At 40.8% G+C, this 67589-nt stretch overlaps 1 protein-coding gene across 1 annotated transcript; it reads right to left on the reverse strand.

Moving 5' to 3' along the window:
* Positions 1 to 22537: 22537 nt before the first annotated feature.
* On the reverse strand, positions 22538 to 60408 carry MAPK12 (mitogen-activated protein kinase 12). The gene is made up of 12 exons (XM_070946835.1): positions 60293 to 60408; positions 56054 to 56183; positions 46735 to 46793; positions 43840 to 43951; positions 33506 to 33535; positions 32749 to 32796; positions 29570 to 29684; positions 27812 to 27883; positions 26307 to 26386; positions 24226 to 24304; positions 23696 to 23869; positions 22538 to 22608 (listed from the first exon to the last, which is right to left on the reverse strand). Exons 1-12 carry the CDS (start codon positions 60406 to 60408, stop codon positions 22538 to 22540), a joined length of 1086 nt encoding a protein of 361 aa, XP_070802936.1.
* Between the last annotated feature and the right edge of the window lie 7181 nt (positions 60409 to 67589).

A 67589-nucleotide genomic window follows, 5' to 3' on the forward strand; every position in this document is an offset into this window, starting at 1 on the left:
TTACCAGCAAGACACCCTCCCCAGAAATTCCTCAAGTGGAATGAGAGGAAAAAGACCCCTCCCCATAAACACTTTGGTTCCAAGTGAGTAGTTATTAGAGAGTGGAGTCCCAAGAGCAGCGGGGACTCAAAGGCTACAATTCATGGCACTTTAGTTTTGCTACGTACATCGATCCTGGGATGATGGTTTCCACAGTAGAGGAGCTGATTTAGCACTGGTGAGAACAATCTCCCATATGGGTCAAAGTGCTGTGGAATTGACAAAGGACACTTTTGCTCATTTCTGAGACCCAAGAATCTCACTGCCAAACCACAATGTGTGCAATTTATAATACATCCTTCTCTCAGCCTCTGGGATTGTCCAGTCCCTCTAATAATGCTCCAGCATTCCTAAATTTTATTCCAAAGAGATCCCTGCCTGAAGAACAGCAACTTTTGTGACAAGCCAAGTTCTCATGGTACTTGATGCCTGTCAACAATTCTCCAGTTATTGTTCACACAGGGACATTTAATAAGAGTTTAAACACTTGATTCTGTGAATGTTTGCACTCGTCAAATGCTCCTTCAAGCTCCTCATGGGATTTCTGGGCCCTTACCTTCAGAATAAAAATGAACTATTCTGTGGTGGGAAAGTGTCGAAGAAGGCTTCTGAGCATAAGGCCAAAGGTCTCCTTGTTATGTTAAAAAGGATCAAGCCAAACAACTCCATATCAATAGAATCAAAATATATGTTTTATTTTGTTTCTAAAATAATAAGTCTATCCTTTAATCTTCTTTCTAGGTATATTGTATCACTGGAACACAAACGAGAGTGAAGTACAAAGAGAAGGTGAGTACCTTTTATATCAGGTGGAAGGGGAAAGTGGAACATTGCATTATGGGACACGTAGTTTAAATAGAATATGTTATATTGGTGATGTTTATTCCAGATTAAAACACTCTAGTATTTCATCTCAACAATACTGATACTTGTTTATTTATTCTGGTCAGGCCCAATATAATAGACTGAAGCCTTTCTTTTAACAAAGGTATTTATTTCTTGTCTTCCTCAGGAATACATTTGGACAGCCAGAGGTTCTGACAGGAGCAACGACTTATATACAGAGGAGGCGGGACAAAAGATAAGTAGGAACCAATGAAAAGGATCATAATGACATCACACAATAACATATATACAAATATACATATTTACAGAGAACAAGTTAGGTATTTTCAATGGTAACAAATACCCCTTCTAATACCAGATTTGTTTAATCGAAATAATTACAAGTACTGTAACTATAATACACTATTTATATATTTACACATAGTCTCTTTGTTAAATGCATATGCTGATTTGATGGTAGTGGTTTAATTAATATATCTGTGGTTTGTTCTTTCGTTTTACAATGTACCACCTTTATAAATCCCATTTCTGATAACTGTCTCACATGTTTATATTTAATGTCTATATGTCTGGATCTTTGACCAATTGCATCAGCTTTAGATATTTCAATGGCGGCTTTGTTGTCTTCCCGTATGATTATTGGATATGCAGGCTCTTTCCAAATGTCTGTCATTAAATCATTGAACCATATTAAATTGTTTGCCGCTTTTGACAAGCATACGAACTCTGCTTCTGTAGTTGAGGTTGATACAAGCTTTTGTTTTCCCGTGTACCAATGTATTGGGCTTTTATTTAAATATATGATATAACCTGAGGTGCCTTTTCTCATTTTAATGTCACTAGCCCAATCCGCATCTGCATAACATGAGAGTATTGGTGACTTGGATATGTTTGGGGTGAGTGTTAATGTGGCATTCATTGTATGTTTCAGATACTTTAGCAGTCTTTTAACAGCTTTCCAGTGATATACCTTCGGGTTATTTACATGTCTAGATAGTAAATTGACAGGGAGAGATATATTGGGTCTGGTCCAATTAGCTATATAAAGCAATGAACCGATTGTTGATCAATATAGTGTATTTTCATTAAAAATTTCATCATCATTATACATATTTCTTATAAAATCAGCCTGCATAGGCATATCAGATGGTTTAGCGTTGGTCATTTTGCATTTCAATAACAATTCTAATTTTTTTTCTTTTTGGGATAGTATGAAACCATTCTCAGTTTTGGTAATTTGAACTCCCAGGTATTTATCAACCTTTCCCAATGATTTTAGTGAAAAATGTTCATTGAGCTTTTGAGCAAATTGATCACACTTGGATTCACTTTTACCGATGTACAAAATATTGTCAACATATACCAATACTTTTTCATAGGAACCTTGATCTCTCCTGACAAACACACATTTGTCAGCTGATGTTGCGGTGAAACCTAACAACCTAAGTGGTTTAGAAAGACAATCATACCAACGCTTACCCGATTGTTGCAGACCATAAAGACTTTTCTTTAATAACAATGTTTTGCCCTCATCTTGGTCAATTCCTGGTGGTGCTCTGACATAATTTTTTTTATCTAGTTGTGCATGTAAGTATGCTGTCTGTACACCAAATTGAAACACATCTTCGTTTAGAATTGCTGCAATGACTAGTGCGGTTTTTACACTTTCTGATCTGACTGTAGGAGAATAAGTATCTGTGTAATCATCTGGAAATCTTTGAGAAAACCCTTGTGCTACAAGTCTTGCCTTATATAAATTTTTGTTATCTTCTAAATGTTTTATCTTGAATACCCATCTTGTTCCAATTGTTTTTTTGTGTTTGGGAACTGTAGCTAGTGTATATACTTTTAGTACCCTTATACTATCCATTTCTTTTTGCATGGTGTTTTTCCACTTTATTTGTTCCTCCTCGGGAAGAGTCAAAATGTCCTCATAGTTTTTGGGCGTAGTGACATCGCAATTAATGGACATCACATAGTCCTTTCAGATTTTAGGTGTGTTCTCTTTGTTTGATCTAGGTGATCTTCTGATGTTTTTGTCTGCATTATTAGTATTTTCAGATGATTCATTGGTGTCCTCTTTATCAATGTCTCATGTATTAATGATGTGATGGCCTTCTTTCCAATCCTTAATTGCTATTTTATGTTTGATTGATTTGTTGATGTGTATGTGAGGTTTTGATTGTGTTTGATTATCTTTATATGTGTGTTTATCTATTATGATTTCGTTTGAATGTATTTTGCTCTAGTTTGCATTTTCATCAAAATTCGCCATCCTGAAATTATTATTTTATGATTGTTGTCCATAAATCTATATGCTTTGGTTTTAGACTCATAACCTACGAATCTTAGCCTTTTTGAGATTTTGTCCCCTTTTTTTCTAAGTTGTTTGGGAATATGTACATTGGCCATTACCCCAAAAATGTGAAGGTGAGATAATTTGGTTTTGCATTTATACATGATTTCATATGGGGTTTTTTGTATTACCATAATACAAAGACCATAATCTATTCAATGTATAATTTGAACATAGAACGGCCTCTCCCCAATATGAAAAACTTAATCCTGCGTCTTCCAACACACACCTAACCATAGTCTGTAAAACACAATTTCTGCGTTCAACTACTCCATTTTGATACACCGAAAACGGTGAAGTTTTGTCATGTATCAAACCATTTGTGTTAATCCAATTACCAAATTCTTTGCACATGAATTCAGAACCTCTGTCTGCCATTATCTGTTTGATTTTGATATTATGTTGAGTTTCGACTCTCTTATAAAATTATTTGAATTTTGCAAATGTTTCACTTTTGTGTTTGAGGGTGTATACGAAACCGTACCTACTATGAACGTTGACAATTGAAAGGAAGAAACGTTTGTTACCAATTGAAGGCTTCAATGGACCTACTATATCCATGTGCACCAGCTGAAAAATGTGTGGTGCTCCTTATAGATTTCTTTGGTCGGGGTCTGTTTTTTAATTTTGAGCTTTTACAAATAGAACACTCTAAATAATTATCACAGTTGTTTACTTTAAGACGTTTTGAACAGTTTAACATCTTTTTTATAATTGGGAAACCAATGTGTCCTAATCTTCGGTGTAATAGGTTGGGTGCAATTATCATGTATAGGTTTACCGATAGAAATACATTTGTTATTGATTGGTTCAGTTACATGTTCAACATCAATGTTATCAATATTGTTACTATATTCCCCTTCTGTGTTACATTCATTAGTATTACAACCATCATCTAATTTCTCTTCCCCTTCTTTTCCATAGTCATCAGTATTACTATCGTCATCTATGTTCTCTTCCCCTTCTTTTTCCTCTACACCATCACTATTTTCATCTTCGTTAATAAAGTTAGCATTTATCTGTTCAATAGACTCGTGAGATGGTATATAGTAAGGTAGTCCTCCTGATATGACTACGTTTCCAACTTCTTTTCCATTGTTAGTTAACAATACATTACCATCTCTGAATAATACTATTTTTGTTTCTTAATTTTACCATAGCAGGAACATTGTAAGGTATTTCTGGTATGAAACATAAGAGATGGTGCTTATTACTTTTGGGAAACATTTTCCCATCAATGCCAATAGCAGAAAGGAAATCCCAGAAACGTTGCTAAAGAAGGTACCTCAGGAACATCTTCATCCTGTATCTCCATGGTAGTCATCCAGTAGAAGATAGAGATGTCTAACAGCATGGATTCCACTGGTGGATCCATGGCTGGTGTGACTTTGCTGTGGGATCAAAAGAAGAGTGCCCATATTAGTGAGCAACCCTATTTCATTTTTCACATAAGAATAGGATAAGCTGGGTCAACTGCTAGATCTGGGGAGATTAAGCCACCTTCCCCTCTCTTCTCTCCACTTCATAAGGAAAAAGTTTCCTTTGTTTTGGTGACCCCAATTGAAAGGATCCAAAATGGGCATGCTTTAAATGAAACTTCTGAGTAGTATTCAAGGCCAACCCTATGTAAACTGTGGTCTATTGAGCTGCAAGGTGACCAGGGCTTGAGTCACTCTCTGAATGGCCTTCCCCTTCTTACTCACTGAGTACCACAAACAGACTTTCCTTACACACTACAAAAGAAACAAAAGGCTGAGCTGATATCGTATATTGCTAGCAAGGCAGCTAATCTGGCCGTGAAACTGGTTAAATTGTGGTTCTGCAACAAAGCCTGCCAGGAAACGAGTGGGGAGAATTAGAGATTTCAAGGTCAACCAAGTTGCTTCAGAACTTCTTCTTTGTCCCAGCCCATTTTAACTTGCTATGCTGCTGCAGCACCTCACATTTCAGTCCAAATTGCCCCCATGTTAAAGACCCTTTTGAGCTTTTGCTAAACCTCCTGAAAATTCATAGTAGCTTTCCTCCTCTCCCTTTCCCTCTGATATCTCCCCATCCTCCTTGACTGCCACCCATTAACTCTCTCCGCTTCCCATCATAAGAAGATTATATATACATTTATTTCTGGGTACTGAGACCCTCATTTTCCCACTATTCTTAAGGCGAAACAGTGCAGTGATCACACTGAGGGCCTGGATTATGTGATGCTCCTATGCGATTGAAAAGATTCAGGCTGTCAGTCAGGGCAGCTGTGGAGCACTTTCTCCCAGAGTCCCCAGTGCTCTTCCATTTATAAGGAACGCTTGAAACCCTTCTGCGACTCTATCCATCCTAAGGAATCTTTTGTATAACCCTGAGATTGGGCAAAAAAGACTGGGATTGAAACCCAGAGACAAAGCCCAGCCAAAGAAATCTCTACTTCCAAGGGTACCTGCTATTTGGTTTGTCTTGCTCCTCCTCTCAGAGACCTCTTACTGCAAGTATTGGCTTATCTTCAGGTCTCTTTCGATAAGGAGGGGTGCTTAGAGGGTCAGGAACAATTTTGGCTCTGCCCAGTCCCTTTTCGCATCCTTGAATATAGGAAAAGGCAGAAGATGCCTGGATAGAAGAGTCCACTCTGAAGGAGCTCCATCCTTTTCCCTCTCAGTATCCCCATCCAGTCCAAAGTGTGTACTCACTATGCTGCTCCACTTTGTGGAGTTCCATTTTGATGATAATTTTCATCTTTCTTCAGCCAGAAAGCTTGCTTGTGTCCTTCAATGTAGAGTTTGAAGGACTTGCTCTCCTGGTGTTTCTTCTTTTTGTCCCAAAACAGCATTGGAAGACTTGCCTAGAACGTTCTCGGAATCTCAGGAACCAAAGAAAATGAATGGAATTGACTAAAACCTCTTTTCCAGACTCTACCTGCTCTATGTCTGGGCCAGAGAGAGCATTTGGCCAAAGAGAGAAGCTCCTCTGTGAAGTAGCCCAGTCCTGAGAACATCCCTTCCCTATCTTACCCTTCTCATTTTCTCTATCCCAGGGTAAAGGCTCTTCTCACCACAATGTTTTTTGGAGATTGAAATGTATTGGCTGGATCAAGGACGATGGACAATGCGAAGATCATGTAATTAACCGTTTATTAACAACAGATGGGCTAACTGCCACAGCTATAACTGAAAACAGCTTGGAACTCTGCCTGACAGCTCTTATATTGCCAGCTGTCAGGCAGCTTAACCAATCAATGAACAGAACGTTACTTTAACCAATCAATGAACAGAATGTTACTTCCTACTTCAGCAGACTTAATACATTGCACCCCTTTCCACCTGGATGGTGCATGTGTAGTCCTGGAGGTATGCTGGTCGGCGTCTGCTTCTGATCGAATGTCTTAACCCTGCCTCACTCACAGACTCTTGCGAGGAATTACTTTCCCCAGCAGTTCTAATAACTACAGGTACGTTACTGCTTTCGACCTGTGTTTCAATTTCTCCCTCGGGGTTTGTATTGTCCGAAGTAATCTGTCGGCTCAAAATCTGCTGCTCATCGTCTGGTAACTTCTCAGCTTCTGGTATGATCCTTAACCCTTGGCTGAAACTTTCTCCTGCCTGGTTCTCTCTTTCTGTTATATCGTGTTCAGTACCCCATCTGACCTGTAGCTGGTCTTGGTGACGTCTCCAAACCTTGCCTTGTCCCATATCAACCTTATATGAGCCTGGACCTGTAATATCCACCACCTTACCTGGTAACCATAACGGCTGACCCCATAATTCCTGGCGTACACTTTTATCACCCACACCAAAAGGTTTAGATGTCCTACTTGAATCCAAAGGCTTGGCAGGGGCATAATGGGGGTATAACCTATCCAAAATTGTACGCAGCCGGCGACCCATCAGTAATTCTGCCGGACTCCAATTGGTAACATGACAAGGGGTGGTGTGTTCCACTAACATATACTCCGCTATACGGTCATGCCATTTCCCTGGTCCCATGCGGCTTAATGCCTCCTTTGCGGATCTCACAGCCCTTTCTGCAAGGCCATTACTGGCCGGGTGGTAAGGAGAGATAAGGGCATGCCTGATGCCTAATTGGGCAAGGAACAACTCAAATGTGGTAGAAGTTAATTGGGGCCCATTATCTGACACCAATAGGTCGGGCAACCTGTGGGTTGAGAATAGTGTATGAAGGGCCTTTATGATGGCCTCTGAGGATGTTGAGTGCATAAGTATCAGTTCAATCCATTTAGGGTACGCGTCAACCACCACTAAAAAAATTTGACCATGAAATGGCCCCGCAAAGTCTATATGAAGGCGGGATCACGGGCCAGCGGGGTCTTCCCATTCTCTGGGCTTACCCTTAGGGGGCAATGGCCAAGACTCTTGACAAGGGTGGCAAGTGGCCACCCAGTCGGTGATACATTAATCAAGAGTAGGCCACCAGAGATAGGCTCTAGCTAGAGCCTTCATTTGGACTATTCCTGGATGTCTGGAATGCAATGATTTTAACACAGAATCCCGTAAAGATTTTGGAATCACCACCCTGTGTCCCCACAGTAAACAACCCCCCATGGTAGATAATTCCATTTTACGGATAGTGTACGGTTTCCACTTCATGTCCACGGGCCCTTGCGGCCACCCCCTTAGCACCCAGTCCATGACTGTAGAGATCTCTGGATCGCGGGATGAAACTCAAGCGATGTCAGCCGCCGTCAAAACGAAAGGTGAGTCTTCAATCATCAGGACTGACGAGGCGGGAGCTGGGTCAGAGAGCAACGTTGGCACGGGGCACCGGCTGAGGGCGTCAGCATGGGCCAGATTCTTGCCTGGCACGTACAGGAGCGTGTAGTCATAGGCAGATAAAAACACAGACAACCTGGTGAATCTCGGGGATAGGAATTGCAGAGTTTGACGGTCAGCTGCTAGTAGACCAAGCAGAGACTTATGATCCGTCACTAGTGTAAAAGGTTGACCATTTAGGTAATGATGAAACCGCTTGACTCCAGCTACCAATGCTAGAGCCTCCATGTCTAGCTGTGAATAATTTCACTCCGCTGAAGCCAAAGTCCGGGAGAAAAATGCAATGGGGGCTTTATGGCCATCAGGGAAATGGTGATTTAAGACTGCTCCCACGCCATAAGGAGAAGCATCACACGCTAGCACAAGGGGTAGGGACTCGCAGTAGTGAGCGAGGACAGAGTTTGAAATGAGTATACGTTTGACCTTAGTAAATGCAGCGGCTGCAGTTGAATCCCAGTTCCAACGTGTCCCCCGGTTCAGTAAACGATGCAAAGGTTCCGCAATAGATGCCTTGTGTGGTATGAAAATTGCATAAAAGGTTAAAAGGCCTAAGAAGGCTTGAAGTTCGGCCTTGTTGGTGGGAGCAGGGGCATGTAAAATAGCATTTGTCTTAGACTCTGTAGGGTGTATACCCTTACCATCAATTAGGAAACCCAAGAGCTCAATTTTGGAAGCAGCTACAATACATTTGCTTCGCTTAACTTTGAGCCCCACTCTCTGGAATTCGGTTAGAACCGATCTGAGTCTTTTAAGGAGTTCGGTGGTGCTGGTGGCCGATACTAATACGTCGTCAAAGTACGGAACAACCCCGGGAATTCCATGAAGTAAATGCTCCATCATGCTCTGGAAGATTCCCGGGACAACTAAAACCCCAAATTGGAGGCGGCAGCAACGGAAAGCATCCCGGTGTGTCACTATAGTTTGTGCGTCCGCTGTTTGGTCATCCACAGGCAGTTGTTGATATGCCTGTGCTGTGCTAAATCTAATTTAGCAAATACGGAGCCACTATCCAAGGAGTGCAACAAATGTTGCACAATAGGAATGGGGTATGTATGCGCCTGTAATGCACGATTAATTGTTGCTCGGTAATCTGCGCAGATGCGCACTGAACCATCTGCCTTCATGGCAATAACAATGGGGGTCTCCCATGGTGCGTACTCAACAGGCTCCAGGATACGTTGTGCTATTAATTTGTCAAGTTCAGCATCCACCTTTGGTTGCAATGCAAATGGTACTCTTCACGGTTTAAGGCGGCGAGGCTGCACTTGAAGGTCGAGACTGAATGAAACCGGTTGTCCGGTGTATTTTTCTAATTCCTCAGAGAAAACTGAGGGGAATTCATTACATAACATGTCCAGTTCAGATGATGAAATGGCATTAACCACTTGTATAGTTAGACCTAATGCATCGAACCAATTAAGGCCCAACAGGCTGGGGAATTTTTCTTCCACAATGACTAGTGATTATAATCCACTAAACTTCTTAAATTGTACTCGGAATGTGCCACTTCCAACAATCGGAATGTTGGCTCCTTGGCAATCTTTTAGCAGGAGATGGCAGGGGTCTAGTTGTTGTTTAGCCAGTTTCGGAACTAGTCGTTTAATTGTACTCCATGACACCAAGGATGTAGCGGAGCCGGAATCAACTTCCATGGTGCACGGTTTCCGTTCAATGAATATTGTAAGACGAATCTTCTGCTGGCTCAACATATTTGGTGGTGTTACTAAATTCACATCAGAAGAAGATTGTTGGTTACTATTACGAACTTTAGACGGATTAGAATGATATTGTCGGCCCCCATCCTGCGGCACAAGTGATTCAAACTGTGGCTGAGGGGCTCTGCATACTCTGGCGAGATGACCTTTGTGGCCGCAGCGGCGGCACTCTGCATTTTTCAAATTGCAATTAGCGCGCAGGTGAATTCCTCCGCAGCTGAAACATGTGTTCGGCCCCCTTGACATGCTAGTTGGGCCAGAGTTTTGTTTTCTAGACTCTTGAAGATGGCACACTTCAAAGTCACCATCAGAATCTGACAGATTCTCATTTGTCTCATTTACAGACGATGAGTCTTTTTCCATCTTAGGTGTAGTATATCCACGGGGCAACTCGGCTAGTGACAATGCTGCCAGTTCTGTAGCACACGCCTCATCCAATGCCATTTGAAATGTGAGGTCGTGATTCGCAATCAGATGCCTTTTAAGACTTTGATCCCTGACCCCACTGACAAGTCTATCTAGGAGATAATCTTCTAAATCAAAGAATTCACAATGCCTGGCCACTCTCCTCAGAGCCGCAACATATTGATTAATAGTCTCTCCAGGGACCTGATCACAATGGTAAAAGTGTTGGCGGCGGGCTATTCTTGAGGGGGCTGGTGCGTAATGTTTTTTTTAATTTTTTTATAAAGTCTTCCCATGTTCCCAAATGTACAGATTGTGGGGCCATTAATGTCATTGCAGTATCAAACATTTCAGTACCGCAGAAACTTAGGAAATAAGCGCGTTTGCGCTCAGGTGTCAGCTTTGTATAATCATTTGCAATTAAGAAACATTCAAAACGTGCCAAATAAGCCTCCCACGTCTCTGCACTGGGATTGAAAGGAGGAACGGTCTGTGCGGATGCCATTTCCTCTTCTTCTTCTTCTTCTTTTTTTTTTCCCTAACTGACTCACGTTTTGCTTCTTCAGTTTAAATCTCTCTTGTTTCTTATTACTATGACCGGTAGATCGACCAGTTGATCCTCGTCGCCAGTTGAAATGTATTGGCTGGATCAAGGACGATGGACAATGCGAAGATCATGTAATTAACCATTTATTAACAACAGCTGGGTGAACTGCCACAGCTATAACTGAAAACAGCTTGGAACTCTGCCTGACAGCTCTTATATTGCCAGCTGTCAGGCGGCTTAACCAATCAACGAACAGAATGTTACTTTAACCAATCAACGAACAGAATGTTACTTCCTACTTCAGCAGACTTAATACGTTACAGAGATCAATAGGCAAACTTATTTTTTTCTCCCTCACTAGTCATTTAGTGACTAGATGTGTTGCTTCTTCTGGACAACTTTGAAGTTCAGATCATAGGTGTCTTCTACAGCCTGCCTCCTTACCCACACATAAACAAACCTCCCTCCCCCTAAATAGGTTTTTTTTTTCTGAAAAGATTGCAGAATATGCAAGCAACGGTTCAACCAGACAAAGCCATTCAAGTTGCACTACCGGATGTCACAAGCTGTTCTATACTTGAATGAAAAAAAGCACAGGAGAGAAGCAATCTGACTTCAGGCATCACAGCAGCCTTTCTTCAGAAAACTTAAATCATAGCCAACCAAGCCCCAATCACTGCCCCTCCCCTAAAGGAAGAGCCCTTTTTCCTGTCTTTACTTGTTCAGCTAGAATCGAGGACTATTCCATCCAACAAAGTGGAAAATTGAGAAAATCTTTAGAGCTAGCCCGTCTGAAGACCTATTTACATCTTGGAAACCATATTCGCTTTGCTCACTAACAACTGAGTTAGTGACCTTTGACCTTGGGTGGATGAAGTCATAGAGCCAAAAGAATTCCCAGAGAGGTGAAGGCCTCCTTTGGGATCCTACCAAAGGTGACCTGCTCCACCTTTTTTATGTACGCTTTTGGCAGCCAAATATCTCTAGGAACCTACTAACAAATCTTTAAAGTTGCCTTTTTCTCATCTTTTGGTACAGAAACCAAAGCTCTTTATATATAGCCTGCCTTACAGCTCTTGTTCCAGTCAAAATCAGATTTTTTTGCAAAACTGCTTTTGTGTGTGTATCAACTCTGCTGGGTCTAGAGTCAGCTCTCTCAGATACCTTTTTCTGCAGGCCAAACTATTGTTAAAATAGTGCTGAATTTAAAGACAGAGAAAGAGAGCAGAGAAATTCTCTCCTGAGGTTTTTAACTTCACACATCATTGCTCAAACAGAAATTCAGGCCAGAAAAAAAAAAATTATAGAAAAGATTCTACCCAAAGAAAATATTGCATAGCTTAATGATGCTGGGCCCCAAATCACATGACTCTTTTAGACTAGTTCCAATATTGAGGGATTCCGGCTCTTAAGGAAGCCAACGGATCAGATTTTTCCCTTTTATCCAACAGGCTGATAGACTGCCCTTTAGAATGGAAGCTCTATTAAACCACCCACTTGAGCAAGACTTATTATGATAGCTCTCTGCCAGTAGTTTTTGTTCTTTGGTGCACATCACAGCTCCCCCCTCTCAATTCTTTCTGTTTGCATGAAACAGTACACAGCAAAGTTCAAGTGGAAGAGAGGGGAAGAGAATATCCCTCCTCAACCAGATCCCTCCCCCAAGATACAGAGCCATGTCTTAAAACCAGCAATCACTTTCTATCAATTTCTCTTCAGCTCAATTGATTTGCAACACCAGGTGCATTCTCCAACATGCAGAACCCTAAACCCAGATCAGGGAAAAAACTTCTCTCTTTTATAGAAATATATATATATATAAAAAGCGTTACAAAGCGTTACGCAATACCCTTCATACTTTCATATATTTTATACAAAGTCAGCTTATTGCCCCCACAAACCGGATCCTCATTTTACCTACCTTAGAAAGGATGGAAGGCTGAGTCAACCTTGAGCCTGATGAGAATTGAATTCGCAGTAATTGCAGGCAGCTGGAAGCTAAATACTCCCTTTAATAGTAGCATTAGTCTGCATTAGTCTGCTGTGCCACTCAGGCTCTTTTCAATATATTCTTGCCAAATAAAAAACCACATGGTGCTGTTATTCTTTAAAATGAGGAATCATTTCATGTGATCACCATAGATTCAGGAAGATATGGAGCCAATTTTCACACCAGATGAAGTTTTTTTTTTATCTGCAAGGCTGACTTAATTTGCACTTAAATTTGTTCATTTTCCCCTAGAAAAATATGACCCAGTATGACCTAGAAAGTATGACCCAGAGTTTGAGAAGTACTGCTATAGAGAGTTTTTTCATGTTTAATATAAAGTATTTACAGATTTGTGGAACAGGTAGTCCTTGAACAATTCAGGTAGTCCTTGGATAATTCAGCCCAAAATTTGTTGCTAAGAGAAACATTTGTTTTTTAAAAAAATAATTTTTATTAAAGTTTTTTTTTGAAAAACAAAAAAGAAATTTTTACAATTTTCTTTTCAACAATTTCACATCAGTAAACATTTCTTATATATCCATTTTTCTCCCTTACTTCAATTTGCCATTTATATATAAAGTTCATATATTGATTTATATACATATAGATAACAGTGTACTCAATAGCGATCATACATTCTCTGTCCGTTCCATTTCCCTTGTATGTTACTGCATTTGGTGGTGGACGTGGCTTGCATTTGGGGGATCTGGGAGGTACTTTGCTGATTTCTGTCTTTTTACAACTGTTGTTGTTTTTATTATTGTTTGTAAGCTGTCCACTGCCTTAAAGTCACTGAAGATAAAACACAGCTGTTTACAGCAGTAAACAGATAGACAGGGAGACAAATGAATGCTGACTACTGCAAGGTTTTCCTTCCCTACTTTTCCAATGTAAAGGGAATGTGCCCCAAATCTGCTGCTGATAGCATAATTGTAAAAATAGAACCTTTTTACATGCTCTTTCTTTTAATTCTTAACTGTTTAGTTTTGAAACAAGAAAAAAACCTTTTCTTTGCCATATTTTATTTGGTACTTCTACTGGAAAAGTTTGAAATAAAAAACAGTATTTAATTTTGGAAGAGCCATCACATTAACTCTCGCAATTCAACCCAGAATATTTAACTATTTTTATCCCACTTTTTCATTTTATTTTTTTCACATTGGTGTGAAATTATTGTTAGTTTGTTGATTTTTTAAATAAAACTAATTCCTAGATATTAGAAGGATTTCCTATGGGTCTATTTAAAATACTAGCTATCTCACTTAATATTTTAGGAAAGGTATGGAAGAACACAAAAAATGATTGGTTAACCCTGGTACTTCTGCAAATTAGTTCAAATCTATCTTAATGTCCTTTGTTGTATTACTAGAATTTACAATAGATGATATATCACCTGCAAACAAAATCACTAATTAAGAATTGCTACAGTTCTTAACTGTCTTTAACATGGATTTGTATGTAAGTCAGAGTTCTTACTGAACGGACTCCCTATTACTAAAAATGGCAGATGGTGTAGTAGCCCTTCCTCAAGCCGACGAAGAGCTAAAACTGCAGGCTATATATTAAAATCAGGCAGCTTTCACAGCTGCTGAAAGAATTGCACAGCTTCTATGGGTGTCAACTCAAGCAACAAGAATGCCGTCTGGAGCTTTAAATTGTTTATCTTTAATATAAAGTCATATATTTCTGAAATACCTGGATCTTTAGAGGGAATAGGAGGCTGTTTTTCTGGGAGATAACTGGATGCATCTGATCACACCCTTTTCATCCAACATGTTTGACTTGACCTCTGATTTTCCACCATGAAGATATATAAATTGAAAGCCACTGTTCCATGTACAGTATGCACTGGTAGGTTGCTGTTTTTTTGTTGTACATTAAAGCTATTGAAATAAATTGTTTGGATTTGGATTTCCTTTCCTCACATCTCTAATGCAAACTTTAAATTAGGGCATATAAACTTACTCAAGGAAATGACATGTAAATTGCTTCATGTTTTTCAAATCCTAGGCAGCTGGGTTCAATAGGGTAGGATCAAGAAATTTCAATAATAATAACAACAATATACTTTATTCATTAAACATGAAACTCAGTCAACTGAACATTCAAAAATGCATCGCAAATACCATTGACTGGTGCAAATGGTTGATACGGGTTGCTGCCAGCGTCCTAGGTATCAACCAAGTACCTTAAGATGTACGATGTTCCAAGTAGCAGTTTTTTGCAGGTCTGCTGGTGTTATTGCAGGAAGGTGCAATTTGTTGATGTATCTTATAAAATTCTTGGATACGGTACCAAGTGCCCTGATCACAATGGGTATCACTGTTACATGTTTCATCCATAATCGTGTAGTTTCAATGGTCAGGTTGCGATATTTCGTGATTTTTTCCAGTTCTTTTCCTTCAACTCTGGCATCTCCTGGTACCGCAATGTCAGTAAATTGTACGTTTCGATTTTTGACAACTGTGGTATCTGGCGTGTTGTGTTCCAAATGATGATCCGTCTGTATTCGAAAGTTCCACAAGATCTTCACCTTCTCATTTTCTATAACTTTTTCCATTTTATGTTCCCATGACATTTTGGATACAGGTAAATCTTATTTTTTACATAATGACCAGTGGATTAATTTAGCAACCTGGTTGTAATCAGTTTGTGCAATCTTGCTGCATTCACATATTAAATGTGAAACAGTTTCGACTTTGTTGTTGCAAAGTCGGCAATTTGGATTGTCGGTGGATTTTTGTATCTTCGCTTTCATGGCATTAGTTTGTAGTGCTTGTTCTTGAACAGCGAGTATTAAACCTTCCCTTTCTTTCTTGATGGTTCACATCTTAAGCCATGCCCAATTATTATTATTATTATTATTATTATTATTATTATTATTATTATTATTATTATTTGGAACATCGTATATTTTAAGAAGATACTTGGTTGATACCTAGGATGCTGGCAGCAACCTGTATCAGCCATTCGCACCAGTCAATGGTATTTGTGACACATTTTTAAATGTCCAGTTGAGTGAGTTTTCATGTTTAATGAATAAAAGAGATAATAATAATAGTCATTGTCATCTGCAACATCATGATTGAGTTGCCAAAATTATACATTTATCTGGTTTTTAATTTTTTTGTATTTATGTATTTTATTGTTGGCTGTTCACCGCCCTGAGTCCTTCGGGAGTAGGGCGGTATACAAATCAAATAAACCTAACATTGGAAGCTTTGCCAGAAGTTTGGGTTCGAATGCAGCAAAAATTCCTGGGGACACCAAGTTGACAAAGTTATTGAAAACGAACAGGTCGAGATCTTGTGAGGTCCAAAGAGACAGACATCTGGTCCACAACACACCTGACATCACTATTGTGGAAAAGAAAAGAAAAAAGTGTGGTTCAGGTGCTGCACAAATTGAAGAGAAACAACTAGAAAAAATAATGAAATATCGTGATGTACAAATTGAATTTAAGCGATTATGGAGGAAGAAATCAATGGTTCTACCAATAGTAAGAGGAACCCTTGGAGCAATACCCAAAATATATGGAAATTTTGAACTTATATTAGACCTGAATATTCTGACTTTGAAACAACAACAACAACAACCACCTTACTTGGAACTGCCTATATACTCAGATGCTACCTTAACAGCTCTTAGGTCCTTGGTTAGGACTTAAAGTGTTAAATTTTCATCAGTCCCAGACTGTGAATCGAATTGAAAATTAAATCTTAAATAATAGGTACTAAAAAATTAAAAAAAAAAAACCTCTTGTGAGTTGAGAAATGAGTGTTTCCCTATTATCATTACAATAAAATGCATTGTTTTTTCTCAGCTGAAGTAAAAGTAGTGTTTATTTCAAAAGTTGTTTTTATTGATTTTCATAAATTCTCAAGCCTATATCCCTTCTCCTTTTAAGTAAATACTTCTAAAATAATTATCTCCCATCAGTGGTTGCATTTATGTTTTTATTAATTGTGCAGTAGCCATACTTTCTTTGAGCACATCCTACAATAAAAAGTTGCTGGAAAATTTTTCCATTAACAATAATAACGCCCTGGCTAATTCTTATTTTGCACTATGCAAACACCCTAATAAAGACATGCTTATCTAATCAAAAGCTGTTGCTATGGAGAAATAATAGGTCAAGGATTCCCTTCAATGTCATCTTGAGCTGTTATGACAGGATGAATATAAATTCATAAATACAATCCTGAAAATCGGTTGTGATGTCTTTTTATAACCACTATCTATAATTCTAAAACAGACCTCATCCATAATGGAAAGACATCAAGTTTTCACGCGCTTGGCTACCATCAGCCACAGAAACAGATGTGTTTCTTTCTCCCAACCTAATCAACCGAATATGTTTTTTTAAAGGTGCATGCAGATATAAGCAAATCACAATAGGGAGTCCTCGACTTACGACCACAATTGACCCCAAAATTTCTGTTGCCAAGTGAGACAATTGTTAAGTGAATTTTACCCCATTTTATGACCTTACTTCAGTGGTGGGTTGCTCCCGGTTCTGTCCAGTTCTATAGAACTGGTAGTAAAATTGGCGGGAGGTTTATGTCATAAAAGACGTCATAAATGACGATCTGCGCATGTGCAGAAGTGTGTGCGGCCCCGCTGCAAACCGGTAGTAAAGGTAAGTAGAACCCACCCCTGCTTTACTTGCTACAGTTGTTAAGTAAACCACTGCAGTTATTAAATTAGTAGCATGGCTGTTAAGTGAATCTTCCCCATTGACTTTGTCAGGTTACAAAAGATGATCATGTGACCCTGGGACACTGCAGCTGCCACAAATATGAACCAGTTTCAAGTCTCTGAATTTTGATCATGTGACCATGGGGATGCTGCAAGTCATAAGTCACTTTTTTCAGTGCTGTTGAAACTTCGGTCACTAAATGAACTGTTGTAAGTCAAGGTCTACAAGTACTCCTATGGCTTATGACAAGCCTCTCCTATTATTCTTCTAAAGCAGTTAGTGTTAATTCAAGAATTCCAAGACAATACTTAGGATTCATTGGGGTCATGCAGGCTTCAAAAAGAGTGAGAGGGAATGTTTGGGATCTGTGCAAGGAAATTATTCTCTGCTGCCCCATGATGAAAGCTGGCTTTTTTCAGCATACACTTGAATCTGAATTCCATTTACTTTTAATGAATGGATTTCTTAATATTGGCTTTTTTGCAGGCATAAATGGAAGACTGGAAGGACCGTGGATACCTAAAGGAAGTAAGCCTACTTTAATTAAAAAAGCATAAAGCTGCTGCCTCCTTGCAAATTGCAAAGCAATTGATCTGAATCATTTTAAATGGGCATAACTTTGAAAGGCATTGATTTTAATATTAAAAAGACCCTCGTGACCATAAGTGACAAGGATTTCAAATTAGAAAAACACCCAGACCACTTTTGGACACTTTCATATAACTCACATTACAGTATTACTGTCTATACAAATATCTATTTTTATACATAAGGCACAACTGAATACTTGTATCATGATTTATGGCTACAGGTGTCTGATCTGTGAAATTTATTTTTTTAAATTGCACAGAAGGAAAATTCAGGGTGAAGAAAATGATAATTGCAGCAGCTTTCAGGGACACATGGTTTTAAAAATACGCCATATGTATAGGTAGTCCTCAACTAATGACAATTGAGCCCAACATTTGTTGTTAAGTGAGACAGTTTGAGTTTTGCCCCATTTTATCACTTTTGTTGCCATAGTTGTTAAGTGAATCATTACAGCTGTCAAGTTAATATGGTTAAGTGAATCTGGCTTCCTCATTAACTTTGCTTGTCAGAATGTCATAAAAGGTTCACATGACCCTGGGCACTGCAACCAACACAAATTATGAGCCAGTTGGCAAGTATCCAAATTTTGATCATGTGATCAGAGAGGTACAGCAACGGTCAGGTGAAAAATGGTCATGTCACTTTTTTCAGTGCATTGTAATTTCAAATGGTCACTAAAGGAATAGTATAAGTCAAGGACTACCTGTATAAAACTTTCAAGCTATGTATCAAAATGATTGAAAAATAGTAAATCCCCAAAAGGCTAACATATCAGAACAATTGGATCAGTTATTCTTCATCAGATTAGATCAAGGATACAAACCTGTTTTATTTTTCCATTCTCACCAGCTTTGTCCTTGGAAGGATCCAGTGACAATAGGATTTCCAGGCCTATGTATTAACAGTAGGGGCTAGATGGACCATCACTTCATGTGCTTATTTAGCATTTAGCCATTTATGCACCCAGAAGGATTATCTTGTAAAAAACTTATCTACATGAAAGCGTCCTTCATCAAAAGTTATCTTGCTCCTAGCGTATCATCCTTCAGTATTTGCTTCCACAAATAAGTTGTACCTTTTATGAAGATGTACTGGAAGAAAGTCGATAAGCCATGTTGGAAATATTTGCCAGAGTTAAGCAAATAGCTAACTAGATTGGATACAAAAGGATAGATGGTTGCCTGAAGGAAGGCAAGCAAAACAAGTGAGGTCTTTGATCTATCATCTTCTCTCAATCTTGAAGGGACACTTAGAAATGAAAATTATTTTGAGGAAAAAAAAATCTTCCTTGCATTAAGATGGACCTAGCAAGGACACCATACTTTCATGCTGAAGGTTACGTTACTGGGAGCACATGAAGCCTGCCCATTCTCTTCACACTTAAAAATAGGCAACTTGAATACAACATACATAATAGGTCACACTCCTTTATTCTGTGTCCCCAATAGGCCAGTTCAGATTACACAGGTAACTGTCTAATCTGAGAGAATTTTAGGCTGCATAAATCCTGACAACCACTAAATGTCAGCACAAGAGCTCCAGAAAATCCCAACTTGATACTTCCATTTAGATGATGTTCCCTAAATGAACACTGGATATTGCCTTCCAGTTTGAACTACTGGTGTAACCTGATAGAACTGTGCTGCAATTTGGAATTTTATTGCAAAAAGATACAGGAACTGTTTGAAGAAGCTGCCTCTTTTCTAGGGAACACATGGTTGTTGTGATTAATTGAAAAAAAAAAAAAAGAGAGTGTTTTTTGTATCCTTGCAGCTGTTTTCACCTGATTTTAATTGCAATTAATATTTGCCTTTAAAAAAATTGCTAGCCTCACAAAAAACTGTTCAGAACAGAGGAGAAGAAAACATTATTACTGTTATTTATTGAAGTTGGAGGTAGACAAAGCATTGCAAAGAATTTACAATACATTTAATTTACAACACGCTTGTATTTACATTTAATTTTAAAAGGAAAGAGTTACTGTTTTTTTTTTTATTCCTGAGTTTCTCAGCATCAACAGAACTGATAAGTAAAAGGAATGGCATGCTATATTTCCAAGTCAACAGTCATATCTTATGAAGGCTTATTTTCACCAGAGAGATGGATTATTTCAATAATCATTAACCATTTTTCATACATGTTTTTTTAAAGGAGCATATTCACAGTTACAGAAGGTTGAGTTTGGGATTCTAGATTTCTTTCATTGAAAGAACCCCGCACAGAAAAACAAATATGCAAAAACAAAGCAGTGAATTTAGATAAAATTCAGCATAGACATGGCAGGAACCAAACAGATTGTACGTTTTGCATGTAAAAAAAAGTCCGTTTTAATTAGTTTATCAAATTTAAAGCAACACAACTAGGAAATATTACTAAGTTAAACCCTTGTATTACCTGTGCCAATCACAATAGGAATTACTGAACAAGAGAATCTGACTTAATCAAAATGTAATCTACTCAGTGCAGATGAACATGTGTACACACATACATCCACTCCACGCTTTCATTTCAAAGTAAGAATGCTGAAGGAAACCTTCTTATGCTGTCTTGCCTTTTTTCACTTGTCATATACCGTATTTTTCAGAGTATAAGATGCACTCCCGCCCCCCAAAGAGGGTGAAAATTTGGCTGCGTCTTATACACCGAATGTAGCCCCCCCCCCCCCCGCCCCCACCCTTCGGCTGTTTTCAGCCTCAGCGTGTCACGTTTTTGGCCTCCACACGCTGTTTTAGACCTGTTCCAGACTGGGAATTGCCGCAGCATATCGCCGCCTCTGCACGTCCTGTTTTTGCCTCTGCGTATTGCATTTTCAGGCAGTTCTAGGTGGCGGGGATCAGCGGCAGCGGTGATCCCTGCCACCTGGAACCGCTTGAAAATGCGACATGCAGAGGCCAAAAACCGGGTGTGTGGAGGCTGAAAATGTAACGCGCGGAGGCAGCGATGTACTGTGGCGATCCCCACAGCCTGGAACGAGTCTAAAATGGAGCGTTCGGAGGCCAAAAACACGAGGCACAGAGGCCAAAAATGCGAGGCATGGAGGCGGCAATGGTCTGTGACAATCCCTGCAGCCTGGAACAGCTGATTGGGGGTATTCCGGAAGGCCGATCCATCCGCCAATCTGCTGCTCGTGCTGAATCAGGCTGCGATAATGTGTTGAAGCCGACCGGGCTGTTTGCTATTTGCTGCAAGGACACTAAGCAGATGAATACCGACGGATGCTGGTAGGCAAAGACCGAATTTTTTTCCCTTGTTTTCCTCCCCAAAAACTAATGTGTGTCTTATACTCCGAAAAATACGGTACTTTTTTTAGAACTGACTAAATAAAACTGACTACCCAATGTTTCCCCTTAAAATCAAGTATGTAAAGTTCTATTGTAGAAAAATAAAGATCTCTAGAATAAACATTTTCAGTAATTGTTTGGCAATTAGATTATGATGTTTCAGATAATCTCTGTTTGAAGAGCTGGTTGAGGGGCTTTTGGCCACTGTAAGATACAGGAATTTGACTGTAAATTTTCCATGTTCAAACAGCCCATACTGCTAGCTGCAACACTATGAAACTGATGTTCAATATGCACATTATGAGTTGTTTTCCTATTGAGTGTGAGCACACAGTGAAGAAAATTGCTGTTTTTCAAATAATTTTTTTTTAAAGTACCAGAAATTATGAACACATAGGTAACCTATATACTAGGAAAGCTATAAACTAGGAAGAAGAGAAGGGCCTGCAGAATTGTTTCTAGAGATGCTCATGGGGCAGAATGAAACATTCACATAATCATATAATCTCTTTTATAAAGGCACTGGCTTCCAAGCAAATATTCGAAATATAGATAACTGGTTCTCAACAAATGTGCTCAATGGACTCAATATGTACGTACAGGCAGTCCTCAACTTATGACATTTAATGATGGTTCAAAGTTACAACAGCCTTGGAAAAAGCAATTTACAATCTGTACTTTCACTTATGACTAACGCATCATCCCTGCAGTCATGTGATCGCAATTGGGCTGCTTGGCAATCGGCTCACATGGTTGCAGTAATTTGTGACCTTTTTGTCAATTTCTGGGAAGAAATGTCCATTGAGAAAGCTGGATTTGCTTACTGATCAGGTGATTCACTTTAACAATTGTGTTGATTCACTTAATGGCTGTAAAAATTATCATAAAATCAGATGTAATTCAACTTACAATCACAATGATTTATGATGGAAATTCTGATCCCAACATCAGAATTATGACCACATCAGTGGTCATAAGTCAAGGACTATCTGTAATTGAAGCATACCTTGAAAAATATCATAATAGAGATGGTAATCGTATGAATATCCATTTTGGGGGAAAAAGTTTTGTTTCTATTATAATAAGGCTAAGGTTCTTTTAAGAGGGACTGCTGTAATTTACGATATAAAAAGTTTTGAGCACAACTGCTTCAAAATTCATATTAAAATGGTTACATCTAATTTATTAATAAAAGATTTATACAATTATATACATATATACATATACATTTACATAAATATAACATTTACAGTCTCTTTTCTTTACTCAGTTTTTAAACAAACACACAGCTTGAGGTTATACTACCGTTTCTTTTGACTCAGCCAATTGCAATGGGTTAAAGTTTACAATTTCTTTATACGTGATACCTGTAAAAGTTAAAGAAACACAAAAATATTCCCGTTAGATTCAGAATTTTTAAAAGAAAAATAAATCAAAATTTAGTAAGATGGTACAGTAATCCAGATTTGGGAGAAGGAGGAAAGTGATCTGGAGCTTGGTGTAGGCAAGCATGTCACATTTGTTCACTAAAATTGTTTATCTTTTCCTGAGATCTCATAAGTGTGTTAATAAGTGTATTAACCAATGTCGTCAGTAGCTTACAGCTTGAGGTCTCCCATTTAGCTATAGACTAACTTTTAAAACACAATTTATTATATTCAATTCTAAAATGCTAGCAGCAATAAATTTACCTCATTATATATAACATCTTGAATTTTGGGCTCTATTTTGTAAATTTGAATTGGTCCAATTAAGGCATAGCTGCACATAGCTGTTGATGATGGTAGCTTTTCCAATTATATATTTCAGGTATTTTAAACATCCAATGACTAGAAACCAAGATGGTGCAGTTCCCCTTCCTCTTCCTTCACTGATTCTCAGAAAAAGAGCCAGTTTGATCCTACTACAGTACGTTGAAAGCCACCTAATACAGAAAGCAGTTGATGATTTTCATGGCATGGAAGTATATTGCTTGCATATATCTCCCCAATTAATTCCCGTAATGCAAAATTTACAGAATGCTGTCAGCAAATAATATTTTCCCCTCATAATAAGGGCAGCTTTAGTAATTACTATTAAATTTATACCATGCCACTTCTGCTTATAGCAGCTTTCATAGCTATTTTCATTTCTCCTTGCTGTTCTCTCATTTCTTGCCCATCCATGTGTATTCAAGCCTATTGTAGAATTGAGCGTAGAAAAGACATTTGTCTAAGAGTTTGGAAAATTAATTGGAAGAGAGGGAATAATGTAGGTCAAAGAGACAGAATGGAACAGCAAGGACAGAGAAGTATTTCTATGTGTCTTATTTAATGCAGCAGATTCTTCAGTTCCCCTGAATTATATTTTAATTAAAATGTGTAAAAATCTATTTGAAGAATGTAGATAAGGTTTCCTACACCAATCTCATCGTCATTAGAAGACTGCTATTCAACACAACAATTCCAAACATACACTTCCATTCATCCAGGGGCAGATCCATGTTGTCAAAAGTGTCATCATATTTCTCTGCTTTGTTTTCCTCATCAGGATCATGAATGGTTTCAAAATAAGAATGTGCCAAAGCTTCACTTGCTGTTATTCTCTTCTCTGGGTCTAATACCAGCATCTTTTCCAAAAGGTTCACAGCTGGATCAACAAATCAGAAAGGAAGTTTAAGGACAAATTCGCTGGAAATAGATCAAGCATGTATTTTGTGTAAGTTCTGCATCTTCTAGAGATCATGTAGTTCTTCAAAGAGCAAAAGCTCAAAGAACTTTAATTTATAATGAAATGTATCTAGCAGGAAAAGCTGACCTTTATTAGCCAGATAATCTGACAATTATGAAGAAATTATTCAGAAAATAATTCTACAATGAAATTTTCACAGGGCACAAAAAAAATCTTGAAAGTTTTCTTATGTGATAGGATAGAAGATAAGTCAGTTTACTATCCTGATATCACATAATTTTCTAATATACTACATCCATCAATATTTAACTTACCTGAAGGGTTTGCATTTTTCAAAATGGCAGCAAAATCTTTTTTCTGTACTTGTGGAAGGCTTTTGATATAATTTTTTGCCTTAAAATAAATAGACACAAAGATTACTGGATATTGTTTATTAATTCAGGAAATGAAATGAAGAAAAAGAAATTGGATGCTATCAAACTGGGTTTTATTCCTGGTGAATATATGGGGGAAAATGCACGTGTGGAATACACAGACAAATTACATAAGAGTTCACTTTGAATCTGAAGTTACTAAATTAATTCATACACAATTTGCCTACTTTCAATAATTTCTATAGTTTAAGATAATTTAATTTTTTCTCAGACCATAGATGCAGGCAAATTATGAATCTTGGAAATGTGTACACACACACACACACACACACACACACACACAATTTCCCTTTTCCAGTCATATCATTAGAATGCAGTACTGCAGGCTACTTCTGCTGACTGCCGGCTGCCAGCAATTTGGCAGTTCGATTCTCACCAGGCTCAAGGTTGACTTAGCCTTGCATCCTTCTGAGGTTGGTAAAATGAGGACCCAGATTGTTGGAGGCAATATGTTGACTCTGTAAACCGCTTAGAGGGCTGTAAAGCACTGTGAAGTGGTATATAAGTCTAAATGCTATTGCTATGCCCAATTCTAGGGGGTGGTGCTCATTTATGTTTCTTAGCCGAGAGAACCAGCACTGTCCAAAGAAGCTTCCATGGTCATGTGGCCAGCATGACTATACACTGAGGTGCACAGAATACTGTTATCTTCCCACCAAACTGTTACCTATTTATCTATTCACATTTTGCATTATTTCGAACTGCTAGGTGGGCAGGAGATAGTAGAAGTAATGGGAACTCACCCTGTCACAGAGCGCTCAGATCTCAAACCCAGGCTGTCAGCTTTGCAGCTGACAAGTTCAGAGTTTTTAACCGCTGAGCCACTGCATTCCCTACATATATCTATATACACATAAAGTCAGCTCCTGTGTTAATATTCTGAGCTGGCTATAATAAATGAATTAAAATTGGGCAGAAACTGTTGATCCCCACATTCAAACTTCTCTCTGCAAACAGGACTGAAACAGATAACCTGTCTTTCAAGGATATTAGAACTTCTGATTGGCTTACTACAGAAAAGCTTATAAGGCCAGTACAAAAGTGCTATGTACAAGTGGTTCTCAACTTACAACTGTTTGTTTAGTGAATATTTGAAGTTACAACGGCATTAGAAAAGTGACTTACAACTGAGCCTTGCACTTACAACATTAGAACATCACCATGGTCACTTGATCAAAATTTGGGCACTGGCAATTGACATGTATTTATGACAGTTCCAGTACCCAGGGGGGTCATGTGATTGCCATTTACAACCTTCACAGCTGGCTTCCGACAAGCAAAGTCAATGCGAGAGGCCAGATTTACTTAACAAAAAGGTTGTAAAATTGGACATGACTCACTTAACAACTTGCTTAACAACATAAATTCTGGACTCAATTGTGGTCGTAAATCAAGGATTACCTTTGTACAATATAAATCCAATTTGTAGTGAAATCAAGTTTTACATTCTTGTGCCTTTTATTTTTGTCTATATGATTTTTAATTTTTTTTTATTTAAATTTATATAGCTATGGATCTCATCAGAAGTGATGTCAGAGGTCTCTATTGGATAGGATAAACAGTTTCCACCTATCATTTTCTTGCGATCTTGTGACAATTTCTCACATCAAGTATACCTCACATGGAAAGGGGAAGCTCAGCAACATCTTAAGGGTAAAAGAATCACAATAATTAATTTAAAGTTTTAAACACAAGGTGCCTGAAATATTTCTTTAAAAATTAGAACCACGTAAAATTTCCTATGATGTATAGCATTTAAGACAGCAATAATTTATATTAATGAGGTATGGATGACTGTGAACTAAAAAAGTTTCTAATAGTTTCTAACCAGATTTCCTTGGTTTGCTGCTTTCTATGCTGTGTTAAAAGAAAATCTCAAAATAGAACTAGTGTATTTAAATACCACAGAACCATCTATTTCTGAACCTGCTCATGTAAATTTGGCAAAAGCAGCAACTTACATCTTGGCTTTGTAGTTTCTGAACAAAATCCTGAGTTGGTGTGCCTGTAACTTTCATAATTTCTGTAAGCTGGTCCAGATCTGAATGTCAAAGTCAGGAATCAAATATTCAGTCAGCATGTTATTTAAAAAATGATATAATTAATCTGATTTTACTGTTGAAATCAAAGCATGTAACATACATACTTCATATACTTTTTTATAACTGCCAGCAGTTGGCTAGGAATTCACAACTAAAACGATACTCCTCAAATGGCTTAGGGCCAGGTATCTACGAGACCGCCTTCTGCCGCCAATAGCTCCGACCGGCCAGTACGCTCGCACAGAGAAGGCCTCCTCAGGGTGCCATCGGCCAGACAATGTCGGCTGGTGACCCCCAGGGGGAGAGCCTTCTCTGTGGCGGCACCTGCCCTCTGGAACGACCTACCCCCAGAGATACGCACGATACCAGACCTCCGGACTTTTCGTCGGGCTCTGAAAACTCATTTATTTCATCTAGCCGGGCTGGCTTGATCCCATCCTTTCGGTTTTAATTTGAAATTGGTTTTAACTGGGTTGTTTTAAATTGTGGGCCGAAATTATTTAATATCTTTTAAACTGTTTTTAAATTTTATATGCTATGTTTTATCTCGGCTGTTCACCGCCCTGAGTCCTGCTGGAGAAGGGCGGTATAAAAATCAAATAAAAAATCAAATCGAATATTCATTAATGGGTCATCTTCACTTTTGTTTTTTTTACCACACTTTTGGTCATCTCAAGTGATTTCAGGCTAACAATTTGTAAAAGATTTCATACCTACATTAAAATTTTAGATTTCTTTCTTTGTTAAACTAGTATCAATGATCTCATCTTCCAAATTTTGAAGATAGAAAGCTATGTTGTCTTTAAACACTGATTCTTCATAACTCATTTTGAGCCTCTAAAAATGTCCATGACAATAAAAAAAAAAAAGAGAGAGAAAAAAGGATAAACTCAAAGTTTAGCTGCATCAATACATATAAACTAAAATGCAATCCTATATGCCAAATGTTGGAACAAAAAATGTGACTTTCAACCAGCATTTAATTATATTTAATTTAATTAAAATAAGAGCCCTGGTGGAGCAGTACTTAAAATGCAGTATTGCAGGCAAACTCTGCCCACTCGGAGCCTGGAGTTCGATCCTGACATGGCTAGAGTCTTCAACCTTTCCAAGATCAGTAAAATGGGTGCAATATACAAATAATGCTTCTTCATTGTAAACTGCCCATAGATTGCTGTAAAGTGCTACAGGGTGGTACTCTATATAAGCCTAAATGCTATTGCTATGAGCTGTGACAAACTATTAATCTGGCAACTTTCTGGCAAAGCTATATACCTCCAAAACTGGCTTGATGTTTGTAAGTACTGGTATATAGCTCAACTGATCATTTTTCACTTGAAGTGATTACGAAGTGACTTACTTTGATACCTGAATTTTTGCATATTTCTCCAACTTAATGTGAAGCATTCATCAAGAAAGGATACGATCATTGCCCTTGAAAAGGGGCCTTCCCGTTATCATCTCAGCCATTATACACCCCACCGACCAGATATCTACTGAAATACAGAAAATGCACCCATTAAATTGATGTGAGCAGCATCTAAATTCAGCTCATCAATCAACAACAAAACCTTTAAAAAAAGCAACAATGCAAAATCAGTGTTTTGTGATTTGTAACTGAAAATGTGTGTTCTATTTCTGCAATTTCAATAGTTCAATGAATGCTTTTTTAGAACGTTAACAGTCCTTTAAAACTTTTAGAACGTTAACAGGAATCTTCTTTGTTTCAAAGTTTCTGTTCTTTAGCATTGATGAAGCTGCTAGGTATATCCAAATCAAAGCTGTCTGTTGTGCCAGTTCTTTATTACATTTTAAATTTTCATGTAAGGAGCTCAGCATGATATAGTATCATTTCCATTTTATCTACTCATAAAACTCAGTGAGTTCTATGTACCAGTGGACTATTATTTTAAAAAAATACAAATAAAACTTCTATTGTTGGCTTATTATTGCGGCAGGTTTTCTGCAAATACCAGCTTCCCCTGTCAGAAGTGCAATCAGTATGGTAATAACTAATAATTAAATAATATAGTAATTAATACTCAAAAGTAGCACAGAGCAAGTAATTGTTGGTCTAAATCTGCAGGATAGCATGAAGAGGAAGAGGAGGAGGAGGAAATTGTGGGATATCTTATGTAATTACAATGATGATACATGTATCTGACATAGGAGTACATGTATGAAAGGCAATACGGGTAGTCTTCATTTAATGATGGTAATTGGGCTGCAAGATATGTGATGGTTTGAGAGGCCAACATGATGGGGTTGCTGGGACCTGACAAAACTTTCAAAATCAGTTATAAGTCTCCTTTTTCAGTGCTACTGTACCTTCAAATGGTTGCTGAACAAATGATTGGTAAATAAAGAGTACTTGTAGCAGAGTTTTCAGGAGTTACATATAGTACTTGGCTTCCAAGTCCCTATAGCCGTGATGATGAACCTATAGCACGCGTGCCATAGGTGGCACACAGCGCCCTCTCTGTGGGCACACAAGCTGTCACCCCAGTTCAGCTCTGTCGCGCATACGCGTGCACCTCCCACAGGCCAGCTGGTCATCGGGTCTCTGCTGTGCATGCACAGGGGCGGTGTGTGTGTGTGTGGGTCGCATGTGCATGGGGGCAGTGGTCATGCGCATACATGGGGGGGCGCAAGGCACATGTGGGGGTGTCACGAGCACATGCGCGGGGCACATATGGGGCCGAGCGTGCATTGCATTTGGGGGGTTCAGGCACGCACACGCGCATTTGCGTGTGCTTTGGGCACTCAGTTCGGAAAAGGTTAGTCATCACTGCCCTACAGAAGGGGCCACTGTTAAGAATGGCTGAATAGGAAAACCAGACAAGTGAAGTCAGACATTGCAGAAATGGCAAAGCCTTGAAACCCAAGAGTTTCAGAAACCTACCTAATGTCCTGCAGATGATTAGAACTAAGATGTTTCCCTCTAGAAATGTTATAGAAATTAATATGCAAACAGTTACACTATCTGTTGTTTAATTCTTTGCAATTTTATTCAATGTCTCTGCAAATAAAAAAACTGAGTTTTTTGGTTGGTCTACAAAGTGATCACAAGGTAGTTTTTGTAAAGCTGCTACTCTTTTGCAATAGAAGTGATGAAATTATATAATCAGTGGTTACAGAAACCCCAGCGCAGAACAACAGTTTCTAGCAAATACAAAAATTACCTGTTTGTGTATAATGCATCCAATTAAGTATAACTTCTGGGGCTCGATACCACCTAGTAACCACATAGCCAGTCATCTCACTATCTGTATGTCTTGCCAGCCCAAAATCTAAAATCTGTTTTAGAGGAACAAAATATAATCAATTTTCATTTCTAGAATTGTCATAAAAGCCTTGAATTGGAATGAGATTTGTTCAAGTTAGAAAATATTCCTAAACATTTCCCTAAAAATATAAATCTATTCCCTTGAAAATAGTTAAGAGAGATGCCTAACAGGCTACATTACATTTCTGTCACACTGCTAAAATACTTATTTCTCATATCCATATATTTTCTCATTACCTCTATTCAATTTACAACATTATCCAAATAATTGATTGCAATGAAATAATACCCTTATTTTAGAGGAATGCAAATTGTTATTTGGGTTTTGTAGCCTTGTTCATATTAAATATCATTTTTGCAAATAAAGGATAAGAATCTCAAAGGCCTATTCATTACATGCTATTTATTCAAACATCATAAATGCAAGTTTGGCATATTACATTTTTCCTGACAGTAGTAAGTGGAAATCTCAGTTCACAGGAATTATTTTTTACAATATATAATCATAAAGGCAGAAAACTGAAATAACATGAATTTGGCTTATTATTTATATTCAAAGCTACTGAGAAAGCTTTGAGCTTACTTTAGGCCATGACAATGTAGCTGGCAGACACAGATTTTCTTCCCCCATTATCAGATATTCCAAAATGCCATTCAAAGGGTCAAAGACCTCAGGCTCCAAGCATTACATAGGGTTCAGGGTTACTATGCTCAAAGTGGATGGAAATACAATTTGAAAATCAGTCTCACTACTCATTACTGCATGTACCAATATGTGGATCCAACTCAATGCAATTTTTTAAAAATTAAATTGCTATGATTTTAGAAGTGAAAAAAATGAAATAAAGCACTTACAGGTAATCTTCCACTTATAACCAAAACTGGACCTGAAATCTTGTTGCTTGAGATACAATGGAACTATTTTGTTCACTGACTGCAATCCTGCAATCTCCAACTTGCAGCTGTGGGTTGTTAAGCAGACTGCTGTGGTTTGGGCTTCCAGGGCATGGTGGAGAGGGCCCAAGCCAAGGAGAATCACCAGAATGCTTATTGACTTTCTGGGTGTTAGGCAAACAACCAAACACACACACACACACAGTTTGAGTTAACTACTTTATTATGTTCTGTCTATAATATAGGAATCTCCTCAGTCTAGCAGCCTACTCTTAGGAATGACCTTAGCCCTTTAGCAGTCAAGCAGTGATTCTAGGCTAGCTCTGAGCTTGATCTGTCCCCAACACTGGAGGAGCTGGCAGCGAAAATTGTAATTTTCAGGACATTTGACAACTGATTGTAAATGTGAACAGGTTGCCAAGTGCTCAAAATGCAGTCATGCAATCGGAGAGCAATGTGACATTTTATTATGGCAGGAAGCACTTTATGATCTCTAAAGCACCCATTTCAAGGCTGTAATGACTGAGCAATCATTAAATAACTGGTCATAAATTGTGGACTAGCTGTAATTGCTTTCTTATATTAAAGTTGCAATTTAATAGTTGGCAGGTAAGAAGTTTTGCATACTTTCAGAGGATTTTGCTACAAGATTTCCTTGAAAATACTCTACATCTAACCCTCTGTTTAATTTTTCTGTTGGAATATTTTTTAAAAAACAGTGAATCTGTTTAAACACACCTATGATGCTCTAACAAAACTTAAGCAATTTATGTTAGCTTAATGTGCTGTTCTAGGGATTATTGCTTGTTGGAAATATTGTGTGTTTGCCATGAATTCATACAAATCCTGAACTCAATAACCAGCTATGGTTGTAACATAGACCCAAATTGAAGATCATACTGAACTGCTTGTAGCTTCAGCCAATCCATACTAACAATAGTAACTCAAAAATAATTTAATTTTTGAAGCTTTTTATATGAACCCCATCAACAGAGCCTTTATTAAGATGCTCAATTGTCTAAATGAAAACCTTACAAAGTGAAAAGCCCTAGAGCCGTGATGGCAAATTTATGGCACACGTGCCACAGGTGGTACACGGAGCCATATCTGTGGGCACACAAGCGTTGCCCTAGCTCAGCTCCAGCTCACATGGACGTGCCAGCCAGCTGATTTTCGTGCCTTCTGAACTCACTGGAATTTGGGAAATGGGCTGTTTCCTGCCTCCAGAGGACCTCCAGAAAGCCTCTGGAGCCTGGGGAGAGTGAAAAATGGGCCTTCTGGTCCCACCGGAAGTCGGGAAATGGGCCATTTCTGGCCTCCAGATGGTTGTGGGGTGAAGAGAAAGGCCATTTTCGCCCTCCCCAGGCTCCTAGAAAGCCTCTGAGCCTGGGGAGAGTGGAAAACAGGCCTTCTGGTCCCACCGGAAGCTGGGAAACGGGCCATTTCCAGCCTCTGGAGGGGTGGGGAAGGCTGTTTTCGCCCTCCCCAGGCTGCAAAAAAGCCTCTGGAGCCTGGGGAGGGCGAAAAAATGGGCTTACCTAGCCCACTGTGCCATCATGTGCCAAAAGCGGGGGGGGAGCGCAGGGGGTCGTGTACGCATGCACGGGGGGGCATTGAATTATGGGTGTGGTCACACATGCACACAATCCCCCACCGCACTTCCCCCGCTTTTGGCACATGCCAGCAAAAAGGTTAGCCATCACTGCCCTAGAGTGTCTACTCAGCATTTTATTCCCATTACCCCAATCTAGGACTGCATGCTATGTTTCCAACTTGTATCTTATTTTCCACAGCTTAATTAAAGATACCTTTTGAAAAAGAGAAATGGTCTTTTGTAAAAGACAAAGACTTGATTCTGCTGTCTTCTTACAAACAACGGGATGAAATCCAATAATTATGAAAACATTCAAGCTTAAAGCTTCTGGGAAAATGTTAACAAACTTCTTTTACAAGCAATCATCCTTACATAGTGTGCAATGTTGCAGAGTCTATCCTTACTCAGGAAATATGCAGTTAATCCAGGCACACAGACATTAACAGTCTATTATTTCACACAATAGTGCTACAGACTGCAACCTGTTCTCATTTTTAAAATGCTTTTTGAGTTAGTTGTATCTGACATAATTCCAAATTCCCCAGTATTTACTTCTGAAAAAGCCACTAGAGCATTCAGTTTCTTACCTTCAACTCACAGTCTTCATTAACCGCTAGATTTCCAGGTTTTAAATCCTATAAAATATTTAAAACAAGAAATCTAAAATTGAATTCATTTGCAGTTGGAAGTATTTATTTCAAAGGAAGGCATTTTTTTCATTTGTTCAAGACAAACAATGGCCCAGAATGCAAATGGGCTGATGTGTTGCCAAATATGAACATAGGGACCGATACTCAAGGGATCAGAAGCTTCTCTGGCAGTGACTGACCAATTACAGAAGCCAAGGGAGCAAGCAAAGTATTTTTTTTAAAAAAATCCAAAGTCAAACAGGTATGTGCATGTATATCACTATAACATTTCCACTGAGCAAAATGAAAATATTACAAGCATGCAAAATCCTGATTTCCTTTCAATCAATCACAAAGGAAACCTGTACTATTCATTGCGTTTATACTGAATTGGAAATAGTTATTGTAATAATTCCTGAAGGATAGTTTAATTTGCATTTAAACTGTGACTTTGCAAACAGTACATCAAAGAACCCAAGGAATACATTATCAAGTTCTCATTAAAACAGCAAAGACTTTTTCAAAGAAGCCTTGTAGGTATCAATATTTGAAATTGTGCAATAAACGTTATCTTTCTTTGTATATTTCAGTATAAAATTTCAGTATAAAACTCCAAGCATTATATATGGATATGTGATTGAAGAGAATCTTGCTACAAAAATATCTAAACCTATCTAAACCTATAAAAAAGGAAAGCTTGAAGAGTTTTACTTACTCTATGAATTATGCCAGATGAATGGATATACTGCGGAAAGAAAACAAAAAATATTTTACTCATTTGCTATCGATGAAATGTTTTTTTTTGATATATGTTTATTTTTTAAAACAAAAAATAAATAAAATAGAACACATCTTTTCAAAACGAAGCTTTCGCTCTGGTCACAAATTGAAACAAACCATTAACAAATCTTATTTTCAATTAACACAACTCAATATTTTAAACAGATATTTCCCTCATATAACTATATATATAATATATATATAACTATACCATTATCCCCAAAAACCCATTACTTAAATCTTAAATCCTATCCAGTTAACAATTCATTTTTCTCTTTCATTTGCTTAGATAGATATTTTGACAATATAAATTATACAATTATATTAGACAAATTAAACATTAATTAATTAATTATTATTAAACCTAATTTATGCATTTTATCTTAACTATCACTTTCAACATGCACCTCCTTGTTTTGATCATTCCACCTCTTTTTATTATCTTTGATGTTAAACCAATCATTTCTATTTCTTGACTGTTAATCACAGCATAACCGTTTGTTTTAGCTATTAAATATAGCATATTTTTATTTTTTGGCCGTTATCCAGCATGCCCTTTGTTTGGCTGTTGAACACAGCATATTAGTTTTGTTTTTTGGCCGTTACACGGCATCTTCAGGTTTGTTTGGCTGTTGAACACAGCATCTCTATTTTTGTTTTTTGGCCGTTACACGGCATATTAAGTTTCATTTGGGCTGATACCCAACATGACCATTTGTTTGGCTGTTCTATACAGCATATTATAACTTTTTGGCTGTTAAATACAGCACGTTCATAGTTGGTTTAACAATCTCTACTTAAACCCTTCTTTGTTGTTTCCCTCCATCTATGCATTGCTTTTCATTTAGTCATATTTTTCTTTATCTTTTTTCATAGCAATCATAACATTTTAACCTTGAGACATGGTTCTTGCTTAAAACATATTTTTAAGTATATTTTTAAATTCCTTTTAACATTTTCAATTAATCATATTCACCCTTATTCTTTATCTTGACATTTTACCATTAAAACATAGTTCTGGCATCAAACATATCTTTACATGTATTAATTAGTTTCATTTAACAATTTTAATTTCTATAAAAGCCTCCCTTTAATTTATTACAATCATCTTTATTTTAATTTTAATTTTAATTTTATTCTCCATAAATCCAATTAGATCTCTTTTCATATTTTTATTCCGGATATAATGTATCAAATCTCTTTCTTTTGGGGCTGCGCTAAATCCTTCTTCTATTCCTGTACCAACATTCAAGTTATTATTTGTTCAACTGTAGGAGTTCCATTGTAAATTCCTTTTCTTTTCACCCAAGTCCAGCTGCTTGCAGTCAGGAAAGAAAAATCCTCCTCCACAGTTCAGCAATATTTTTTTTTCTGTAGAGCTCAAAATTCTCATAACAAAGGGAGGTTACAAAGTTCCTCTTTGTGCCAGATGGTGTCTCTCTATAATTCACATTTCCCATTAGTCATGCAAGACTCCATTTTATTTCTTATTATATAACCATCGACTTTATTTTCTTCTTTTGGTTAAAAAAGTATCAAATCTTTTTTCCCCACTTAGTCCAATTCAGATTTTAAAGTGTTTAGTCCTTTTACCAAATCTCTACATTAAGTCTCTAATTCTTGTTCCAAAATTAGTTGTTTCTCGGGTCTTTGTTCTTTAAAGTTGCAGTTTAAAAATTTTTTTTCAAAGCCCCTTTGTTACTTAGCCGCTGTTTTAGGCTAGGGGTTTTCTAGTTACTGATATAGCTCCAAACGTTGTTACAAGCCTGGGTTGTTGTCACTCACCTGGCTTCAAAAGGCTCCGTTTTACTTCGCTTTCCTCCAGCACTTTTCTTGCCCGGTTGTCCCAGCTTCGTGGCAGCCGACATGGCTGCCGCCCCCCGCTGCCGACTCACAGAGGGTTCCCTCTGACCTCTGAGGAACTTGCCTGTTCCTCTTGGTCTTCCAAGGCTCCCCTCTTCTTCCCCCGTCCCTGCAGGACACATTCGGTCCACAGACCCATCGGCAGCGGTTCAGCAGCTGGGGTTTTCGTGGGACTCATCAGAGCCCGCTATTTCCCTGACTGTCTTGCTGCGATGTCAACCAGAAGCTCCGCTATCGATGAAATGTTTTTGTTCTTCCAAAGCTTTGCAAGACAATGGCAAAAACAATCCACAGGGAACCACTGTGAACCACAAGTTCTACATCTTCATCGTGATCGGACTTTCCTTTTTTTTCCCTTGATTTTAAAAAAGGTTTTTGCTAAGCGAAACATCAGGCTGTAATTTTGTCTATATTTACAGATATGCCTCTGGACCCCATAAAACCTCTTTATAGTTTTTAAGAATAAAAAATGGTGACTTCAATGGTGCACTTTGCATGAATACCCATCTGTTAACGGATAAAGGTAATTTGAGGCAATAATGAGAATCTTGCAAGATTAGAATATGAGACATAGAACAGGCTCATCTGTCTGCTTTCTCATAAATGCTATTTTGTGACCTGAATGCCCCCACTCCAGGGGTGAAATCCAGTAGGTTCTGACAGGTTCTGGTAGAACCGGTAGCAGAAATTTTGAGTAGTTCGGAGAACCGGCAAATACCACCTCTGGCTGGGGTGGGAATGGAGATTTTGCAATATCCTTCCCCCGGGAGTGGGGAGTGAATGGGGATTTTGCAGTACTTCCCCTGCCACGCCCACCAAGCCACACCACGTCCACCAAGCCACACCCACAGAACCGGTAGTAAAAAAAATTGGATTTTACCACTACCCCACTCTAACATTTGTTATGTGAATGGGCAAGAATTCATAGGAAAAAGCCATTTGTCAGTGTCCATGACAAGGTTTTGAAATTAAAATTTGTCTTTCAATTCAAAAAGACTCTACTTCCTGTACTTTAGTTGTGTTTCATGGAAGTTGCAATCCAAGAAACCTAGAAATCAATATTTGTTTCAGTTGTCAGAAACCAGATATCTAGATTGAGAAACATGAGTGGAAAATTCAGAATTCTTCTATCAAACCAAGCACTGTTAACTGGAGGATTATTTCTTTGCTGCAGACCAACAATTCATCTTACCTACATATATAGGAAACCAGTCTTTTGAACTATGGCTCAAGACCAATTATCTGCCTTTCTTCTTTGCAAGCACTAAACTTCCAGATAAAACGTATTTGCAAAACAGAGCTTGAATGGTGCTTTTGTATACCATAGCTCTACTTGGGTTCTATTTCTGTCCTTGTTTCCTTTCAACAATGGCATTGTCATCACTATGGGATTCCCAAAGTAGAGCCTTCAGCCATTTTAATCTTAGCCTTCTTCTTCCTACCGTGTTTTCCTGAAAATAAGACCCTATTTGATATTTTTTTGAACCCCGAAATAAGCACTTGGCCTTATTTTCGGGGAGGTCTTATTATTTTGGGGTGCATGGAGCAAGATGGGCATGCTCTTGCTGTCTTACCTGATTTCCAGCTCTACATTTAAATATTTTCGGGGAGGGCTTATTTTCAGGGGGAGGCTTATTTTAGCGCATGCGCTCAAAAGCCCGATGGGGCTTATTATCAGGGGATTTCTTATTTTTGAGGAAACAGGGTACTGTATTAGCAGGAAAAAAAGCATTTGAAATCTTAGCATGAGCCCTTACATTTGCACAACATATTCACAGTATATTTTGTGTAGAAGAAATGAATTATTAGTCCTACAAGTAGGAAAGGATCATTATGGAAATATTCTTAGGTAAGCAAAGCTTCCTAAGAAGCTAACAAGGAACAGGGAAAAGCAATGATTTCTGCTGGAGATTCTGTGATGTAGTGATGAATGTGATGGACTAGGGAGTGGAAAGGCAGAGATTCAAGATCCACCTGAGCCATGAAAACGAAGCGGATGATTTAGAATCACTCTTACAATTCAATATATCTCACTGGGTTGTTGTTATGGGAGAATAAATGCTATCAGTATCCTCAAACTTGTAAAGGAAAGGTAGGAAATCAATCAAATAAATATATGAAACCATTCTTAATCCTCTGTGACAGTACTACATCAAATATCCATTTCTTTTTCAAAAAGGTTGTTTTCATTTCTTGTTGCCATAACAGGCAGTATAAACAAACATGAAAAACAGCCAGGTGCTGCTTCTCAGCAAACACTAAGTACAATATTTCAATCACAAGCCAGGGGCTGAGAACAAACTCTTCTGCGCATGTCTAAGATGGCGTCCCGGCGCTGAATCCCGGATCCTTGGGGGCGATGCCTCGGCTTGGGGGGACTTCAGGGGGGTCATTTTGAACAGCTATGACCCCCGTTTGGGAAAAAGAGCAACTGGGGATCCCATTGAGAGCTTTGTTAGCTCTCCGGACTACCCCAGCTCCGAGGAGGACGACGTTGAAGCACTGGCGGGTGAGGGCGTGAAGGATGCGGCCTGCGGGGGCGGCACTAGCACCGGCGGCTACGGGTGGTCGCGGCGGCGGCAGTGGCGGCCCCCTGACGACGGCGACGTTTGAGGCCCCTACGGAGGTTCCCCACGCCCCTGGATGCCTCGAGGAAGATCTAGAGGCAGGGGGCGGCTGGGGGCGTCCGTGGGGAGGCCGATGGCGACAGTGGCGATGGTGGCGGCGGCAGCTGCAGCGGCGGCTGCGGTGATGGCAGCTGATGTCGGGGCGGCTCCCAACGGCTTGCAGACCTGAACTACAGCATAGGATTCTTCAGCAGCAGCCTTAGACTGAGCTCTGGGAGATTGGAGAGTGTTGGACCCTTGGGGGAAGGGTTACCTCCATGGAGACCCAGAGACACCCCCCCCCAGGACGAGCTGGATGGGGGGGGAACGAAATAGGGCAGCATTATCCATCAGATAATGGTTGAGGGATTTGCAGGGGTCGGAAAAGAACTACAAACCTATGCGGCTTGAATTTCCCCTCCCTCTTCCTTCCTTTGGACCGAGTTTAGGCCTATGGGCCTTACTACGGTTACAGCTGCCCATCTACCTTGGCCTGAATTATTCCAAATTTTCCCCCTTTTACATCTAGCCTGTCTGAACTCCCTGCCATGTAAAATCTCTTTGACGTGAATTTACGAACTTAAACCTCCTTCTGAGCAGGATACTTGGACTCCCGGATGCTACTAATCCCAGGAGGGATACTGGTTCTATGGACGTAAGGCCAGTGGGAGGCGGACTATGGCTATCTTCACACCCGGATTTCCATCAGTTTCCATGGGTGGCCTAGGTGAGAGCATGGCTGCCCTGGAAACTTCCGGGGTCGAATGATATGCACCTCCTTGGCCATTGTCGTGAGAGGACAATGGGCTTGATGGCCTAACCATGGACTAGAATTTTCCCTATGTTTGTAACATCAGCGGTACTCCCTTCCCTTGGACTTTGTCTCCCCTGATGATTATATGTATTCGGTGTCGGAACTCCTCGCCCTGCGAGATTCTCCCCTCTCGCAGGTTTGGCCCTCCACATTATCGAGGGCCTATCTCGATGACGGACTTTGGAGTCCAGAGAGATGGCATGGAGCAAGGAAGAATTTGTGGGGATTTTTAGGGAATTTTTTAAAGATTTTAAGGGGTTCTGGGAGGGGGGTTTGTAATGATCTTTCTAGAGAAATTGGGAAGAAGACTCTGGGGGATGGGGGGGGAAATCCACCAGGGTCAGAGCCGAGCCCGGCACAGGGTAACGATTTGGGAGGTGTTGGTCGAGGGACTGGGAAAGGGATGGGGGACGATACCTATGAGGTCTGTACCATCAGCACGGTAGATGGGAGGGGCAGATATGGCGGGAGCAGGGGACCATATCATGTGTTGGGGGCTCGCACTTGCTGTTTGAGAGCAATTGCTTGCCCCGGTCCCCATGGCTCCTCTCGGAGACTAGGTGGCTTAGACACTCAGGATCTGGGCCTTCGGCTGATGTTATGCAATGCCAGGTCCGTGGTTAATAAGGCCCCCCTCATTTACGATCTTATACAAGAGGGAGGAGCGGACCTGGCGGGTATTACGGAGACCTGGTTGGGCCCGGAGGGTGGCGTCCCTCTGGTTGAAATGTGCCCACCAGGTTTCAGAGCATTCCATCAGCCAAGGGCCCAGGGGAGGGGCGGGGGGGGTGGCGGTTATTATTAACGAGGATCTGGATCCGAGGGAGACCACTGTGCCTCAGATAGCCGGATGTGAGTCCCTCCTTGTGAGGTGGGGCTGTGGGGTTCAGATGGGCTTGTTGCTTACGTACCTGGCTCCCTGCCGCGTGGCAACAGCCCTACCTGAGCTACTCGACGTGATAGCCACGGTGGCAGTAGATACACCCAGGCTTTTAGTCATGGGTGATTTCAACTTGCCATCCGTCGGTGAAACGTCTGAGGTGGCTCGGGAGTTCATGGCTTCCATGACGGCCATGGACCTGACCCAGTTAGTTCATGGCCCTACTCACAGGGGAGGTCACACTCTGGATTTGATTTTTGTCTCTGGCCAGTGGTTGAGTGGTCTTGTTATAGGGGATATAGACATGGAACCCTTGTCATGGACTGACCACTCACTCCTTCGCCTAGATCTTCGAACCGCGACCCCTCGCCGCAGGGAGGCGGACCCAACTAGATGGATTCGCCCCAGGCGCCTGATGGATCCTGATAGGTTCCAGACGGAGCTTGGGCCATTTCCTGAGGATCTAGCACATGACTCGGCCGAGGACCTGGTAGCCGCCTGGGATCGGGCGGCTGGTGGGGCCTTGGACCGAGTTGTGCCTTTGCGGCCTCTGACCCGATGCCGATCCCGGGCGGCTCCTTGGTTTACTGAGGAGCTGAGGGAAATGAAGCGCCGGAAAAGACGCCTGGAGAGCGGTTGGAGGGCCAGTCTCGCTGAATCTGATCGAACACTGGTAAGGTCGCATATTAAGGCCTACCTAGTGGCGATAAAGACAGCAAAGTCTAACTACTTTTCCGCCTCTATTGCGTCATCAGGGAATCGTCCGGCCGCCCTGTTTAGGGTGACCCGCGCCCTGCTCCATCCGGGAGTGCGGGAGGATCCCTTAGAAGGCAGGGCGGAGGATTTCGGACAATACCTGTATGACAAAATCGCTCAGATCCGGGGGGATTTGGACTCTGACTGGGTAGATCAGGGCAGGGTGACGAGGAACAGTCTTGAGAATGTTATCTGGGAGGAGTTTGATGCTGTGACTCCCGATGATGTGGACAGGATTTTGGGGAGACTTAGTGCGGCCACATGTTTACTGGACCCGTGTCCCTCCTGGTTGGTACTGGCTTCCCGGAAGGTTATACGAGGCTGGCTCCAGGGCGTCATTAATGCTTCGTTGAGGGTCACTTCCCCGCTGCCCTGAAAGAGGCGGTGGTGAGGCCTCTCCTCAATAAGCCGTCCCTGGATCCAGCAATATTGGCTAACTATCGTCCTGTCTCCAACCTTCGCTTCATTGCGAAGGTTGTTGAGAGTGTGGTCGCGCAACAGTTTCCACAATTCCTGGAGGAAACATCCTATCTAGATCCGTTCCAGTCGGGTTTCAGGTCTGGGCACAGCACGGAAAAGGCATTGGTCGCGTTGGTGGATGATCTCTGGAGGGCTCGGGACAGGGGTTACTCCTCTGTTCTGGTCCTATTAGATCTCTCAGCAGCTTTTGATACCATCGACCATGGTATCATGCTGCACCGGCTGGAAGAGTTGGGGGTGGGAGGCACTGTGTTGCGGTGGTTCTCCTCCTTTCTCTCCGACCGGTCGCAGTTTGTGTTGGCAGGGGGACAGAGGTCGACCTCGAGGCCTCTCATTTGTGGAGTGCCGCAGGGATCGGTCCTCTCGCCCCTTCTGTTCAACATTTATGTGAAGCCGCTGGGCGAGATCATCCGTGGCTTTGGGGTGAGATACCACCAGTACGCTGATGACACCCAGCTGTACATCTCCACCCCAGGCCACCCCAACGATGCCCTTGAAGTGATGTCCCGGTGCCTGGAGGCTGTGCGGATCTGGATGGGGAGGAACAGGCTCAGGCTCAACCCTTCCAAGACTGAGTGGCTGTGGCTCCCGGCATCCCGATATAGTCAGTTGACTCCATCACTGACTATTGGGGGCGAGTCTTTGGCCCCCACTGAAAGGGCTCGCAATCTGAGTCCTCCTGGATAGGCAGCTGTCTTTGGAGGAACATCTGACGGCTGTTACCAGGGGGACCTTTTATCAGGTTCGCCTGATTCGCCAGTTGCGGCCCTTTCTTGATCGGGATTCCTTGTGCACAGTCACTCACGCCCTCGTCACCTCTCGCCTTGACTACTGCAACGCTCTCTACATGGGGCTCCCCTTGAAGAGCACCCGGAGGCTCCAGCTGGTCCAGAATGCAGCAGCGCGGGTAGTGATGGGAGCAACATGGCACTCCCATGTAACACCGCTCCTGCGCGAGCTGCACTGGCTCCCGGTGGTCTTCCGGGTGCGCTTCAAGGTGTTGGTTATCACCTTTAAAGCGCTCCATGGCATAGGGCCTAGCTATCTCCGAGACCGCCTGCTGCTACCGACGACCTCCCATCGACCCGTGCGCTCCCACAGAGAGGGCCTCCTCAGGGTGCCATCAGCCAAACAATGTAGGCTGGTGGCCCCCAGGGGGAGGGCCTTCTCTGTGGGGGCTCCCACCCTCTGGAATCAGTTGCCCCCGGAGATAAGAAGAATCCAGGACCTCAATGCCTTCCGTCGTTCCCTGAAAACCCATCTTTTTCAGCAAGCCGGGTTGGCTTAAGAAGAAATTTTTAAATTCTTTTAATTAGTCTGTGATTCTTAACTTTCGGGCCAAAATTTATATATATTTTTAAATGTTTTAATATTTGTATTCCATGTTTTTTATCTTGGCTGTACACCGCCCTGAGTCCTCAGGGAGAAGGGCGGTATATAAATTGGAAATTAAATTAAATTAAATTAAATATTTAGGCCTTTCCATTCTCCCTGCACCTGGGCCAGATTGCACATTGCAACTGAGATGGCTTTCTGGCTTAAAAGAACCAGAGCACTACATGAGGCCCAAGGTAATCAAAAGCCATTGTTGTTTTCCTTGCTTGGTTTGCAATAAATTCAACAGTGCCAAGGTCTAAACGTAACCACAAAATTCCATTCCATTCCATTCCCATTCCACTTTCTTCTATTCTACTTTATCCCTATCCATCATCTCCATCCTTACTCTATTCTTCCCTTCCTTTCTCCTTCCCTCAGCAAGTCAAGGGAGAGATAATTTACCATAAATTCCGAATCTAGGAGAGTAACTGATTGCTCCCAAATAAGTCAGGATCTTCAAAACAATTTTATAACATGTTTTAAAGGAGGCTTATAGAACTTGAAGGGACACAGTGGCTCAGATGCTGAGCTTGTTGCTTGAAAGGTCTCCAGTTAAGCGGTTTGAATCCCTAATGTTGCGAAATGGGGTGAGCTCCTGTTACTTGTCCCAGCTTCTGCAACCTAGCAATTCAAAAGTACATAAAAAAATGCAAGAAGAAAAATAGGGACCACCTTTGGTGGGAAGGTAATAGGGTGTGCCTTTGGCGTTTAGTCATGCTGGCCACATGACCACAGAGATATCTTCAGACAGCGCTGGCTCTTCGGCTTTGAAACGGGGATGAGCACCACCCCCTAGAGTCGGGAACAACTAGCACATACGTGCAAGGGGAACCTTTACCTTTACCTATAGAACTTGGATATTTTAGGACCAAAACTGCAACCCCAGCTTCAGACAAGTCATAAAGCAGTTTATTTTTATTTGCCAAGATTCCTCATTTTCTACACAGTACAAATAAGGTTCATAAGTAAACGAATTAAACAGAATCTTCATACTTCCCTTCAAATTAATTAAATTTAGAACTAATAGAGAAGCTAGAAGGGTTTGTGCAAATAATCAACGTTTATAAACCTAAAAGGATTTAAAATCCAAATCCTGATGAAGAGAAAGGTTCACCGATGTAAATGTAACATAACAATCAAAATTCCTTCAAAGTAAGGATTTATAAAACTACATTCTAATTTTAAATTCCATCTGTAAAACGAATATGCAATTTTACACCATACTGAAACACATGAAGTGGATTAGAAACTTGCATGTGTCCGATTATCAGAGGCTGCCTCATCACGTCCTTGTGGTTTTCTTATGGCAAGGGTTTTCTGGAGTGGTTTGCCACTGCCTCTTTCCCAGGGCTGAAAATAACATGTCCAAAGTTACCTAGCTAGTATTGTGCTTTAACTGCCTTAACTATTACTTATCATAGGAAAGGCTATTGTGTCTCAAGAAAATGATGACAAAAACCAACAAGCAATTAATTATAAGAGAAAAATCTAACCTTTAGGCCCTTTAACATCTGGTAAACAAGGAACTGGATTCTATCTTCAGTTAGTTTCTCATGCTTCATTATTTTACTTAAGTCTGTTCCCATAAATGGCATGACAAGGTAGCTAAAATGAAAAGGCAGTTAAACATTAACTAAATCAAGTTACATAGTCTAATTGTAATATTGTATAGTAGCAACTTAACATGTAAAGGCATGCCATATTATAAAAATTTCAGTTAGAAGATATCAGGATAGTATAGAAAAAACAAATCTATCTTTAAATATGAACACTAAATTGGAATTCAGGTAGTCCTGGACTTACAACCAAACTTGAGCCCAAAATTTTCATTGCTAAGCAAAAGAGTTGTTAACTGAATTTTGCCACAATTGCTAAGTGAATCACTGCAGTTGTTAAGTTAGTAGCATGGTTGTTATCTGAATCTGGTGAATCTGGCTTCCCCATTGACTTTGCTTGTGAGAAAGTTGCAAAAGGGAAGCATATGTCCCTGGGACACTGCAACTGTTATAAATACATGCCAGCTGCCAATCAATCAAATTTTAATCACAGGGGATGCTGCAATGGTTGCAAGTGTGAAAAATGGTCATGTCGATTTTTTTCAGGACTGTTGTAACTAAACAAATGGTTTTAAGTCAGGGCTATCTATATAATAAAAAGGTCAATGTAAAAAAAAGTGAAATCTTGAAACCTTTCCTAAAATTCTAGAGAACCAGTGGCAAAACTCTTTTCTACAATGCATTACATAGGTTGAGAGCAAGATAGAACTTACTTTGGATTATAAAATAACCATGTAAAAATTGGTCCTATTTTCCAGTAAACCTTATCTTATATAAAGGCTTCTGTTCTTTTTTTTTAAACTGAACACCACAAATGATTTATGCTTTAGAACAATAAATGTTGATTGATAACACTATCTACAGTTGGCATAGTTTTATACTAGCACATAAAACTGGGCTGAGCTAGAGGATGCAGGTTGCAAAATTACTCTTTTAATCCCTCCATCCTCTAGCTCAGGGGTGTCAAACTCACAACCTAATAATCAATCAATCAATCAATCAATCAATCAATCAATCAATCAAAGGAGAGGCACGTGTGCTGTTAAGACCAAGACTGACAAAAAGATGAAGGCTGTTCCAACTGCTTTTTTGAAGATTGCAATGTAAATTACTTGGAAGGACCAAGACTTGAGCGCTTTGGAACAGGACAGATAATGTGAGAAGTTCTGGCACATGGAGAATTATTATCTTGCTTGCCAGAAGTAATAAAATATCATTAATGCTTAATTAGAAGTCCTACTAAATTAAATAAAATCCACTTAACCCTCTAAACATGTCTAAGGTAGTCCAATCTATACCCTGCTATCAATTATTTAAATTCAAAGGGAAACAGTGAAATTTGCAGAAAACTGATTAAACACATAAAAAGGGGACAGAAAAAAAGCAAGTACTTTTCAGTTGCTGGGAACTATATTTAGTGCAAGGGAAAAAGCAGAACTTTCTGATAAAAAACAACAACAGGATAAACAAAGAACCAGACCTGGAGTGCTGACAATTGTTGAATAATGAAAACCCTGATGTGTGCTTTCCTCCATGATTTTATTATGGCTAATGTGCCACAGTTTATGAATATTGCAAAGCTGCCGAATAGCTCGCAAGCTATTCCAATAATATAAGTAACCAATGACAAAAAATATGGTTGAAGTAACTTAATAACTGTAGCCTTTTTAAACTAATACATGTATGATAGATATTACTGTGTTCACATGTAATAAGAAAATGCAGGACTTTAAATACAGGGTTAAAAGCTGACAAATAGATGCAAAAATGTAATACTAATTTAAAGCAAAAGAAAAGGGGGAAAATAAACTATTTATAGAAGCAATTAATTGCAGAAACCCAAGTAACTAATAAAAGTTTCATAGACTTCTCTGGCTAGATGGGGCGGGAGAAATTACATATTTCTATTTTTGGACAAATAGCTTAAACTTCCCAAGTGTTGCACTCTACAGCACCCATCATTCTCAGACATTTTATATGTTGATTGAATACAACAGAAACTGTGGATCAACACCTGGCTAATGTCGAGTAGAAAAAGCTGCTTTAGGTTTTAAATGGCTAAGCCGATCTACTTTTTAATAAATAACTAGATCTTCCAATACCTAATTATAAATAATAAACATGCTTTTGTTTTTTTAAAAAATCAGATATTTAACTAATCTGGCAAAACAAAAAGTGGCATATAAACTTAACAAATAAATGAATGAATTACTTTTGTATGTCCTCCGGATTTATTTGGTAAAATCTTAACCATTAAAACTAGAAAGATCTTTCAGTTTAATTTTCTACGTAATGCTATAAAGAGGTAACAACTATCTCTAAGTTCATAGTTTGTAAAAACATAGATGGTTGTGATGTCATTTTATTCTATATAAAGTCACGTGATTCTTGCAGCATAATGACAATACTCACCAACATCTACATTAATGTATCCTAATATGAAGAACCAGATTCCAAACTGTTCCAGTTAACTTCAGACCAAGCTTAACCAAGAACAGGGGTAGCTACTAATTTTCCCAAGGGGCCACATGAGAAACTGGGAATGTTGTGGAGGGCCACCGCCACCCTGCCAATGCCCCACCATCTGCAGGTGCTACACAGGTATTCTGCCCCCGACATTCTCTCCCCCCCCCCAACATTGCTGAAGCTCTGTTCTCCCACTGATGCCAATGTCATGTGCCAGACTAGAACCTGTGAGCCATAAAATGCCCAGGTCTGCAAGAAGGAACAATAATGCCATCAATATAAATACAAAGAAATTTGAGATCAGCATCTATTTTAGTGTAAATCATAACACAGGACCCAAAGTTTTCCCCAAAATTATACACTTACAAGTCATTAAATTTATCCAGTGAAGAATCTGGTGTGAAGACATCTAAAAGCCCAATTACCTACAGAAGAAGAGAAACACAAATAAGAAAATACTGCCATTGCAATTATTTGCATGAGAAACATTAATTGCCAGTCTACTTCCAGGTCCAGTTCAAGCTATTGATTATGATCTTTAAAGCCCTACATTGCATGAGGTCAGGTTACCTATGGAACTGTCTTTATCACATTACATCAGTCTGATCCACCTGATCACACAGGAAAGATGTGCTTCAGATCCCGTCAGTTAATGAATGACTGCTGGGGTCCACAAAGAGAGCTTTCTCTGCCTTTACCCCCACTCTGTGGAAGCCTCCCCCCCCTCCGAGGTGAGACAGGTCCCCACTCTCTTGGCCTTCCATAAAGGTGATAAAAACACAGCTCTACATCTTTTCTTGCGCCAATGAAAGAGAGAGTTGGTGCCCTGAAAGTCCCCCCCCCCAATTTTTAATCAATTTGTAACATCCCTTGCCTGTTTTAAATTTTACATACTGTTTTATATGTTTTTAATACTTTATTGTACACTTCCCAGAATTGCTTTGTGAAGGAGACGGACAGTTCTTAAATATGACAAACAAATAATTAGTGAATTCAGGGTTTATTTTGCTGTAGGGCAGGGGTATCAAACTCAAGGCCCGGAGACAGGATCTGGTCCGCAGGGTGCTTAGATCTGACCCGTGGAGCCACCCTGGAAACAGCAGAGGACTGGCCAGCGGTGCCTCTACCAGAGAAAACAGAGCTTGGGAGGCCGCCGTTTTCACTGGCAGAAGGTGCAGGAGGCTGTCGTAGCCGAAAATGGAGCTCAGGAGCCTGTTTTCACTGGCAAAGAGCTTGGGCCACCACAGGCACCTCTGACATGAGTGACGTTGAGCTGGCCATACCCATTCTGGCCACCCGAGGTCAAACACAACCTTGATGTGGCCCTCAATGAAATTGAGTTTGACATCCCTGCTGTAGGGAAATGGTATACTATATGTTGTATGCATATCATGTATACAGGTTGAATCTGAGCAACTGAGAGCAAATTGGAGCTGAGATTTCCCATCTCTTCAACTCCTCTAAACACACTCCAGAAGTTATAAAAACTTCATATGAAGAAGGATTGTCAATGGAGATCAAATTTCCTTTTGCACTGCTTTGTTTGTGCAAATCTCTCCTTGGATCAGAAGAGAAAACTGTTGACCTGAAGTTTCCTTCCTGCATCTTCAGAGATTCCTCTACTGTAACTAGGCATTGGTCTTACCTTGAAGGCCAAATTTCTTGATAGTTGTGTCATCGTCCAGATATGGGCTGCTTCAGTCGGATCTGTTGCTGGCTGAGCCATAGTTTTTTTGACCACGCCCCTTGCTCCTCCCTTTGGGGCCCAGTTTGGCGAAGAAGGCCACAGGAACAAGCTCCAACAGGAACCATCATCCTCAGAAATAGAAACTGGTCCAACGGGACAACTGGAAATAAACTTCTTTAACATTAACAAAAAACAAACTGTACAGGCCCTGAGACAGAGGGAGGGGCTGGACGATGACACAACTATCAAGAAATTTGGCCTTCAAGGTAAGACCAATGCCTAATTTCCTTGATCCAGTTGTGTCATCGTCCAGATATGGGACATACCAAAGTTTGGCAGTCCTAAGGGCGGGATGACGAAGGGCCTGGGGAGACCCCTGACCGGTGCACCTGTTGCAAAACCCTCCTGCCAAATGTCGCTTCCGCAGAAGCAAAGACATCTAACTTGTAATGTCTAATAAATGGCGAGGGGGTGGACCAGGTGGCCGCCCTGCAGACCTCCTCAAGGGAAGCCTGAGTTGCCCAGGCCGCCGATGTAGCCGCACTCCGGGTGGAGTGAGCAGTAATTTGACTGGGAATAGGAACCGCCTGGGCTTGATATGCCGAGGCAATACATGCTCTGATCCAGCGACCAACCGTTGCAGATGAAGCTTTATTCCCTAAGGAACTTGGCAAGAAAGAGACAAACAAGGCCTCGGATTTTCTGAAAGGGGCAGTTCGTGTAATGTATATTTTCAGAGCCCTCCGCACATCTAAGGTGTGCCACCTCCGTTCCAAGTTATGGGAAGGTCTAGGACAAAAATTGGGAAGAATAATGTCCTGAGTCCTATGAAATAGTGAATTAACTTTAGGAATAAAGGAGGGGTCCAGTCGTAAGACGACTGTGTCGGGTCTGAATATGCATAGATCTTCCCTAACAGAGAGGGCTGCCAGCTCTGAGATACGGCGAGCCGAAGTTATGGCCACTAAGAAAGCTACCTTAAGGGTGAGGAAACGAAGATGGACCGTGCGGAGGGGCTCAAAGGGAGATGCCGTCAAGGCGTCAAGGACTCTGGGTAAGTCCCAAGTGGGATACCTATGAATCGAGGAAGGCCGTAAGAGCCTGACACCTCTCAGAAATTTTCTAGTAACGGGGTGGTGAGTGAGCGGCTGTTCAGAGGGCTTGGATAGGGCCGTAGACAGTGCCGCCACATGTCTTCTAAGGGTGCTGTGGGCCAGACCGCGGTCCAAGCCATCCTGCAGGAAGTCTAGGATCTGAGGAGGGGAGGCTAGCAGAGGATTGATCTGGTGGGACCTACACCATCGTACAAAAGCTACCCAGGTGATATTGTAAATCCTAACCGTGGACCTGCGTCTACAAGCCTGTACAGTAGGAATCACCCTATCTGAATACATGTCCCGCTTTAGGAGGGCCCTTTCAAGTGCCAAGCAGTCAGTTGGAGCCACTGAGGCTCCGGATGGGTCAGGACTCCCTGCCTCAGGATGATCTGGTCCGATGGAATCCTCCAATGGTGTGATATGGAGAGATTGACCAGATCCGCAAACCACGGGCGCCGTGGCCAGTGCGGAGCTATCAGGATTATTTCCGCCCTGTCGGCGACCACCTTCTGGAGCAGAGCTGGGATCAGAGGCAGAGGTGGGAAGGCATAGTGAAGACCGGGAGGCCATGTGAGGCGGAGAGCATTGATCCCTTCCGCTCCCGGAGTCGGGAACCTTGAAAAGAAGCGAGGAAGTTGAGTGTTCAGATTCGTTGCGAAGAGGTCTATGGGTGGAAACCCGAACCTGTTGCATATCGCTTGGAAAATGTCCGGATGGAGCTGCCACTCGGCATTGTCTATCTGAGTCCTGCTGAGGAAATCTGCTTGGATGTTTTCTGTCCCCGCTATGTGATCTGCTCGGATGGAGAGGAGATGTTGCTCGGCCCACTTGCCTAGACGAAAGGCTTCCTCCATGAGACGTCTCGATCGAGTCCCCCCTTGATGATTGACATGTGCTTTTGCAGCTATGTTGTCTGTCAGCACCAGAACGTGATGGTTTTGAACAAGCTGTTGAAACTGTATGAGAGCTAGGCGGATGGCCTTCAGTTCTAGCCAATTTATGGGGTTGGACAGGTCTGATGGAGACCAACGACCTTGAGCCACATGCGATTCGAGATGCGCCCCCCAGCCATGAAGACTGGCGTCCGTCGTGAGGGTGATCCTGTTTTGGTCCATGAAAAGACATCCCCCGTCTAGAGAAGGCGATGTCCACCAGTGTAGTGATCGCCTGACTGATAGTGGGACTCTGACAGTGGCCATGGTGTGAGCTTGTTGCTTTCGTTGGAAAGGCAGTAGAAACCACTGCAGGTGTCGGGCGTGAAGGCGTGCCCAGGGGACGATCTGAATGCAAGAGATCATTTTGCCTAGAAGTTTTGACAAGGTGGCCAATGGAACAGAAGGGTTTTTGTGAATGTGAGCTATCATGTCTTTGATGTCGGCTCGGCGTTCCAAGGACAGGTAGACTGCGCCTTGATGTGTATCTATGATGGCCCCGAGGTGGACGAGTCTGTGGGTTGGTACTAAGTGACTCTTCTTGTAGTTGACTAGGAAACCGTGTTCGGTCAAGGTTTGAATTGTGATGTGTAGATCGTGTAAGGCTTGGTCGTGAGATGGAGCTAGAATCAAAATATCGTCCAGGTAAGCCTGGAGTCTTACCGGTTGTTGCCTCAGGTGAGCTGCTACTACTGCCAGTACCTTTGTGAAGACCCTTGGTGCGGACGCCAGGCCGAAGGGAAGGGCCCGGTACTGTAGATGTTTTCCTGCGTAGCTGAATCGGAGATATTGCCGATGCCTTGGAAGTATTGGGATGTGAAGGTAGGCCTCTGTGAGATCTATGGAAACTAGAAAGTCGTTGGGACGAATCCCCTGAAGAATAGAGGTTAGTGAACACATTTTGAATCTGCGATACACTATGTAAGAATTGAGAGATTTTAAATCCAGTATTGCCCTCCACCCCCCCGACCGTTTTGGAACCACAAACAGGATAGAATAAAATCCCTGTTTCCATTCGCTTTGAGGGACCTCCTCTATGGCGCGAATATGCAGGAGATGTTGAACCGCTTGGTCCATCAGGAGGCGTCTGGACTTGCTGCTGTAAGGTGGGCATTGAATGAAACGTGTCGGAGGTGTGGATAGAAATTCTAGGGGGAGGCCAAATGTTACTATGGATAGGACCCAGAGGTCTGGGGTAGAGGCTTTCCACCTGTCTGCGAAGAGAGCCAGGCGGCCTCCAATGGGAGGGTTTGGTGATGAATTACTTACGGCCACGGGACTGGCGGTAGCCGGAGCCACGAAAGGGCCGCTTGGACTGTGTGAATTGTCTGCCCCTATCCCGAAAGGACTGACGGTCCGAAGACCGGCTTGATCCCTGAGGGAAGCCCTGTTGGGAGGTGTTTCCATGGTAATAGGGACGAAAGGATGCCCTCTTGTAATAAGGATAAGATCGTCTGTCAACACGAGTAGATGTTGAAGGAAGAACCTTACGCTTGTCCCGTGTTTCAATGAGGAGGGGCTCAAGTGACTCACCAAATAATTTCGCTGCAGAATATGGAGCTGCAGCCAAACGCCATTTGGCCCGAAGATCTGCTGGCCACTGACGGAGCCAGATCATCCTGCGGGCTGATACAGTAGAGGCTAGGGCCCTAGAGGCGAATTTAACCGAATTTAGAGTGGCATCTGCTGAGAATTGAGTAGCAGCTATGATTTTATTAATATCCTGATGGAGGCGAACCTCACTAGGGGGCACTCTTGCTTGCAATTGCTGAAGCCAAAGGATGGTTGATCGGTTGAAAAAGGAGGCTGAGGCAGCCGATTGAATTGCCCATGCAGCAGCCTGGTGGTTCTTCTTGCACAAGAAGTCTAATTTTTTATCCTCTGGTCGTAGACCCTCGGAAGTATCCCCTGTCACATAGGAGGAGGGAGACGAAAGAGCTGCTACAGGACTGTCCACAGGGGGGACTTGCAACAGTTGAGCAAATTTGGGTGCAACCGTATAATACTTCCTATCTGAAGCAAGGGCAGAGGCCAAGGTTGCAGGGCTAGACCATTGTTTCTTAACCACGTCTGTAAATAATTGAGGGATTGGAACAAAGGATTGTTCAGGAGTAGGTTCAGCAAAAAGTCCCTTTTTATGACCCTGGCTATCTTCTTGCAATTCTTTAATGTAATCATCATTGTCTAAAGCTGCAGTAATGCGTGCCTTATGTAACAGAGACTTAAATTTGTGTGGAGGAAATAACCCTGTAAAGGCAGGTTGATCTTGAATTACGCCCTCATCATCTGATAAATCAGAATGGTGATCCATTTCCAAAGCAAAGGATTCACAAGCCCTTGAAGCAGTAGGGGAATGAGAGCCAGTAAGACTAACTGCAGGAGATACTCTAGCATGAGTGGAATGCTCAGAAATTATTGATCCAGAATGATGTCTTTTATAGGCATCCTCCACTCGAGAAGCAATGGCCCTTTCAATTAAAACTTGTAAGTTTTCTGGCAGATTTTTAAAAGGGTCCTCTGGAATCTGATCTTGCAAGGGAAACTCCCTTGCAGCCTGAGCTGGTGTCACATTTCTGCTAGGAGCAGGAGAAGCCGGGGAAATTATTTGACTTGCAAATGGATTTTGCAGAGTGCTCTGTTCTTCTTGAATAAGAACCCCTCCCTCACCTTCTGAAGACCAAGCTTGGTGAACTTCAACAACAGGAAGGGGGGGAGTAGCGGGGGGAGGAGAGGTTTCCTTACTGGGAATAGCTTTTGAAATTTGCTTCTCTAAAGCCTTATGCCTCCTTTGCAAGTCTTTTTCCTCTGATTTAGAAGAGTGCTTGCGCTTGCAATCTGCTTTTTTCCCCTGAGGCATGGTATTTCCCTCCCCGTGGGAAGAACGCTCTGCCCTTGCAATAGTATACTCACTGCGACCAAGATGTCGACTGCAAAGATTTAGTTTCACTTTCGCCACGTGGTAAGGTAAACAAAAGCAGAGGATCTGGCGTTAGCTCACTGGCTGCCAAGTAACACGTGAGCAGAAGAAACTTGCTCTAGAAGTGACTGTCCAGGAAACCTAGAAACAGCCCCTATAAAGCGCCTTTACAGCCACAAAAAAACCCTGGCTGTAATATTGCCACGTGGAGAGTGTAAGGAAACCTTACAGCTCTCCTGTATAAGCTCCGTTGGTGATATAGGAGGATCACTGGCTAAAAAAGGGTTAAAAAGCCTCCTATTGACTCGTTGGTGGCAAAGCGGCAATTATCACCTCTCCAAAGTGCCGCGGCGCTTCAAAGGACCGCCCTACAGCTGTTCTGCTGTCCCGGGAGCTGAGGGCGGGGGCGGCGGCCTATTTTAGCGATTCTGGGGTTTGTCCCAGAATATCACTACAAACGGTGGTGGTACAATGGTTTAAGCCCCCTGCGGTGTTGTTGGTGGTATAGATTTAAAAAAAACCCCACCAAAGGGAAGAAAAAAAAAAATTTGAAAAGACCCGGGAAGAGGCTTCCAAAATGGCCGCCGCCTGGAGCTATTGAAGAGCCTGATAGAACAGGCTGCTCCAATAAGAGGTATACCGGTAGGCTATTATATGCAAAATAAAACTAAAAATAAAAGGTCAAAAAAACTTACAATTTAAATGCAATCGAACAGACCTGGGCTGAGAGCCAGATCTGTAGGAGGTGTTACTCTCAGGCCGACTGAGCCTAAACTGGGCCCCAAAGGGAGGAGCAAGGGGCGTGGTCAAAAAAACTATGGCTCAGCCAGCAACAGATCCGACTGAAGCAGCCCATATCTGGACGATGACACAACTGGATCAAGGAAATTGTATCTGCACAAACTGACACCATTTTGAGGTAGGTATCAGAAGGAAATATTTTTTTTTTTTAATTTGACTTATATGCCGCCCTTCTCCGGAGACTCAGGGCGGCTTACAATGTGCTCAGCAATAGCCTTCATCCTTTTGTATATTTATACAAAGTCAGCTTATTGCTCCCTCAATTTACTGGGTCCTCAATTTACCTACTTTAGAAAGGATGGAAGGCTGAGTCAACCTTGAGCCTTGGCGAGATTCGAACCTGCAGTAATTGCAGGCAGCTGGTCTTAATAACCAGCTTAATAACAGGGTGCCTTAGACCACTGTACTACCAAGGCTCTTTCTTAAATCTTAAAGATTGATCACAATTAAAAAATAAAGACTCTCACTATATTGCTGCCATCTAAGTTTTGTTCACATGGAAGATGTAAAGCTCTTGTAGACATCATTCATCCAGAAAGATTAACTATGATCCTTTGCCAATAAAAGGTTTCTACCCATTTTAGATTTGGTTTAGCAACACAGCATACATAGATACCCCTCCCATAAATATTTAATGAATAGATAAAATATTACAAGCCTGCAATTATCTCACAAATTCTCATGAAAATTCATGACCCACAAGCGTTTATCTGAGAAATGACAAAGCCAGGAGCCAAAAAAAGTGCTGAGCCTTGATTTACCGCATCCCATCAAGAAAACCTTGACCAAATTAGCTTGCATGAAAACACAAACCTGCCTGATTCTTACCCACTAATTTACTTGCTTGGCAGAAAAATAGAAGATGATTAGTGCTGAAAAAGGGTAATTAATGGATTCAAAATATATTCAGTTTCCTCCATGCTAAAATGCAATGCTAAAACAAATACTCTCAAACAGCACTTTAACAAAACTGTTATGGCTTGAGTAGAATGGAATATTTGTAACTAGCAACAAGACAGCATTCTCTTCCTCAACTCCCAGATTCACAATCAGAACTGATAATTACTAGACAAAACATATAATGTTTAATTGGACTGAAAAGTAATCCTGTCAAGAACACATGGAAGTATTAACTGGTATAACAAAAACCTTTGGTCTCTTTAGCTTTCAAAAAAGGGGAACAGGCATTTTGCACAAAGTATTATTGTTCAGATATGGTAGTATTTATGTTATATATATTTAAATATTGTATCTATTTATCTATCTATCTATAGTTTTTTAATGCTGTAATTCCAAATCACAAAAATAATTAAGACTCTGTAGTACCAATGTATTAAAAATCAGTTATAATTAAAACAAAATTTCAAAAACTGCATTTAAAGTCACAGTTCCTACAGAATTCCAGGCATTTAAGATAGCAATAGCATGGAAACAGAAATACACAGACAAAGGGCTCGGTGAACAAAATATCAAACTGGCACCACTTGTTCATTAACAATTCTCACTTAATCATTAAGGCTTTTTAAAATTTGGTATTCTGTAATATTAGGCTACATATTAAGCTATGGTTAGCATTTTCACTCACCTGCTCTGTTCCTTTATTATCCGGACTATGAGATTAGTGTCTTTTTCAGTTCCAGTTTTAACTAAATAGACTTTAATTATGGATAGATCTTAACTGTTATTCATTTAACCAATTCTGACTGCTGATTGTTTCAATAATGTTCAATAAGCGTTTGCAGACTGAGTGTTCCCTTTAGGAGTGTATTTTAAGGCTGAAAGAGGTTAAAGCTGGAAGAATAATAACTTTTAGGAGTCAGAAACACAAAAAATGTGTTGCCTAAATGGATAATTTTATTGATGACTTTTATTTGGGATTGTTCTGTTGAATTTATCCCAGGTTTGGGCTCAGAACTAATGCTAAATGACATTCTCATAGCCACGCTTGGCAAAAAATGGAAGTTTGTTTATGAGGTGCTAAACTAGAGTTGTTAATCAATGCTTGTCCATACTAGGTTTCTGTATCTCATGAGTCATGACCTGTTACTAATAATAGTTGATGAGGCAGTGGAGGAATGAAAGATTGTGCAAAACTTATTTATTTAGAAGAAATAGTAAAACAACAACGATTTAGATAATCATCTACATCCATGTTAGTCTATGTGAACTAGTTCCTGTTAGGCTGCTAAATCAGAGTGCGCAAGGATTTTCTGGGCTGTGGAACAGAAGGTTTGTTAGAGCAGGTACTCACATTTTCATGCTTCATGTGCTTCAGAAGGCGCAGTTCCCGATAGGCTCGTTTGGCAAAAAGCTCTGATTGAAATGGGCGGTACAACTTCTTGATAGCCACCTTGCTTCCACTTTTCTGGTCAATAGCTGAACTTAACAGAGACAGAAGAGTTGAATTAGATGTAAATAGAGAAGACATGTGGACCTGTCAAGACAAAATAGCTACTGCATTAACCTTCTAAGGTGTAAAGATTCAGGTTCTACCTTTAATTGTGTTACAAGGGTGTCTATGAATCAATAAGGATGGTTGTTCAAATGAGGTTACCTCTGCCCTGTTCTCCTTCTAAGTGTGGCAAGAAGTTTGCTTATCTTGGGAAAATTCTTCATTGACTGGAGGCTCACTCCTAGCATCACCAACATGCTTCTACCTTAATAACAAACTAGTCTGCTTATTTATAAGTTTATCCAGAGGTCTTCAAACTTGGCAGCTTTAAGACTTTAAGAGCTATGCTGGCTGGAGAATTCTGGGAGCTGAACTCACAAGTCTTAAAGCTGCCAAGTTTGAAGACCCCCAAGTTTATCAGTTTGATAACTGATCAGTATTGTAACAAGAAACCTAAGAAACTGCTCAAGTTGTATTGTTTCTCTAACTGGCACTGACTCACTGACACCTCTTTTCTATCACCTTCCATCACCTCCTTTTAAGAGGAGCCAGAGAACTTCTGCATGAGAAACAGATACTTTATCAAAGAATTAAGAACTCACCTCAGCAGAATATAATTACTTAAGATGTTTCATACAAGAGACAGAGAGAGACACCTGTGTATGTGTGTGTGTAAGATAAATCAACAATATAATGTATTGTTATTGACTGGGGGTCATAGGCAACTCCAATCCAAAAGGTTGAAGCGACTTAGATTCACCTCTACAATAACCTCAACACCTGAGGAACAACCAAACATAACAAGTGGGGTTACACCATCCTCTTCCACTTCCATGGCCATGCTCTGATGTGTTCTAAAAAGCCAATGGAATTTGAGGCAGTTAAAACTTGAAGGGGAATGTTGTTCCAAAGCAGAGGCAACATGGTCCCTGGGGATGATATTCCTTAGGGAGCTGGGCATACTCTTATATATGTCTTATTGGACAGGAAGAAGCCACTGGGAGAAAATCCAGCTGAAGCCATGTAGGGCATTAACGGTAAATACCTTGATTTGCACTCAGGAGGAAACTGATAACCAGTATTTCTCAAAAGATGTGTTACATGAGAGACTCTAGATGTTATCATCACTACCGAAACTATGTTCTGGACCAGCAGAAGCTACCAAGGTGGTTTCAAGGATGTCCCACATAAGGCATATTACATTAATTCAAACAGGTATGAGGAAGGTGTGAGTGACTGTAAGCAGGACCTTCTGATCCACGTGACTTAAGATAGTGCACCAGATATAACCATGCAGGAGTCCACGCAATTTCGATAGCTGCCTGTTCTTCAAGGACTTTGAAAACATTTTCAGAAGGTTAAATCTCTTCGTACCTTATAGGACTTGGATATATTGAAAATTATGGGTTTCTGAAGCTGCAGGTAGCTACTTCAATTTTGCTTATTTAGATTCACTTAGATGGGCCTAATGTTCTTGTCCATAGCAAGATTTGGGCTGGAGGAATTAAGAGATGCAATGACTGCCTATATATAAAGAATAAAAAGAATCACATCTTTGACAGGTATTCTTTAGAAATATAATTCTATGTCCCAAGACATAACATGTCCAGCAAGGTGGAGGGTTTGGTAAATCCAGTTAATATAAGTAATACTTAGTGCTTGTACACATTTATTCCATATGTGTGGTATTCTGCCCAATGTATCAATAACTACAGGAATAACAATTTCACTTTCTTTCATAATTACTCATTTTAATTGTTTAAACTCAGTATTTTGTATTTTTCCCATGTCTTGTTATCCTCAATATTGCAAAAATTACTCTTTTCAATTATTGCCATTATGCAACACTGCTTCACATTGCTCAATTTTGCTTCTGTTGACTTAGAATACATACTGGAAACTGGAAAGTTTAAAGGAGCCAAATATTGTTTCCAGTTAATCCCATTCAGAATACCCTTTTCCACATAAATTCACTTTCATTTAGTTTACCCAATGAATAAATTGCACAAAATGAGTCAGAGATATATCCACCTGGCCAGATCATAACTCTACCCTGAAAGGAAAAAGCTGGACAGGCTCTAGAGCCGTGATGGCATGCCATAGGTGGCACACAGCGCCAAATCTGTGGGCACGCGAGCATTGCCCTAGTTCAGCTCCAGCACGCATGCACGTGCCAGCCAACTGATTTTCGGGCCTTCCAGGCCTACCGGAAGTTGGGAAAAAGGGCTGTTTCTCGCCTCCAGGGGGTGGGGGAGGCCATTTTCACCCTCCCCAGGCTCCAAGAAACCCTCTGGAGCCTGGGGAGGGGGAAAAACGGGCCTACCGATAACCTTTTTGCCATCGCATGCCAAAAGCGGGAGGAGTGCGGGGGGGTCGTGTGCACATGTGCAGGGGGCATTGAATTAAGGGTGTGGCCATGTGCACGTGTGATCCCCCTGCATTCCCCCCGCTTTTGGCATGTGAAGGCAAAAAGGTTAGCTATCACTGCTCTACAGTAAGTGAAGACTGAAGTCAAGGTTCCAGCATTTTATGTTCCAAAATCTGTCAGAATTATAACTGGTCACAGAAGTGCAGTTTTGTCAATGCATTCACACTGCCAATTGCACCAACCATCATTAGGGCACATGCCAGAGGAAGTAAAACATCAATTTTTCCTATTTCCATTTGAGATCTGGGATCAACAGAAGAAAGAAATCAGTAATTGACAGATGGAAATAAAAGAATGAAGCATTAAAAGGGAAGGGAAATAGGAAGAAGGGACAGGATGTAATGTGATGTAATGGACAGATTTCATGGTATTTTTGGCAGTAATATAGAAGCAGTTTGCAATTGCCTTTTCCTGAGTTGCTTTTTCAACTTCCCATTCTACTCTATAGCTATAAAATCACCTGGTGGCCTCCCAGCCATAAAAACAAGTCCAATTTTGTTTTTTGTTTTTTTTATCAGATCCTCCTAGGTTTGCTAGATGTTGGCTATAAATTATTAGAATTGGGTTTCCAACAAAAAAATTGGCTTTCTGTTTATTTGGCTTTTGTTTTTAATTGCTCACAAGACATTCAGAATAATGGAATAACAGTTGAAAGGGGCCTTGGAGGTCTTCTAGTCCAACCCCTTACTCAGCCAGGAAACCCTATACCATTTCAGACAAATGGCTGTCCAATTTCTTCTTAAAAACTTCCAATGATGGCGCACCCAGAACTTCTGGAGGCAAGTCATTCCACTGATTAATTGTTGTAACTGTCAGGAAATTTCTCCTTAGTTCTAGGTTCTCTCCTTGATTAATTCATTGGGGCAGCAAAGACGTGAAAAGGCTGAGTCATTTCCAGTTAGTAAAAACGGCATGTGTTGCGAGAATATTTCTGGGGGAATAAAAATAAACATTTCCCTTTACAGAAACCAGCCACATTTGTGTTATTGTTGCAAAATTATAACTTACTGCCCAAGGTTGTTTCAGATTTTCCCCTCTCCCAAAGATCGTTACTCCCTTCTTTGCCCCAAAACAATGAAGTAAAAGTAAAACTTTTCTCTCCCTATATACAACATAGTAAAAAAGAGCAGAATGAAGAAATTCAACCTTCAAAGCCATTCGAAGTCCTGCTAACACCACCCCGCTGGGGTTCTGGGTTCGTTTTCAACGGAACGCGGGCTGCGTTCACACGACACGTTAAAAACCTGCATGCTAACTTCATTAACGATACTTGTTCACTGCTGATTACTGGAGGCTTTCTCGTGTCACCGCGCGTTAAAGAGACACCCACCCCCCCTCTCCGGCTGATGCAAAGTGAGAGGAAACCCAGAGAAAAAACCGAGCGTCTCGTGTGAATAGGTCGAACCGCAGCTCTGCGGAAGAAAATGCGCTACGGCCGGCATTTCGTGCGGCCGCCTCTGGTTGCCGGCTGCCACGGAAAACAGGCTTATGGGGTGTGGATGTATTGTGTGTGTGTGAGTGTGTGTGTGAGTTAGAAACAGTGCCATTGTTCCCTTGCTGGACGGCGCCGGACTTAACGCTCCGACAGCAGCGCAGCGCTTCCTTTCGGGGCTCTTTCCTCCGCCCGCAAAGCAAGGGCGGCCGGTGTGCCTTGGCGAACTTCCACTTACCAGACGGCCCCGTAGGCTCCCGAGCCCACCGCCTGCAGCTCTCGGTAGCGCTCCCTCACTTCCCAGACGGTCTTGGTGATGTCCTGGCGGTAGAAGCCTTTCCTGGGGGAGGTCATCGCGGCCTGATTGCCCACAAAGGGGGAAAAAAAAAAACCCAAAAAAATCCAGCGGGGAAAAAAAAAAAAGGGCGGCGGGCTACTTTAGACCCGCTGCTAATGCCTGGCTGGCGCGCGCAGAGCCTTTTGTGCGGCACAGCGCGCGCGCGCGTGCATCTCCTCTTCCTGGGGGGGTCTACCGAACTAACTGGGTCCCAGCGCGCGCCCCCACCCCCCACCCCCCTTTGCCTGCTCCTCCTATTCGCTTTCCCCGGGTGGAGGAGGAGGAGGAGGAGGAGAGCCACGCGGCGGTCCCTTGGCTACGCCGAAAGGCCACGTGCGCGGCGCTCTCCGCCCTTCCTTCCGCGCTCGTTTTTGGGAAGGTGGGGTGGGGTCGGGGGGGGGGGGAGGGAGAGAGAGGAAAAACCCCGCGGGATATTTCTGGCTCCTGAATGGCTACTCTCGCCTCCCCGTTGGTAGAAAATTGCCGGCTTGGGTTATGCCAAGTTTCAGGAAAGCAGCTGCTTTGGAACACAATGGAACAAAAATGAGGGGTTTTTTTGGCGGGCGGGGCTGCCTTGGGATTCTCTTTCTACCTCAGTGTTTCTCAACCTTGGAAGCTTGAAGATGGGTGGACTTCAACTCCCAGAATCCCCCAGCCAGCAAAGCTGGCTGGGGGATTCTGGGAGTTGAAGTCCACCCATCTTCAAGCTTCCAAGGTTGAGAAACACTGCTCTAGCTGCTGAAAACGGAAGACGTTATTTCTTCATAACTAACTGCGCTTGATGTCCTAACATACTAGGCGTGTCCCGATTAAAAACCCAGAAAACTGCCTCCAAACCCATCCTGCCCACAGATATGGTCTCCCCAGATTACTCGCTCTCAGTCTCACCTCCAGTCTTCCTAGCCTAAGTATTTCCATGTCTAGGTTTATCATATTTTTCAAGCAGGAGGGGGGTGGCAATCTGCAGGCTAGTTAGTGTGCAAGTAAAGCTGGCAGCAGGGAAGTTAGTGCAATTCAGTTTCCCCCTTTGTGCAGCGTGCCAAGGCCCATAAACTTTAAAGCCACATATGCTCCTTTTGTGGATTGGTGCAACCCTGTTCTCCAGGATTTATAAACTGGCTTGAGATGCAAAGCCAGTTAGGAGAGGAAGGTGTGTGTGGGATATGTTTGCCACCTGGAGTTATTTGTAAAAATAATAAAGGCGGGATACAAATACATAAGTAAATCCCGATCAAACTAGGACATACGGTAAGCCTAATTTCCAATTTGCAGGAAATTCCTTGGATGAGATCCCTTCAGCCTCAGGGTTAGGTTCTGTCCACCATCACATTTAACTGGAATGAAGCGGGTTGAAACACAGTAACGTATTGTGCCATCCTATAAATTCAGTCAGCAGGAGCTTTAGATTTGTTCTTAAACTGACCTGGGATTATCTGAAGCTCAACCAACTGTCTTGATCCGTTATGCTATCCAAAACCAAAATAAAGATGCTAAGGTTGATTTTGTGTCATCAAGTTGATGTCAGCTCTAAGCAGCTACATAGATTTTTGTCTGTGGTGATTTGTCCCTAACCTGATCCTTCAACTTTCCTAATGATGCATTCCTTGCTGTTGTAACAGCCTGATTCTATGGAGATCATAGGAGGAAACCTCTGTTAGTCTATAGTGGAGGGAAAAAAAAACTGATAGCACTTTTTCTTTCCAACAGATTCAGTTTATTTATTTATTTATTTGTTTGTTTAAATTTCTATACCGCCCTTCTCCAAATAGGACTCAGGGCGGTGCACAGCCTAAGTAAAAACAAAGCATACAAAATTTAAAAAACAGTATTAAAATAATTAAATATTCTGGCCGTAAATTAAAACAACCCAATTTAAAATCAATTTAAAATTTAGCTCAACCCAGCCCAGTTAAAAGTGAATAAGCTTTTGTGAACTGCAGCTTTTTCATCAGAAACAGATCAGAAATAGATTGATTGAGGCGAAGTGGATGGTGGTGATGGAGAAGTGTTTAGGCAGATAACACCCACTGAGATGGTCTTTTTGAGTTTTTGAGGTATGTGACTTCAGCAATCTCTTGCTTAATGATGGAATTAAAATGCTAGTTTTCCAAAATAGTCATTGTGAGGTCTGCTGCAGGATGTCCTAGGACAGGGGTCAGCAACCTGCGGCTCCGGAGCCGCATGCAGCTCTTTGGGCCCTCTGCTGTGGCTCCCTGTCAGGTGATCCCACCACTGGCTAGTCCTCCCCTCCCAGTCACTCCTTGCCTGGCCTGAGAAGGTAAGGGCGATGGGGGGGGGGATGGAGAAGCAGCCTGGGCAGAGACACAGAGATACAGAGGGAGGGGGAGAGAGAGAGAGATAGAAAGAGAGGGGGGTGAAGAGGGAGGGGAGAGAGAGATGTGCCAAAAGGATTTTGTGGTTCTCGGTGTTTTTTAACAACTGGTTCTTGGCCAGTTGGGTAGGCGTAGCTAGGGGTGGTCATGTGACTGGTGGAAGTGAGTGACATCAAGTTGGCCATACCTACCCAGGTTTTGTGGCTCCTGGTATTTTCTGTGGGAAACAAGTCCAAATGGCTCTTTGAGTATTTAAGGTTGCAGACCCGTCCCAGGAAGCTGAAATGCTGTCCTGTTCTAAGGATTTGTGATGCATTCTATTGCCCTTTTCATAAGGGAGGTTAATTGGAGACTTCTGTGATTACCACAGAAGAGCATGTGGGCAAAAATATGTTCCACCCATGATTGATTTCTTGACTGGGGAGTTCAATTAGGCATGGTAGATCAAGAAGAAGACACCAAGGGTGTCTGTATTATACGGTCAAAAAAGTAAAGATGACAGCCATGATAGAAGGATTGAAGCTCTGCCTTTTTAAATGTGCATCGCTCATGAAAAAACAGCTTCAATTGCAACTTTGTGGTTGCCATGTCAACTCTTTTGACCATATCCCTAAGGGTATCTAGTAATATAAATTGAATTTAGTATTTGCTAGTTTTCATTTACTTGCAGTTTATCAATCTTGTCTCTACTATCTCTGTAAAAAGTTAGGATATAGATTGTAAGTAGAAGCTATGAATCATCTTAATCACTCAAAGTGTCTTCTCCAGCCTAGAGTTCTTAAATACCGTGTATTCTCTTATTGGTTTGACTTTTCTAAACATGGTAACTTAAAGGGGGAAAGGCTAGGGTCTCTTTAATTTTTTCTCCAGTGCTTACGGTACTTAAGAATGAAGTTTAGAGGAAACAGACACATAAATACTAGATATTGCTAAAAACTCCTTTGTACACCTTACCTTGAGTGATTCCTTCACCAAGAAGAAAGTTGTTTGGGCATGTTATACTTAATCCACAGGGAGCTTGCTTGTGAGGTACAAAACACCAAACCAAACACAAAGCAAGCAAACCGAACTAAACCCCCTCCTGGAATCTTAGCTGATGATCCATCAAGGATTTCTATTAAAGTATGACTGCTGTGACTATCCATGCCAAGGTTGACTTCAGTGTCTCAAGCAGACAGTTCTATCTCTGATAGATAGAAAGGCCGTCATACAAGGTACTGGCAATATCTATTTCCTATTGTACCTCTGGGTTTATATGCCAGTACTAGTTACAGAATAATAAATAGAAGATCCTAAAACAACCCTGCCTGAGTACAGCAGGTGCACAACAAAAATATGAGCGAACAACCTTTAGTAGAATTGATCTTTGGCAAGATTTTCAAAAGTGTATTGTTTCTATTTGTTACCAGATTTTGAGCCAACATCATAGCAGTGGGATCATCTGATTAATGTTATTGAGGCTGGGAAGATAAATTAGAGTTTATCTTTAGAACCCAGCTTTCTACATTATATTGTTACGGTATATTACCTGGGCCAGGGTTTGAGTTTGATTGCAGCCTTTTCCCCTCTAGCCAATGTTGTACTTCAAGATATACATCTAGTGGGCTGAGAAATCTGAGTAATATAGACAATAGGAAAGCAAGAGCTGGAGATAACAGAAATACAAAATAAAATCTGCGTGGGAGCACCTTCCATCTGTAGTCTGTAATATTTCTTTGGCAGAGATTATGTGTGCTATGCTTTGTTGCATAGTTTTAGATCAGGGATATATTGAATGAATTGCCCATTTGTGGTTAAATGCCAAGAAGATATATATACATATACATATGAATACATATATATCTTTATATAGATGAGAGGGGGAGAGAGAGGAGAGAGGGAGGAAGGGAGAGAGAGAGAGAGAGAGAGAGAGAATGAGAGAGAATTAGATACATATGAGTTAGATAAATACCTTCTAAGAAGATATATATTTCTAGTTCTTGGGTGGCAGAGAGAATGACCAAATTTGTTGTGCATTCCAGCATTAGGGCGTCTTTTAATAATGAATTGTTTTCTGCATCCCTCTTCCCCATTATTTCTGGGATGCTGTAACCTGCCAACTGAAGTTAGTACTGCATTAAGTCCAATGTAGTTAGTTGTCCCTGAATAGCATTTGCAATACTCCTTAGTTTTTATGTTTACACAAATCTCTTTACTGTATAAGGATAATAACCTTGAAAGACAAGATCATATATCTGAAGAAAATGAGATATTCCACCAAGAGGTTTCTTCATATTTCAGAGTTAGTCTTTACTTTTCTTGCATTTATTCACTTCTGAAATTTATCAAAAAGTGTGAAAAGCTGACACATGAAAAGAGTTACTCATTATAATCCAAGAAAATAAGATGTGGAAAAATGGATTTAAATTGCAGGAAGACTTTGAAGAGAACAGATTGTTTGTGGACCAATGACTCAAAATAGTGGTGGTTTGATTTAGTTTACTGGTTATGTCAGTAGAGTTGTAAGGGATGTTTTAATTTGGATTTTTGCATGGATGTCACATTTGACTAGATGGCCTACATGACTTCTTCCAACAATATGGCTCTGTGGAAGATCTAATTTCACATGAGAAATTGTTTTTGTGAACATTTTCCTCCTACTTCTCTAAACTGCCACCATAATCAGGGCCAACAGTGCTTAACTATGAAAGCATACTTCCCTTTTGCATTGCATCTATTAATTTATTAAAAGAGAAATTGTAGTTCTTTATTTGTATACATTTTATATGTGGATGATTTCTGTCCACTGAATGTAGGGAACAGGGCGGAAATATTGGGAGAGTTGGGCATTAAAAAAAGGCATGTCCATGCAAAAATGGATAAGTTAACACAATTAAGTAAAAGAAAGAAACTGAATATTTTTTGACTTGGGACTTATTTTATCAATGGCTAGCTGACAAAAACAGGAGCTAGAAACAGGGAACTATATAGAAGGATCAGTGATATAAGGAAGATATGTTAACGTGGTTAAACAAATAATATGATTATTATTGTTATTAATATTAATACCATGGATATTAATGCAGTGAATATTGTTATAAACACTTCAATTATTATTTCTTAAAATGATTTGTACCTAGACAACACACTGTTCAATTGAAATTGGAATTTTTGTATGCTATAAAATAAAATAAAAACTTATTACAAAAAAAAGGCATGTCAAGAAGGCATCACTGGCTGAACAATTGAAGCCATGCCCTTTTTAATCTGAACTCTGGATGTCCTAGGAGAGGGTTAGGAAGGTGTATATTTTAAGATACCTGATTTTACATCTGCTTGAATCTTTCAGCTGTTAGTGTGCCATTGCAATATACTAACTGCAGTCGACTGCTGCTATTCTGAATGAATCAGGTCAGGTTCGGGGACTCTACAAATCAATTATATTTTAATATATCAGAAGTAGCAATAATTAAAGTGCATTTTGCTACACTCATTGTATAATTGAACAATATGATTTCGGCAGAGTAATTTCTGCTTAATGACTTTGATCAACTTTCTAAACAAGGCTGTGTCAGTGTGCCTAGGCTGAGTACTCCATTTACCTGTGAGCAATTAATTGTTGACACCTTGTGGAACATGGTAGAACCATTTGTTCAGCTGCCTTCAAATCCTGCCAAGATACAAAACAATTTAGACTTGTTTTCTTGTGAGTTTCCTTTAGAGTTTTCAAAAATGGCATGCTGTGTAGACACTTCATGGTCCTCACTGACTTTGAGGAAGATGCTGAGTTTGCCCTTTCTGAGAGTCTTCTTCCTCTTTTTGCTCTCATTATCATCAAAAACAAAAACTTTCTCACTGCGTAACAGAGATACCCGGTATAAAATCAGTTTTTCTGTCTTTTAATCTAGGGTGAGGAACCTGTGGCTATATAGATTCTGCTAACCCAGGACACTTTGCTTCCTTCACTTTGGCCATGTTGGCCAGAATGCCTAACCTAGTCTAGATGTCAAAGGGCACTTTATGGTTCTTCTTATAGGGTTTCTTTCTCTAATACTGGAGCTGAAGTCAGGGATGTCCACAGGCTGTAGTCTCAAGATGGCTTATTACAGAATCTTGGCAGAGCTTTGATTCCACTATCACAGCCATTATACTGTATTGCTTTATAGATTATTTTTAAATCACACCTTGTGGGTGCTCCTGATCCTAGCCAGTAGGTTAGGATATCAAAAGAGCCATGGAAATAAGCAATATTGGCTTCCATATATATTATATATTGCACAGCAAAATAAATACAAACATTTAGAGTAATGTTTTTCAACTTTTGCAACTTTAAAGTGGATGGACTTCAGCCATTACAGTGGCTGGAAACACTGAGAGTTGAAGTCCACCCATCTTCCCAAGATTGAGAAACATTTATTTAAAGTATGATTTGTAAAACTTGCATCAATGGGGACTTTAAATATTTTAAAACAATATAGTGGACATTTTGGGATTAAGATAAATCATTTATACTTGTGTTTTTTATCATAAAAACAACTGGATATGTTTTGCTTGGTATTATTTACTAATGTCATATACAATTGTAAAACCTCAGTAATCGTGTTCATTCAGAGACAGTATTTTTTAAAAAACACCTTTGTTTTAAATAAAAGGATTATGACAAAAAAAGAAAACAAGCACAGATCACACTACTGATGTACTTTTTAAAAGATGGAAATGGCATTTATCTATATCTATTATCTATATCACTCTCTCTTTCTATATTGTATTATTGCTACATAAAGTTTTAATTTTTTAAAAAAAGCTGTGGAAAAATGAAGTTCATATTCATGCTTGGTTATGGAATTCTCTTGGAGATTTCAGATCAGTTCCTTTTTCTCAGCCTA

The sequence above is a fragment of the Pituophis catenifer genome, unplaced genomic scaffold (genome assembly GCF_029215685.1).
Source record: "Pituophis catenifer annectens isolate HBS135680 unplaced genomic scaffold, rPitCat1.0.hap2 SCAF_7, whole genome shotgun sequence".
NCBI lineage: Eukaryota > Metazoa > Chordata > Lepidosauria > Squamata > Colubridae > Pituophis > Pituophis catenifer.

Bases quoted from the DNA above. Each gene is read 5' to 3' on its own strand.
- MAPK12 (XM_070946835.1), bottom strand. From the start codon at position 60,408: ATGACCTCCCCCAGGAAAGGCTTCTACCGCCAGGACATCACCAAGACC. The intron at 46,794-56,053 runs GTGAGTACCTGC...CTTCTTCTGTAG, and splicing joins AGCACATGAAGCATGAAAAT to GTAATTGGGCTTTTAGATGT. The intron at 23,870-24,225 runs GTAAGTTAAATA...TTGTTGATCCAG, and splicing joins GAAAAATGCAAACCCTTCAG to CTGTGAACCTTTTGGAAAAG.